Source organism: Benincasa hispida, chromosome 9 (genome assembly GCF_009727055.1).
Source record: "Benincasa hispida cultivar B227 chromosome 9, ASM972705v1, whole genome shotgun sequence".
In the NCBI taxonomy this organism is placed as follows: Eukaryota; Viridiplantae; Streptophyta; class Magnoliopsida; order Cucurbitales; family Cucurbitaceae; genus Benincasa; species Benincasa hispida.
Window position 1 is genome coordinate 50,479,612 of NC_052357.1, and position 72,089 is coordinate 50,551,700.

Below are 72,089 nucleotides of genomic sequence, written 5' to 3' on the forward strand. Positions count from 1 at the left end.
TGTTGCAATGCTTCCTCAACACTGTGATCTATGCCGCCACAGCGTTGCAACGCTCTCCCTAGCGTTGCAATGCTGCACCAAACCTATAAATTGTTGTTTTTGGGTTCAGCCAAGGGGTGTGAAGAAATTTAGAGTTTGAGGATTTTTTTGGGAGTCGATTTAGTCGAATTATTGTGCAAATTTCAACATATTCAACCTTCTTTCTACATTTTTTATTGATTTTTCGATATGCCTATACACGGCTAGGTAACTTTTTCTTAGAATTAGTTGTATGTCTAAATTCTTGAAGGATTTCTAGTTAATTTACTTAATCATTGTGAATTCTTTGGGATGATTTGATTGACTTTTAATAGAATTTTTCTGAATTGATCTAACAAATTGGTTCATTGAAATTCTTGTTGTAAAATCGTCATAGCTTGTGCAATATTGATCGATTTAATTGTGCAAATTAGGATCACATGTGTAAGGTCTAGACTTTTTCTGACTAAACTCATGTATGCCCTGATTTAATCTTTTCCAATTAATCATGCTATAAAACATGGCTTTTTCAGCTTGTTGTATGTCTCAACAATTGAACCCTTTCGTAATGCAATTCGGTTTTAACTTGTATTTCGCTAAGAAAGAAGAGTTGTAAATTGAATTAGGGCTAATTTGGTTTAATATCGAATTTGGCTAATTGGGTTATTAGATTCTATAATAGGTTGAGTAGCTCACAGATTTAGTAAAATTAATTAGTGCCTAATAATAGAAATATAAAACATACATACTAATCCCAACACATGTTTTCATTGATTTAATCCAACCCTTTTTTTTTTATCAATTTTGTTTCTTTATGTTGCGTGTTATTTTTTAGTAATTGTTTCCTCAAATCCAATCAAACCCCCGTCACATGGAATTCTCTAATTAACCTAACTAGTTATTAGTTTTCCTGTGGATTCGACCTCGTTCTTACTACTTTACTACGTTTGTGGGTATAAGTATATGATCCATGATTTTATTTCTTTGTTTGAGTTAGTGAGCGTGTGCGACAACATTTCTATTAATTCTGAACTACGGACAAACATCCACTAACTGGCAGTCACTTCACTAAAGACCAACAACTGCACTTTTCGCATTACAGATATCTTTTTATGTCCATTGGATATAACCAGTCAACAATGCGGTGGTCCTTTTCAAATTACTCGTAAGCACAACTAGGTTAAAATTATCGTTTTACCCCTATAGTTACCTCTGACTCCTTGAGTACTATTGATCCCTCTAATGAACAATAAGTCAAAGTCTAACTATGACCAAACCCCTCTTGGGCCAAGAGAGGATGTGACGTCATATTGTTCAAGCCCTAGAATCAACCCTTAAGGGAGCAATCCATCTACTTACCTCGACATTAGGGAATGAGTGAAATTCGTCTTGTATAGCTGTGTTCCCAGCTCCTCAATCAGACGAATCCCCAAAATGGTTATGAGTCGGCGATCTATCCACTCTCAACCATACAAATCAAAGGATCTCCTTTATAGGCAAGATCACAACTCACTCAGAATTCAGATCATGTCACCTATGGTCGTCCTGGTGAAATGTAAGTCTCTACTATTAACGACGTTATATTATGAGACTAATCATTTTGTGGTCCGGTCTTATACAAGCCCTTTTGCATAGAATACCTCCGACATGTCCCTACATGAATGATCGGGATCAGATCATTTGTAGCACTTTACAACAATTGTAACATCTACAAAGCGAGTTATATTCATAGTGTCACCATGGATAAGGTACCCAACCTTATCCATCTACTACAGACCATTAAGGTTATCACTTAAACATGATCCACTTGTATGTCTTTACATACATGTTTAAGTTACAAAAGATAACCTTGGATGTTAGTTTATTGGTGTTGTGGGTTAATGCTACCAAATTTCGAATAAAATTCCTCATATTTTATTAAATAAATAAATTGTTTATACATTACAATTACAAACTACATAACCCATGAGATTTAGGGCATCAACCTCAACAAGTCGTCCTTTGATTTGTATGAGTGAGAGTGGCTTGAGTTTCCGACTCAATAAGCCTACCATTTTGGGGACTATACCGAGTGAAGAGTTGGGAACATAGCTTCACAAGATGAAATTCACTCATTCATGTCTTTAGGGTAAGTAGATAAATTTTTCCCTTAAATGCTGTCTCTAAGACTTAAACAATGAGGTCTCACCCTCTCACTGACCCGAAAGGGACTTTGGTTATAGTAATACCATAAACAGATTGTTCATTAGAGGATCAGTAATACCTAAGAAGCAAAAGGTAATTACAGAGGTAAATCAATATTTTGACTCAGCTATAATTGTGAACAACTTGTGAATGATTAACTTACGTGTAATAGTTAAATCAATGGATATATAAATATTCTACAGTTCATAAGAGTGCAACTGTAAGTCTTTAGTGGAGCACCCCATAGTTAATGAATGTTAGTTAATTTAATTAAAGAGTTTAATTAATTAATCTCATATTATTGAAGCTTGTAAGGTGTAGGTCCATTAGGTCCCTCTGCTAGCTCATAATGGGTTAAACAAGGAAACCTAATGTTGAAAGAATTTGAAGTGTTCAAATTATTTAAAGAGAATTCATGTTAATTGTATATGATACAAATGATATAATGTATGTAGATATATAATAATACAAAGTTAATTTTAAATTAGATTTAAATTTAAACTTTAAAATAGCAGAGGATTAATATTTGAATAAGATTCAAAAATTAAATTAATATGAATGGATCCATGTTGAAACTATAGGTTAAAATTAATGTGAATTGGATTAATATTGAAACTATAAAATAGGTGAGAAATGTGCTTTTGAATATGATTGAAATGTTTATATTTAATTGAATATATGATATTTAATTAAGTGAATCATTTATATGTTATTTTTGAAGGAACTCTTAAAGAAGAGTATCCATGAGCGCGCTCGAATCTTTCCTATTTCATTATGACTGAATTACCACAAACACATTCTAACATACAAGTATGTAATTTCACACTAATTATAGGCATGCTTTCACAAATAAAATACAAGATATTGAGTTCACGTACCAATTGAAGATTGTCTTCACTTCAAACTCAACCCAGCGGAAGCAACCCTCTATGGTCTTTATCGCTCAGCAAACAGTCGGCTACCAGTAGCACGATCGTCTACACGAACGGCAGTGCACGAAAAAGCATAAGCGGGGACGACACCACAACTTGGAGCCCTTGGTATTCTCAGAGTGAGAATCCAAATAGTGGACTTTGATGGAATGGTAAAGGAAGGAAGTGTAGAACGACAAGCAAGTGGGAGAAGGCTATCTTATAGCGGGTGCTTATCGTTTAGAGAAAGCTACACGATCGTGTAGGTTTTACTAAGCGATCGTCTAGAAAACTCGGCGCGCTAAGTGATCGTTTAGTACGCGAGGTGTGCGATCATTTAAGAGATAAGGCACTATCGTATAGGCTCTCAGCTAAGCGATCGTGACGTTTTCACACCTTGAGCGATTTTTTCAAACTCTTTGCAAAATGAAACCAATTTTCATTTTATTCTTCAGTTACAATAACCGAATGAGATTTTCCCACTAACGCACGATTGAGGAGAAATTTTCAGTCAATTATCACATAACCAACCAATTAATTAATAAATGAATATAATCATATTATATTCTTAACCTATAGTTTGATATCATATATCTACTATAGTAATTTCTCCTTCGATTGATATAAATCATATTTATATCTAATTTCCTCCAAAATAATGTATCTCATACATTTAGTCAATTATATCATATATAATCGAACTCCCTCTTGTCAATTTGAACATTTTAAACTGACCCAAAAACTAATTCTCGACTTTATCCAAGCTACCTAGGGGACCTTATGGACCTATGGCTCGAAGCTCCAACGGTACGAGAATAGCTGACTAAACTCTTTAGCCACGAGATCCACCATCCGTTAACTACCAAGCATTCCACTAAAGACCAACAGCTAAACTCTTCTTACCACAGATATATTTCTATGTCCATCGGATATAACCAATCATGAGTACGATGACCCTTCACAAATGTTCGTAAGTACAGCTGTGTCAATTTACCGTTTTGCCCCTGTAGTTACATCTCACTCCTTAAGTACCACTAATTCATCTAATGAACGATACAACATAGTCCAACTATGTGTGAACACCTCTCGGGTCAAGAGAAGGTGTGTGGCACCACATCGTTCAAGCCCTAGAATCAGCCCTTAAGGGAGCTATCTATCTACTTGCCCCTGCTTCGGGGAATGAGTGAATTCCATCTTGTGTAGTTGAGTTCCCAGCTCCCAAATTAGATGAATCCCCAAAATGATAGGTTTGAGTTGGCGACCTAGCGATTCACACCAATACAAATCAAATGACTGCCCTCAGTAGAAGAAGTTCCCAACTCATTCAAGATTGAGGTCATATTACCTATGGTCATTCTAGTGAAGTGAAGTCTCTGTCATGTACGGTGTTATATAACGAGACGTTAACACTTCGTGGTCAGATCTTAAACAAACTCTTTGTATAGGACGTCCCCGCTCGCATGTCCCCTACACGAATGATCAGGATCAGACCATCTGTGACAAGTCACAACACTTGTGACCATTCCACAAAGCGAGCCACATCTGTAGCATTACCAAGATAAGGTTTCCCTCCTATATCCATATATTACAAACCATTTTGGTCACTTAAGACATGATCCACTTGTATGTCATCACATACATGCTTAAGTTACATATTGATAACCAGAGATTTTATGTTTATTGGTTTGTGGTAAAGCAAATAAAACAAACAACTGAGCAAAATCAAGATGTGAAGTAGAATATTATATATTGTACATCACAAGCATTCGTATACACTGTTTACAAACTGCATGATATGAGACTTTAGGGCATCAACCCCAATAATAATTAAATAAAACTGAATTAAAATCAATAATTCATGTAAACTTCTCTGCATTTACATAGGAGTGGTAAGTTATTTTGATAACTTCCTTCAATGTGAGTTGAAGGATATTTACAGATAGTCTATAAATAATTATACATATGTGTTTTTATTCTGCTATCTTATTGGAGTTCTCTCTCAAGAAAAGTAATTAAAAAAAAAAACAAAAACAAAAACTATGCATTCATCAATTCCCTTCTCTTTCTACAAAGGATCCCATTATCCTTCCTTGTTCCAAGAGGATAATAGAGAAGACCTTTTGGTGGTATCCAGTACGTATTACTCGTTCATGCTGTGAGTGTTTTTTTTAAGACCTGGAGATGAATTGAAGTTTGGTTGCTACAAAGGTAACTAATCGTCTTCCTTTTTCTCTCAGAAAGCATGCTTAATCTTTGTTTATATGTTTTGTATTTTCTTCTTGTAACAAAATTGGGGCAAAAAAGATCGAACACTTCCACACGAGATTCAATTCCTTTTCTTCTTCCTTTCAAACAAAATCACTGTTGGTATCACGTGAAGGTCAAATGTATTTTCATTATCCAAATTTTGGCATCAACACAGGGGAAAAGATAACTAGTTTATGAATAGTTGAATTTGACTTCATATACCTTTTTAGGAAAAGAATTTTGAAGTCAAAGCGAGCATAACTCAAATTACATATATATGCTCTCGACCAAAAAGTATGTAATTTGAATCTCTCCACCCTATTGTATTAAAAAATAAGGAAAGTGTAATTATTATCCCTATAACTTAAGGGTTGTATATTTGAATTTACTCGTAGATACCACATAGGTGGGTTCATCCCTATTTTTCTATTGCTAAATTTGGGTGAATCTAAATATTAGAAATGAATAGTCAATCCAAGTATAACTTATTAGATGATATCCAATTATCATATCAAATATATGTTGATATATAATTTTGACATTTTGTATTTGTATCTAAACAATTGTAAGTCTCCTAATCCTTTTTACCTTTTTCTTGGAGTGGCATTTAACAAAAATTAAGTTTTTTTTTTTTCCCTTTTTAGTATAACTCAACAAGGATTTAAACAGATATAATTCAATTGGTATCAAATACGTATTAATAACTAAGACTTTTTTTTGTGCATGCAAATGTCGAAGTTAGAGGTTCTCATCCTACATATTGTAAATAAAAAAAAATGAATAGATATATCTTAGATATTAATAGTTGAATTATGCTTACAATTATAATTTAGGTCTCTTCAGATAACTATTTGACTTTTAGAATTTTGTTTTTGAAAATTAAGGTTATAAATTATCCAATCCAACAGTTACAATCCATTATATTTATTATAATTATTTTGATGACTGGTAAATGTATGTTGTTTATTTCATAAATTTCTGTTCTCCTAAATTTTATTTCAATATTAGTTGGGAGTCATTATGGGAGTTTGAGTTTGAGTGTGATCAACGAACCAACATAGGCATTAAGACTCAAACACCATCCCATCATTTTAGGTAGCACCATTTTAGAAATCAAATAAATCAACTCTTTTTCTTAGACAACCATGATTCTTTGTTGGTGACATATGTCTAAATTAGTTGAGTTATACTTTGATTAACAATTATATCCATCTTCATTTTTTAGTACAACGTTGGAAACAAATAGACAATAAAAAAAAAACTTAAGAAACCAACAAAGCATAATCTGCCCATGGAGAGTGGTTTTCGACCATATCACTAAAAAATAAAATCTTCAAGCGTGGTAAGCTACGTCATGAACGACAGAGTTTCACTAAATTCATCACACACCTGATAGGATCATAATTGGGGGAGATGTAAAATAGTGTCTGTGCCAAATTGTTGAAGTAATAAGCGAGAAAATCCTACAAAAAGAGAAGCAACATCAAAATAGTGCATATAAAAAAAAAGATGAAGACTAGGAGGTCAACAAGAACAAATGTGTTTACTTTCGTTGCAAGACCAAGGCATGGACACTTGGTATATCCAAACTTCAATTTAGATATACCAAAATACTAATTTAACTCCAAAAAAAAATGAGTAAATATCATTATTACTACTATTACTGTTATCGTTAGACTAAATTATAAAAAAAAAAATGTTATTGAACCTTGTACTTTATGTCAAAAATGTTTTTTGAACTTTCAAATGTTTTAAAAGTACTCTTAAACGTTCAAAAAGAGTTTTAAAAAAATACCCTTACCTTTAAAGATTTGTTTAAAAAATATCCTTAAACTTCCAAAAATTTCAAGAATATTATTAAATTTTTAAAAAATATTCAAAAAAAATACTCTCACCATTAGTATATGAACAAAAATTGATAACACCTGGTTCCAAAAATAAATCTAAAAATTCAGAAAAAGGCTCTTACCATTAGTATGGTGATTGATTTGTTTAATATTTTCTTCAGTTTGAAAATAACTAATTTTAGAACAAATTACATAAATATCTTCTTTTTTTCCGTAAAGATACTCTCATTTTTCTCCTATTTTTTCAATTCTTACCTCAATTTTCTTAACAACCAAAATCTTAAGTTAAAACCTAAAATCTCACCAAATCTCATAAAATTCCAAAGTTAAAATCTCCCCCTTAACGTACCAAAATAATAAATAATCAAATTATATATTTAGCTAACATACAACATTGTTTAAATGTTTAAATCCTAAACTCCGTTGGTGCTATTATTTTCTTTCTTCTTATTATAGTCTATATACTTTAATTGAAGTGTGCAATTTTATTTATTTATTTATTATTTCTTTTTTAAGATAAAAAAAAGTCAAGCAGTTAACAAAAAGAGGAGTAAGAGGATATATTGAATAAGAGAGGGGAGAAAAAAGAGGGAAAATAGAAAAGCAAGACGATATTAATAATTTTTGTTCATATAATAGTAAGAGTATCTTTAAACTTTTTCTTTTTGAAACTTTTGAAAGTTTGACACAAAACACTAACAGTTTTCAACCGAAACTAACGCGTACAAAGTTTTATTCTTAACTCATTTTAAAAGTTTAAGAATATTTTTGAAACTTTAAAAGTTCCCGAGTATATTTGGCACAAAGTATAAAATTTAAGGATATTATATATTATTTAATCTTATTATTATTAAATGTTTAAATACTACTTTGGTCTCTATTTTTTATATGGTTAATTTTAGTTTATGTACTCTTTTAAAAAGTTCATTGGTGTTAGTCTACCGTTAAAAAAACTAACAAATTTGTTAGAATGGCACCTCATAAATTTGATAGTTTTTAAACAGTATATTAACACCAAGGATTAAACTGAACACTTAGTATAGAGATTAATATGAACTTTTTAAAATAGTACATAGACCAAAATGAATCATAAAAAAGTATAGAGATGAAAATAGTATTTAAATTTTATTTTAAAAAAAAAGAAGTTAATTATATATGGAGTTTTATTGATGTCGACCTTATAAATGAGCATTAAAATATGAAGCGGTGGGTATAGAACATAGGATTAATAACATCACGGGGTATTAATCAAAGCTATGGCATTTATTTTGGTAATAAGTGGAGGCACAAGCCAATCTCGTCATCCACTTGGCGTTACATTCCATTCCATTTTTTCACCTAATTAAAATTTTAAACATTTTTAATTAATTGTTTTTTTCTTAGAAACTAATTAATGCACACATTAAATTAAAAAAAAAATAAAAATAAAAAACAACTCTTTTGTCACCAAAAGTCAAAATATTGTTCTCACGAATTACGAGATATACCACATGGTAACTGAATCCTTCGACGTCTTAATTAGTTGAATTTCGATATTTTATTTATATATTATTATTATTATTATTATTATTATTATTATTTTGAGTTTAACGACACCTGGAGACTAGAGTTTAGTGTAAAAGAAAGAGGGAGAAAAAAACACATATTTAAGTTTCGAGTTGAAAATATGTGCCTAAAGCAATTGAGTTAAGTTTATATTTCAAAATATTTTATTTTTCAATTTTTTAAGGGTATATTTCATTTAGTTAAATTATAAAAGATACTCATGAACTTTTTTCTTTATTTGAAAGATAGACCTAATCCTTTAAAAATTTGAAATATTACTAATTTTTATAAATATTTTAAAATTACTCTTGAGTATAATTTGTTTAGCATTTTAAAGAAAATTTTAATTGTGAGGTGATGATCTAGACTGAAAATTTAGATCACCACACATTTTAGGTCGCTGCCACATCATTTTAAGTCTCTATTTCAGTCTGAATTCTACAAGATTTCAGTTTTGAAGGTAATTTTGAAACATTTGTGGATGTTTAGGGGTAACATTGAACATTTTGAAAATGTAGGGTATTTATGAAACAAACAACAAAATTGAAGAGTATTTTTAATAATTTAGTTATTTTATTTCGATTGGCAATTTGATACAATTTGGTATATATGGTATATTTATTGGATTTTAAAGTTTAGGGCTGATAAGAATATTAGAAATTTTTTTAATTTTCATTTGGATAAATGGCAAAAAGGTTGTAAAATTATAAAAATAGCAAAACGAATTTTTATGATAGATAATACTAATTAATAAATGACAAAACTACCTTAAAAACAATCAAATTAAGTACAAACGAGAATGCAAATATACACTATTTCAAAAACAATTTGAACACCACAGATACACTCTATCTAAAAATTCTATAACTACAAATATACTCTATTTAAACATTCCAGAAGCAAAAATTGAAAATCACCCAATATGGTCCTCAATGCTCCTGACTGCCTATAGAACAAGTGATGCGAGGGCACCAACAACCAGGCACCAGGGGTCGTTAGAAACTTATGGATGTCCACAACGATGGATTTCCTCCAAGGTGAGAAAAAACATAGTTGATTGTACCAGTGAAGTTATTGTTGACAATCGAGTATTTGAAGGAATTACAACCTCAAGACCATATGACTATTGGAAATGGGATTGCGTTTAACATCAACCCAGTTCTAGGAAGTTTCATCATCTTCCTTCCACGTGATTAGTTTGTCCATAGGATCTTGAAAACCAACTTTAAACATCATCAATCTCATAACATCATTGTTGAAAATGATATTCAAAGTAGAAACAAAAGCAGGAAATACGTGTGCGAGCAACCAAGGTCGGCAACCTGGCGAGGGTGGTTGTCAAAAGATAGCCAAGACGATGAAATTCAAGAAAGGGTTATTGAACCAACAATCGCAAATATGAGATTGAGAATGAGAGAGAGAGATTTTGAGGGTGGGTAAGTGAAAAAGATGAAGCATATGAGATTTAGGGGTTTTTTTTATTTTATTTTGTTTAGATCGTTGAATAATAATAATATAATTATAAAAAGATCAAATTAATTTGAAAATAATATGTATAAATTAATAAAAAAATATTTAGATACAATTGAATTTGTAAAAACATTTAAACAAATCGAAAGTTAGTTAGGTCAAAATTCGATAGTTAGTAATTAGGTCATATAAAATAACGTGAATACTTACCTGTTTGTCAAAAAAACAAATTTTCGTTAAGATACTGACAAAACAAAGTGTATATAAAAAATTTTAAAATGATATAATAATATAATAAGATGATAATTAGTGATAGATGTGATTAAAAAAATTGAATGAAATATACACTTTGTTTGATGAGAATATTTATAAAATAATTAACAAAAACTCAATCATAATTAAATATGTTAATAAGAATTTAAAATAATAAAAAATTAATAAGATAATGTAAATTTTGAAGATCTACTATAAATTTAAATTTAAATAGAGATGTATAAAGTAGAGGTTGATTCATTTTGAATGAAGTCGACAAGTGGTTGTACAAATCAAATTTAATAAAAAAAACTGTCAATTTGAAATTCAAACTTGACGAAAAATGTATTACATACGTTCAATTGGAAACTAATAACTGACATTTACCCATTTACACTATATTTCTATTTGGAATCAATACACGCTATAGCAATTACACTATATTCAATATTGTTGTTGACCAACCATATTAAGGATAAATTCGGTATTATAAAAATAGATCTCAGGTGAGTGACATACATATTGCCAAAAAACTTATTATTTGTGGAGTTTGCCATAAATCCAAAATGAACTACCAAGTTTTGTTATTTTTTCAAAATTTCTTATTATTTTTATTTTAAAATATTTATTTTAGTTAACGTCCTAGAGACTAAAATTTCAAACTTTATTAATTAAAATAATATTTGATTTTAGTGCCATGATTAATAGAAATTTGGAAGGTTTGAACATTTAAAAGTAATTGTCTAACCTTTTGTTAGGGGTGTTTTTCTTTTCATTTTCCTTTATTATTTATTTTTATTTTAAATCTTGATAGTTAAATCTTCAAATGTCCAAAATTATAGATGTTGGAAAATACAGATGTTCGATATTTTAGATATATTATATTACCATATTTGTGTTTTTAAAAAATAATTTGTATGAATATATTTTAAAATATTTCAAATGGTATTTATTTGTTGTATAGGATTTTTGTACAGAAATGCCTTAAGATTATTTATTGTACCAACGATACAATGACTTCCCATTTATTTTTTTAATGATTTACATATTATGTTAATATAATTTAAACTTTTGTAACATTTCTTTATTTATCATTTTAATATTATATTTAAAATAAGTTTAGCTTTATAAAAATAACTAAAAAAAATGTATAGAATATTTGTACAAGAGAGACAACTTGCTAAATATAGAAGTATTGTACAGGTATTGGAAATGTATAATAGAAGAAGAATTGCAACTTTAAAATTTTAAATATCTAATATTATTCCATTTAACTAAAATTGAATTTATATAGAAATGTAAAATATAAATGTAGTTAAATTGAATTGTTGGTAGTGCATGAACGCATAATTTATTATATTTTAAAGTACAAAGTACAAAATGTGAAATAAAGAAAAATGATAAAAGATAAACATATAAAATAAAAAGTGTGGAGGACAAAGATGTCATCCCAAGATATTCTCTACATAGACATCTTTAAAACTCGTGTTGCCAGAGGGAAAAATAAAATAAAATAAAAAATTCAAAAGTGATTTTACAAATGCTCAATTACCATAAATTTTCAAAGTGATTTTCTATTCATCTCTTTAGAATCACTTTTTTGGATAATCGATTTTTAAGTGATTATAAATCAATTTAAAATCTGTTTGGATCGATTTCAGAAAAAAACTGAAGTATTTTTTTTAAAAAAATCATTTTTATTTAAACATTTTTTATTAAAAAATTGTTTAAAGTAAACTTAAAAAGTTATTTTGAGTGGTTGTCAGAGACTTATTTTTTAAATTAAATACTTGAAAATGTATTCCAAACATAATCTTAATTTTTTTATTAAATTATTTTAATTGTTACTAAATACTCTAAGATTTTTTTTAAAGAAAAAAAAACACTTCTATGGCCTTCTAAAATCGCTTGGGAAGTCAATTAAATACACGCTAAATATTCTATCTTTTGATCTTTATGGCTCGTTTGGTTCATGGGAATAAAGGAGAAGAATGAGAAATGATATTTATCAGCATGTTTGGTACAAGTTTTTAACTTTGAGAATATGACTATCTTATTCCAAGACATTTCATATTTTAATCCATGGAGTTTTTTCGTAACCACCGACATAGGTGGGTTTTCTCCATTTCCAATGATTTTTCTCTTTCTCTTACTTTTTATCTCTTATTTTATTTGTTTTTCTTTTTTATTGGTATTGATTAATTTATTTAATTTTTATAAATATGTTTAAATTAAATTTATAATTGACATATATAATTAGTTTTATTAATAATAATACTAATATAATAATTTATTCTATTATTATGAATTAATATGAGAAACCATATATTTTTTTAAATATAAATCACCATAATATATTTGCTTAAAATATGTTAATTTTTTTCAATTAAACAATTTTATACACTTGTACTTCTAGTTTTAGTCAATAATTATAGTTATTTTTTAAAAAAAATTAAAAACACTGTTTGATAATTTAAAATCAATTAGTTTATATCAACTTCTTTTGTATATAAATAAGGCTTATAATTGACATTAAACAATTAACTAATTAACTCTCCAATTAGTAAAATTACATAAAAAAGAAAGAAAATATATATTTAAATTAATTACCAATATTTTTTTAATATAAATGTGCAATATAAAAAAATAATTGATAATAAATATATTAAACTAAAGGGCGAGTGGATAAATATAATTAAATTTCAATAGCTTAAAATTCATTAATGTAATAAAAATAAATTTAAAAATAAAAAATAAAATATTGAAATTAATTTTTATTAATTTTACCCTTTATAATTGCATAAAAAAGCATAACATTTTCCTAGATATCCTATTCTTATTCTCATTCTCGTACATAACCAAACACAATCATTTTTAATTCTTAAACATGTTATTCTCAAACATCGTTTATTTATAGGTATTTATAAAATCTTAAACCAAATGACCCTTTATGGTGTTGTTAAATTAAAATTCCCAACATGGTTTTTTTTTTTTTTTTTTTTGTGTGATTTTATTCCCAAACATGTTTGAGCATCTTTAAAAGTTCATGGTTACCTTTTTTTCATGTGATAAGTTTTCTTTTATATATTTTGTGAGAATAAACCGTAAAGGCCAACTTTAAAATTTTTTTAACTCGTAGTGGCTACATTCAAATTAATCTCAAATTACAAATAAATGAATCTATCTTAAGTGAGAATAACCTATTAATAAAAAAAAAAAAATCAAAGACTTATTAAAATTATTTCAATTATTGAGACTAATTAACACTAAATGCAAACTTAATTGGAAGTTTCATAACTTTGTTTAAAAAATGTTGAATTAAACAAAATCTAACTCTTAAAAAGAAATATAAGCTCCATTTAAAAACTATTTGATTTTGTAAGCTTATAAACATTATTTCAATAGTTCAACTTATAAGTTTTGTTGTTTTGTTATATACTTTTTAAAAAGGAAAATAATTTATGTTAAAACTGCTAAAAATATTTATAAATAATAGTAAAATATCACCATCTCTATCTGTTATAAACCGTGATAGATTACTATATGTATCTATTTGTATCGTGATAGACACATATAGTAGTCTATCATTGTCTATCACGGTCTATCATAAGTAAATTGTGATATCTTGCTATTATTTGTAAATATTTTGGTTTGTTTTCTTATATTTTAAAAAAGATTTTAACATTCAAACTAATTTTTGAAAATTAAGATTTTATTTGATAACAATATGTTTTTGAAAATTATGATTACTATTAGTATGACTTCTTTATCATGGTTTTCATATTTTGTAATTAAACGTTTGAATTCTTAGCCAAATTTAAAAAAAAAAATTAATTTTTTTTTTTAGTTTTGAAATTTGACTTGATTTTTTAAAACACTCTTTCAATAACATAACATAAACTTCAGTATGTGAAAGTTAGTGTATATAGGTTCATTTTTCAAAAATCAAAACAAAAGATCAAATGGTCATTAAATGAGACGAAAAAATAGTTTTATTATTATTAATTTATTTGTTTATTTATAAAGTTTGACCTTGAATTGAAATATTTACTTTAAAAAATGATGAGAACAAAAAAACCCAAATAATTATCAAGTATATGCGTGTAAATTTAACCAAATGTCTAATATGTCAGTAAGTTGAATGTATATTGTCTAGTTTGGTAGCACTTTCAATTATTGTTCCATTTTTTTATTATAATAATAATAATAATATATATATATATATTTTACCGTGTTCACATATAAAAAATAACTATAATAATTATAAAATATAGTAAAATTTTAGAATATATCGATGATAGACACCGATAAATTTTAGAATATATCAGATCTTCTTCACCAATGAGGAATTAAATCGGTCAAATTTATTTGAATTTGGGTAAAATAATGGCCACTTGAAAGATGGAAATTCAACTTCGTTGAAGTTGAAATCTAGTGAGATTTTGAATTTTAGGAAGAATGAGAGGAATATTGAAAAGAAAATCAATCAGCAATTTAATTCCTTATTCGTTGAATGCAAGCAGGTCTATATAAATCGAAGATTGAGAAACTCCAGTCATCTTTAGTAGGTGACCATGAGTATATCAACGTCGATTTTGGTGGAAATCAGTACAATGTATAAATCTTAGAGAGAATTTAATTGGTCATCCAACCAGTAAATACATATCATCACTCAACATATTTTCAGATTTCATAAAAAAATTGTAAGAGATGAAGTTGGTGGCGAAACTAATGTGCTCTACCATGAAAGAGTCCATGCAAGACAAGATTAAGCATGTGCCTCCATGGAGAATAAATGGATACATCAAAACAAAATGGTTCGATTCTTACAAGAGAAAATATCTTCACTTCTCTCTCTTTTTACTAAATACGTCACCTTTTCCTCTTCCTCTTTGATTTCTTGTAACATTCATCCAGACAAATGAACATGTTTTTTTTACGATAAATTTACCCTTCTCCTACGTATGTGAGTCACCCAATTTTAATTTAAGGGTTTGATTGTAACACTTTACAAAGTCTAGGGGTGGTGATTGATCAAATTAAAAATTTAGGAATGTAATTGTAACAAACCTCATACTTTGTGTAATTTTCCCTCTTCTTATTATTTAATAATAATAATAATAATAATAATAATAATAATTAAGAAATATAATTATTTTATGATTACATACTCAACGAACAGGCTATTAATTCCATGGAAACAACAGCCTTAAAGAAGGAAAAGCAGCCTTAAAGACGGAACCTTCAGAAGTTCCAATGTAAGTAAGTTTCATAGAGTCTACGTGGCCTAAGACCCGCAAAAGGGTCCCACCTAAGCAAAGGAATAATATATATATAATCTAATTTCCCATGATTTTATTTATTTATTTTCATTTGTCATTTGTCATATATATATATATATATATATATATAAAAGTAAGATTTTATTTTATTTCCTTTTAGAAAGGAAGTAGTTTTATTAAAACTCAAAAGTATAATTTTTAATCACGGACTATAAGTTTGACATCAACATAACATGAATCAATAGCTATAATTTATTGGAGAAAGTTCTTGAAATATATTTAAAATATCTAAACAAATACCATTACGTATTTTTAGTGTAAAAAAATATGTCAATTATTGTTCAAGTATGTTTATGTTGGCCAAATATCACTAGCGTGACTCTAAAATCAATTTTTGGTTAAAATACTATATATTTAATTTTAGAAAAAAATGTGCTAGGAGAAGATACACGATTTGACTTTGGGAGGAGATGGAACTTTTTTTGGTAGTATTATGCCAAATTTTTTTTTAATATATTTTAGGTTATCTCTAATTTACTCCATCCATTCGTGTAAATATTTTTAGATCATGAAAAAGTTTTTAATTGTCTGAATTTAGTTTTTATACACTTTTTTTTTATAAAAATTAAATCTATTCTTTTAAAACTAGTTTTTTAATCAATATTACATAGAATAATTATTTTAAATGAAAAAATTGTTAAAATATTTTAAAAATATTTTTACCACTGTCTATTCTTAATAGACAACGACATTTTGCTATATTTATAAATAAATTGACTCATTTTTTTAGATTTGAAAACAATCCTATTAAAAAATAATAATATTCATGCAAGTAAAAGATACTATATTTTCAATATTTATAAAAGAAAAACGTGGAGAGACTAATTTTATTAAAAAAATCACAAGCACTAAAATTGAGTAAAACTATTAAAATACAACTAAAATTGTATTTATTTAACCTAACGTTTCAGAAAAATATTTCTATTAACTTTTTTCTAAGAGATGAATATTTTCATAAAATTGAGAGATAACAAGTGAAAATATATATAAAGGTAGAAAAATATTTGAGTACATCTTACGATCTTTTTATCTTTATATATTCATTTTAATCATCTAATAAAAGATAAAAATATTTAAAATAATTTAAAATATCTTATACGTGTCAAAATATGATTAAATAATTGAACCAAAAGAAAAGAAATGACCATTTTTGTAAATAGAAAAAGAAAAGGTAATAAGCACTAGAGGAAAGAGAAAAATAAAAAAAAAACAATAACAATTAATAAAAAAAGAAAAATAGAGTTGAGCCGCGCACTTCCAAACTCACACAAGTCGTGCCATTTTTAACCAACAAAAACCCAGATCCTTCTTCTTCTATTACTTCTTCATTTTCACCTTCCCTCTAATTTTCTCGAGAAAATTTCATCTCTGTTTTTTTCTCGAGAAAATTCCTCACACCAACATCAACCACCACAACAACTTCATCTCTGTTCTTCAATTTTTCCATTTTCCGCTTCATCTTCTGCTGTTTTCATCGCCGTTGATTTTGTAAGATTCCTCTTGTCTCGATCGATGTCTTTCGTTCCTCCTCTTCTGAGCCTACTATCGCCTTCTCTGCTTAGGGTTTTCACACAAGGTGTGTTTTCTTACTGTTCTTATGATTTGTTCTTCTCTAATTCAGCTCTGTATCTTCTGTTTTTTTTTTCCTTTTGTTTTTTCAATCCTTTTTGCTGTTTTTTTTCCCACTGTTTGTTGTGGATTTGATTCGAGATCCGAGTGGTGTGCACCGGCATTGTCGAGATTCATTGTGCTTGTGGTTCTCCTTGCGAGTTTTTGGTTTGCGGAAGCGAATTGATGGTTGTTGTGATGAGGTTCCTCTTGACTGACGACTGTCACTGTTTTTAAACTGTTCCGGAATTTTCGGTTGAAGCTGGAGAGTTTAATGGACGTTTTTTTTTTTATTTGGCTTTGGATTTTGGTTTTTCTGTTGATAATCCGTTTTCTCTATGTAGAAGAAGATGGCGGTTCTTCTTCCTTTTCCTCTTCCTCTTCTTCCTCTTCTTCTTCTTCTTCTTCTTCTTCTTCTCTCTCGTTTTTTCTTTTTTCATTCCCGATAATAAGAAAAGTGAGCTGCTGGAAGGTCGAAAATCTTTTTACGATTTGACATCCGCGAAGCTATATGAGAAATCAGGTTTCAGAGTCGTTTTTCTGTTTGGATCTGTCTTTAATGCTAGTTTCTGAGCCCACCAAATTCTTCCCTCGCTTGACGTGATCGGTACTCTCTCCTTCGATCGAACTTTTGTATTAGCTCGAGGAAGACTGGGAAATCGGTGGCATGTTGGCTTCGGACGTTTCATCAAATGGAAATTGCTATTTACTAATCCTCTTTCTTGCTCCCCGATCTTTTGGAAATGCTGCCGAAAGAGTTTCCCGAATCTTGAATCTGGTCTCTAACGCCATTGAATACAATCGCTTCTTCACTTTTGACAGGGTAGGAGGGATTTGGAATGGTGGTTTTGCGTGCTGTATTTGTTCGCTATTTCCGATTATTCAGCCAAAAAGGAATCTAAATGCTTCACGCCTACGAAATGCAACTTCACTTTCTATGCTTCATTTACGCGTCTTCATATAATTGACATAGCAGTTTTTTAATGATTTCTCGTTTTTTCCCCTGCAACAACAGGTTGACGTGCCTGTGCGGATCGTTGCCAGTGGGTTTGGCGTTGTCCTCTGAAGCTAAAGCATTTACCTTTCACACTCATTGTTTCTGAATTGAAATGTTAGGTATGTTTTGTAGTTCATGGGCGTAAAGTAAAAAAGGCATAACGTGTGATGCTCTGCATTTGATGCATAAGTCATTGAGCATTAGTTTTAAGGTGCTAAAATGTTGAGACAATTCTTGATGGATGGACTCAATTTATTTTCTTAATGGTAAAAATATTTTATTTTTATTTTATTTGTTGTATTAAATTAGAAATTCTTCTAACACTTCTTCCTTATTCCTCACTCCAAGGCTTCGAAGGTCCTGGAACTAGTGATGAAATTAGAGAGAGCTTTGAAAATTCTGAAGATGAAAGACCGCTGTCCAAAATTGGGAACCTCAAGAAAAAAGCAATAAATGCTTCCAATAAATTTACTCACTCTCTTAAGAAGAGAGGAAAGAGGAAAATTGACTACAGGGTTCCTTCAGTATCCATAGAGGACATACGAGACGCAAAAGAGGAGAGTGCTGTCCATGAATTGCGTCAAAAACTTCTCGAGAGGAATTTATTACCTTTTAGGCTTGATGATTATCATACTTTACTGAGGTCTGTGCAATTTTTGGAAGCATTCTGCTTCACCAAAGTAAATATTCAGCTAAGTTCATGCATTTTTTAGTGAGTCAATTCAAGTATTCTCATTCTATTTGTTATATTTCTGTAGATTTTTGAAAGCTAGAGAGTTTAACATGGAAAAGACAATCCGGATGTGGGAAGAAATGCTTAATTGGAGAAAGGATTATGGAACTGATACTATTCTAGAGGTAATTTACATATACATTTAAGCGGTCCTGTAAAATGTGCTTCAGTCCTATCTTGATAAGAGTTAATTTCCAATTCAATATATCATTTGCAAAGAAGTGCATAATGTAGTCGGATAACTTTGCTAGTTTTTGAGCTTTAATATATCAGTGAAGTGTTTCATTTGTAGGATTTCGAATTTGAAGAGCTTGAAGAGGTGTTGCAGTATTATCCTCAGGGATATCATGGAGTTGATAAAGAAGGCAGACCAGTTTACATAGAGAGACTGGGGAAAGCCCATCCAAGTAGGCTCATGCATATCACTACGATAGATAGATACTTAAAGTACCATGTGCAAGAATTTGAAAGGGCACTACAAGAAAAATTCCCAGCTTGTACAATTGCGTCTAAGAGAAGAATCTGTTCAACGACAACAATATTGGATGTGCAGGGCTTGGTACGATGAAAACAGTCTTGAAAGGTTTTGTCTATTCAGTTTGCCTGAAATATAATCTTAAACACCATCACGCTTTTGTCTCTGATAATGATGAGAAAAAGGCTAGTTCCATATTGAGAGCTCACATTTATAGAACCGCCAATAATTATATTCACTGCTTGATTGAATGGTTATGGAAACATTGCCTGGACTTAACATTTGCCATCTGGGTATGAAAACTTGAAAATCCTGGATCCTACCTGATTTATGGGTAAATTACTAAACGGAAGTTCTTAGATTCAGAGGCAAAGTCAAACGGAGTTTGCCTTCTATATGTCTGGCCTATTGAAGAAAATACCAACATACATATGCATACACACACACACGTATTTCAAGTTCAGAAAATACCAATATATTAATCTTCAAGATTTACAAATGTGTGGATAATTTCAATAGTATTATTGTTTTCGATATGAAAACCATTCATTTTTCACAACATTTGTATCTTAAATACACAATTCTTTTTACCGAAGGGTGGAGAACTTAAATCAATTACTTTTCAATTTATTAAAAATTGAATTTTATGACACTAATATTTTGATTCCAGGGCATGAAAAATTTCTCCCGCACTGCTGCAAATCTCTTAGCTGCAATGACAAAGATAGACGGTTCTTATTATCCTGAGGTATCCACTTCCTTCCAAACATGAACATATCTGATCGTTTTCTCTCGTGCTTCTCTCATTCCCTTTTTCCACTTATATCTGCAGACATTACATCGAATGTATATCATCAATGCTGGTTCTGGTTTTAAGAAGATGCTCTGGCCTGCTGCTCAGAAATTTCTTGATGTGAAGACTGTTTCCAAGATTCAGGTATAGATGTGGTATATACAAGTTACATGCAGTCCTTTTTCCAAAAGATGGATTAATTAACTATTTCCAATTGTAGGTTCTTGAATCTAAGTCAATTGGAAAGCTACTTGAATTCATTGATTCAGAGTATGACCACTAACTCTCTCTGTATTTGAAGGGTTCTTATCTTTAATTTTTTTACTTCTCTAAGATTGTTTTTCTTTCAGTCAGTTGCCAGATTTCCTAGGTGGCTCATGTACATGTAGTGGTGTTGAAGGAGGATGCCTTCGATCTAATAAAGGTCCCTGGAACGATCCCGATATTATGAAGGTGGTTTTCATCATGTTCCAAATGTAGTCCGGCTCTATGCTAAGTAGTTTCAATTCTTCGGCACAAACTAAGCTATCTTGTGTTTCTAGGTTGTGCATAATGCAGGAGCTACCTTTGTAAGGCAAGGCTCAAGAGTGGCCAAGAATGAAGCAAAATTTCACTCCCGTGCTCAAATACCTTCATTGAAGGTAACTAGTTTGATCAGATCCAGTTTGAATATTGCATATTATTGCATGCTGTAATTATGATGTGTGTACTATACTAAAAAAAAGTGTATAGTGTATTGATATGCATATTTTTCTCTTCCATTAGGGAAGAAGTAGTGATATATCGTTAGCGGATTCAGGATCAGATATTGATGACCCATACTCCCCACTGGAGCGTGCTGGCTCTTTGGTTCCTTGTTTGGCCCCAGTTCACGAAGAAGTAAGTCTTAAACTAAAGCATGTAGCACATGAATTGTGAAAAATGTGTATGCAAGAATGTCAGCAAAATTAAATAAGAATTTGTATTTTTTGCAGCATAGGGCAGCAGACCCTAATGCTTACTACAGTTGTGATGATGATTTCCTACCTGCTAGGATGGTAACCGACAGTGACCAAAGAGTTGGAGGTTCTCAGGGTCCATCTCTTGAAATAATAGAGAATGCGAATCTCTCGAACAAAGAGACATCAAACACAGAAGGTACTTAATATAATCATATTTTTCACTCTAATTTGTGGTAAATCAAAATCTTTGGGCTCACTTGGCACTAGGAAAGTAGGATTATGTGCATAATTTTCTAATTACTCTTAGAAAGTGTTTGCATTTCTAAGTTATGCAAGTTATGTTGTTTGTTGGTTAGATTTTTTTTTCCCCTTTCTCAGTTTTTTTTTCTTGAATTCATTCTTTCCAGACACCGTAGCTAATGAGCATGAAATTCTCAAGCAAAAACTTGAGAAAAGGAACCTTCAGTCTATAGGGAGAGTTCTTATATCATTCTGGGTTAAATTGGTAGCTGTTGTTCGTAGTTTACAGTTTCAGTTTTGGAAAAGACAGAACAACATATATCCTTCCAACACAGAACACATTACAAATAACAATGCTACTGCAATCCAAGGGGTAAACGAAGAAGATTATGTCAGTCCATGTTTACAGCGTCTCGAGAGGCTAGAAAAAATATTTGTAGAGCTGAGCAACAAGCCTGCTAAAATTCCTTTGGAAAAAGAGCATTTGCTTACTGAATCTTTGGACAGAATCAAGTCTGTTGAATTTGACCTGGAGAAAACGAAAAGAGTAAGCTTTTGTTTGTGTGTTTAATTTAATTAGTTAGTCATAAGAGCATTGTTCTGATTGATTATTGTAGCTTAGGATTTACGTTCATTTCATTGGTTCAGGCACTCCACGCTACTGTTTTAAAGCAACTTGAGGCAGGCGAGCTGCTGGAGAAATTACGGGAGTCCCGATGTCAAGTAAGCAGCTTTTTAAAACATAGGGCACATCTTTTTTGTTATTTTTTTAATTTTTTTCCTTTTACTTTTGAAAAATAAGTCTGACTTTTGAAAGGCAGTTTTCAAAATTCCTTTTTACCCCAGGATTCTGAAAAACTAAATAAAAACAAAATAAAATCATTATCTTCTTTGTACCCATTTCATATCCAGAAATCTTCAACCACAATAATACCAACTTGGAAATTTCAAACATAGAGAGAAAAGGATATGATAGAGGCCTCAATTCAAATGGGGGTGGGGGTCCAACTTATAGTAGTAGTCAAATCCCCATTCATTAGGGAAAAAAGAAAAAAGAACTAAACTAAACATAACTTAGCCCTTGTTTTGTCCTTTTTTTTTCTCCTGAAAACTAAGCTTAAAAATATGTCTACCACTTCTTCTTCTTCTTCTTTTTTATTTATTTTTATTTTTTTTTATTTTTTTATTTTTTTTAAAAAAAGCTTGATTTAAGAACTAAGGGTTCCTTATAAAAGATAAAAGTGAATTTTTCACACATAAAAAAAATGTCAAATTATTTATAGAAATAGACATTGATACACTTCTATAAGTATCTATTATTGATAGACTTGTATCTGTTCTATCACTGATAGACACTTATAGATTTCTATCAACCTCTATCAATCTTTATCAAAGAAATAAAATTTTGCTATTTTGTATAAATAGTTTCTCTAGACACTTATAGGCTTCTATGAACTTCTATCAGTCTCCAAAGAAATTAAATTTGCTATTTTATATAAATAGTCTCTTACTTTTCTATTTTTGAAAATCCCCCAAGATAAAAACTATGTTAAAAGAAATTTAAGAGAAAAACTAAAAATGGAGACCATTGACTTTAGTTTTGAGTTTTTGAGAACAAACCTTTTAAACCTGACTTTTATTGATGTATCTTTTTGTTCGTACCATTAACTTAAAATCTTCGAAACCCTTGTTCTTCTCCTTCTATTTGACTAAAATTCAAATGCATTGTTAAAGAAGTTTGTGAAACGAAATAAACGAGATCATTATCGTCATCAAACCAAAGCAAACCAAACCAAGTGTAGATTGCTACATCTTGCTTCATTACTAAACCCAACTGTATTTCTGATATATGCAGCAGAGAAGATTTTTGTGCTAGGATTACAATGGTCAAATGAGAAATGGCTACAAACTCTATAATAGCCTTGAAACAAAGCACGCGGTATAACAAAATCCAATGGGTAATTGGTGGTGCCAATATAAACAAAGAGAAGACAGACAGAGAGAGAGAGAGAAAGAGAAAGGAGGCAAAGTATACAAACTCTACTCCCTTTTTTTGGTTGGAATCATCTCTTCCCTTTTTTCTTCTTTTCTTTTTCAATATATATATATATATATAAATATATATTTTGAGGGTTTATAGACAAGGCTGACAAAATGTATACAAAAGGCTGGCTAATGTTTCCCGTAGAGAGTACAGGGTTTGGAGGTTCCAGTACAGAAAAAAAGAAAGAAAAGGGCGAATAACGTGGCTTTGCGTTTGCAAATATTACACCAACTTCTTCTTCACCTCCTCCTCCACATGCTTCTTCCGAGTTCCAAGTAATTTTTAAATGCTTTTTTTTCCCTTCTTTTTTTGAGCTTTCTGTGTAGTTCTTTAAAGATGAATCATGATGTACTATTAGAGTAGATTAGACGATTCCCTATATCAAATTCTAAGAATCCAAGTTCTTTACAATCAATGAAAATGTCAAAACAAAAAAAAAAGCACTTTCTTTGTATATCATTAATCTAATTCTATCCCTTTTGTTTCATTCCTTTTCATTTTTAAGATATTTGTTAATACCATTATGACTCTTCCTTGTTATTAGAAGGATTCTAGAGGGGTTTTGGGAGAGAATGGGAGAAAATTATTTGAAAGGAAAATATATATCGTTGAACATTTTGGTCATTGTAGTTTTTATACTTTTAAATCTCTAAATTTATCCTTCATACTCCAAAGAAATCTTAAAATTAGTTATTATAGTTATTTTGAAGTTAATTCTTATTGAAATTATTGAACTATAGGTACAAGCTCTATCTTTGTGCGAGAAAAGATATATTGTTGAACACACCTTGTTCATTGTACTTTAAGTTTTATTCTATTAATTTGGAATGTCTAAATTTGTTTTCTTTACTTTAATCACATCTTATAATTAGTTCGTGAAGTTAATTTTTATCGAAATTAGTTAAATAAAATAATAATTATTTTCATATTAGTGGATATTTTGGGATAATGTTGTGTATGCAGCAAAAAAAAAAGAAAAAAGAAAAAAAAAACCGAGAAAATACAGGGACGATAAAATAAAGCATAAATGATATTTTAACTAAAGACAATAGAGTGAAAATATATATTTATACTGAGGTCAAAAATTTGATTCTCCACCGACATAAGAAAGATGGAAAGATTTTATTATAGTCGTTACGAAGCTTTTATCAGTCTACACCATGACCTGCACCGATCTTTCAAAAAGATGTTGCAAAGACGTGTGCATCATTCTTTCAAAATATTTAGTGGAGAAAAAAAAAAGAAAAGAAAAAGGGGAATAATGGAGGTATCATTGGAAGAACTGAATAGGTTAATGCATCGTAAAAGGCAAGTGGATCTTGATTGTAAAGATTTTTCCAAACATGTGATAAAAGCTTTTATTATTATTATTATTATTATTACTACTCCTACATTATGCTTGGATTTGATTTTAGAAATATTAAGTTTAGTGGAAATGTTACGTTTATTAAAATTAATTTTCATATAATCATTTTAATTTTTGGTTCTACAATTTTAATATTATTGATGTTTCATACCATCAGAGTGATTTTAAGATGCAAAGGTGAGCTAGCTCATAGGTAATAGATGTAAACTCTCATTGAGATTGGAGATTTTATTTTCCCATCATCTCCATTGTTGTACTAAAAGAAAGATTGATTTCTTTATGACATGTGTGGACGTGACTTTAGAAGAACTATTTTAAGTGAAAATGGTTTAATTGTAATTATTTTTGTAACATGTTTAACTGTTAGTTATTTTAATTTCTGATTGGATATTTGTAAAAGAAATTTTAATTTAATTAAAGGGATCTTTTTAAATATAAAAAATATTTACATTTTATAGCAAAAAGTTTCAAAATTATATACTTTTAGAATTTTTTTTTTGGTTATAAAGTGCAAATATTTTAAGGATTTTTCTATTTATAAGAATTTTTTTAATTAAAAATATTTTCTAACGATGAATGTTTTAAAAAGGATTTTAGAGTGGTACTACATTTGAGAGAGAGGGTAAACCAACTTTTTGTGAGGAAATACAAATGTAAGAGAGAGAGAAAATTTTAGGGCAAAATTTTAAAGCTAGAAAAAAAAAATTAGGAAAAAAATTAGAGAGAAGTTTTCCCCCTCTAAATAATACAAATTTATATTCTTGAACTTTGAGGTTATATCAATTTAAACATTAAATTAACAATGGTTCGATTTAAATCTTGAACTTTTGCACTAGTGTCAATTTATACCCTCCATTATGTTTTGTTTAGATAAATGTTTAACAAGACTTAAAATTTTACCAATTAAACCTTTACACTTTCATAAACAAATCAATTTAGACTTTCAATTAGAATTTCCTTTGAAAATCAGTCATACATATATTTTAATCTCCCATTTTAGGAGTTAAATGGATATAATTATAAGTCTCATAAAATGTTTTTCGAACAAAATTTAAAAGGAGTAAATTGATAAACTTATGAAAGTTTAAGATTCAAATTGATATAGTTTATTAGATTAGGGTTTAAATTGATATAACTCCCAAAATTTAATTAGTATATATATTTTTTAACAATATATGAGATAAGAATCAAATTTATGACTCCAGAGTTAATATAAATTTTATGTCTGTACTCAATTTGGTATCTAGATAGAGAAGTTAAGAGAAAAAGGTCAGAGAGATGAGAAGTTGTTGAGAGAAAAAAATTAAAACATATTAAAAAAAATATTGGAAAGAGAAAGTGTGAAAGAGGTGAAAAAGATTAAAGAGGAAATAAAGTTAGAAGTAGAGATCATCGAGTAGAAAAGTTAGGAAAAAAATGATAATTTAGAATGGAAAATATAACTTTTCACTAGAGATGTCCACGGTCCCTGTCTCCGCCCCCTATTTTATTTTTCGTTTCCACGAATTTCTTCACAGGGAATATTGTGAAGATTTTCCACAGGAATTTTGTGGGATCGGGTTCCGGAAAAAATTTTCCCATCATTTTTTTCTAATAATATTTCTTATTTCAATTAAATATATAATTTTAACAATTCCTTTAACATATCCAATACAATTTTCATTTAAATAAAATATTATCAATTTTGATAATGGAAACAATAATACACATTCAATTTAAAAAGATATAACAAAAATGCTAAATTCTCTCATTTTTATAACTAAGGAATTAAAGTAATAAATTTTAAACTTAAATAATTAAAACCTCCATAATTATCCTAATAAAGTGTATAATATATATATATATATATATATGAGAATTATCCATCAGGGCAGATGGGGACACGGGGCAAGGTCAGGGTCAGGATCGGGGTCGAGGTTAGGAAATATATTCTCCGTCCCCGGCCCCGAATTGCAAACGGGGAAAAAAAATTTCATTTCCTCCCCCATTCCCCGTCCCATTCGGGATGGGTCTCTATGAGGCCTCGACTCCATGGATTTTTTGGACATCTCTACTTTTTACACCATAACATAAAGATGCAATAGGAAGTTGAAATAGGTGTTAAAAATTAGTGCAAACCTTGTAGGGGAAGTAATTTGAAATATCTACATTCCATTTGGTAACCATTTGGTTTTTGTTTTTGAAAATTAAGCCTATTTTATCCACATTTCTTATAATGATTTGCATCTTTTTAAATATAATTGTTGAATTTTTAGTCAAATTCAAAAAACAAAATCAACTTTTTGAAAGTTATTTTTTTTAATTCTCAAAATTAGCTTGATTTTTTAAACCAATGATAAAAAGTAGATAACGAAGTAAGAAATTTAAAAATGGAAGTAGTGTTTATAAGTTTAATTTTCAAAAACAAAATAGTTACTTTACATACCTTAATTTTTTAAAAAATAGATGTTAGTGCCACTTATTTAGGATAGTTGCTTGTAATTAGGAGGAATTTAGGGGCTGGGTGGAGTTGATTAGGAATGCTATTAAGGTAAGTGGCTTAATTAGTGAGTTAGTGGGGTTAGTTATTTATTTCTTATAAATACAGGTAATGTTTCTCATTAATTTCGATGCATATACCAAAATTGAAGTGCTTGTGCACCTTCTCTCTAATGGTGGGTTTGAACATAGTTTAAAGGTAAAAAATTAATTAGGTCAATGGTTCAATCCATCACCCCTACGATCGTAAACTAAAAATATTCGATTTTTGCAACCCTAATTCCCATCCTACCAAAGTTCTCGAGCTTTGGTGCTTGCTATTTTAGTTTTTTACGACCCTCTACACCTACAATTGTTAAACTAAAAAATTTCTCTCTAATTTCTACTACTTGTTCTATTCATTTTTTTTGTTGTTGTTAATAATAGGAGATTTTTGTAATTAGAGATACCAGCCTGTTTTCTAAAAATTAATCTCTATCAAGTTACCCTTGTTACAAAACAAGGGAAACAATAACTATATTGTATTATATTTATAAAGTTTATAAGATACGAAAAGATAAAAAATATATAGAAGATAATGGAAAAAATATTGGGTAATTGTTTTAAATGATAGATTGAGATAGACCACGATACCCATCTATTGGTGATAGACATCTATTAGACACCGATAGATGTCTATCGTTATCTATTGCGGTCTATCACGATAGACAGTGATATTTTGATGTATTTTAAAATAAATTAGTTCTTTTTTTTAAAAAAAAAAAATTGAAAATGACCCAAAAATATTTGGGAATATGCAATCTATGAACATCCATATATAATTTAAATATTTATAGCATTTTTCCTTAGATGTCAATAGTATATAGTGTTGGAGTTGATGCCACAAATCTTGTAGGGTCCTATATTTTGTAATTGTAATATACAAACATCTTATTTATTTAATAAAATATATGATATTTTATTTCATTTTTAGTTGCATTAACCACAAACCAATAAACTAAGATCCAAGATTATCTTGCAGCTTAAACATATATGTAGAGACATACGAGAGATCATGTTTAAATGATAACCTAAATAGTCTGTAATAGATGGATAAAGGTGGATATCTTATCCTGGTGACACTACGAGTATGACTCGCTTTTTAGATGTTATAATTGTTATAAAATACTAAAAATGATCGGATCCCAATCATTCATGTGGAGACATGTGAGTGGGGATATTCTATATAAAGAAGTTTGTATAAGACTAGACCATGAAATGTTTATTCTCATTATATAACACCGTTCATAATAGAGACTTACATTTCACTAGGATGACCATAGGTAACATGACATGAATCTTGAGTGAGTTGTGAACTGTCTATGAAGGTGGTCCGTTGATTTGTATGGGTGAGCGTGGCTAGATCGCCGATGTAATAGGCCTGACGTTTTGGGGATTCATCTGATTGAGGAATTAGGAACATAGCTACAAGAAGGAATTCACTCATTTCCTAACATCGAGGTAAGTAGATAAATTGTTTCCTTAAAGGATGATTCTGGTAGGGGTGTTCAAAAAACCCGATAACCCCACCAACCCGGACTACTCAACCCAAATCGCAAGGGTTGGGTTGGGTTAAAAATGTTAAAAAAAATATTAAATTTAGGTTGGGTCTCAGGTTACCCCATTTCAGGGTCGTGTCGAGCCGACCCAACCCGACCCAAATATATATAAATAAAAGTAAAAAAAAAAAGTTAAATTTTAAAAAAAGAACCGGTGACCCAACCCGGCCCAACCCGATAATTTTGGGTTGGGTTAGGTTGGGTTGACCCTCCAAAAAAGAACTAATATGGTTCATTATTAGCCAACCCGAATTTTTGGGTTGGTCTACAAAAATCTTCCAACTCGGCCCAACCCGGACTATGTATACCCCAAGATTCTAGGGCTTGAACAAAGTGGCGCCACACCTTCTCCTGGCCCGAGATGGGTTTGATCATAGTTAGACTATGATTTATTGTTCATTAAAGGGATAAATAGTATGTAAGGAGTTAAATGTAACTACATGAGCAAAACGGTAATTTTGGTCTAGCTGTACTTATGAGCAATTTTTGAAGGGTCATCGTTCTGTTGACTGGTTATACCAATGGACACAAAAATATATCTATAGTGCGAAGAGTGCAACTATCGATCTTTAATTGTCAATAGACTTTAATTGCACATAATCTATGCCTTGTGAATTTTGCCCTTTAGCAAAACAACGTTTGTCTTTGACTTCACATAATAATTGTTGTGCACATATGTTTGACCTTACGTGCTGACTTGTGGGGACCTATTGCTACTTCTGCTCATGATGGTTATTGTTATTTTCTTACTTTGGATGCTGATTGTATTGGAATTTATGCCCTAAAACCTCGTAGTCAATTAGTTATTTGATATAATGATTATTTTACATAAGCAATGATGAGATATCCATTATGAGAAAAATCCAAGGAATTTCATGAGACTTAAACAGTGTGCGGTTGACATACAGATGGATCATGTTCAAGTAATAACCTAAAAATTTATAGTATATGGATAAGGTTAGATATGACCCACTTTGTAAATGTTATAAATGATTTGATCCAATTTGTTCATGTATAGATATAAAGTGAGAGTATCTTATACAGAGAGTTTGATAAGACTAGACCGCGAAATACTTAATCTCTTTTTGTAACACTGTTAGCTAAAAATATTAATATCTAAATCCTGAGTGAGTTATAAACTCCTGTCTATGAGGGCTGTCCTTTGATTTGTATGGGTGAAAGTAGTCAGAGTTGTCGACTTAATAAGCGTACCATTTTGGAGACTTTTCCAAGTAGGGAGTTGGAAACATAACTACACAAGATGGAATTCACTCCTTCGCGTCTTTAAAGTAAGTAGATGAGTAGTTCCCTCAAGTACTAGTTCTAGGTCTTAAACAAAGTGTATCCACCCTCTCATTGGTCCGAGAAGGACTTTGTTTATGGTACAACCATTAACAGATTGCTCATTAGAGGGATTAGTGGTATTTAAGGAGTAAAAGGTAATTAGGGGTAAAAGGATAATTTGATCCAGTTGTAATAACAAACAACTCGTGAAGGATCGACTTATTTATAATGGTTAAATCTAGCGATGCAAAATATTCTACAATGCGAAAAGTGCAGTTATGGGTTTTTACTGCAGTGACTCATAGTTAATGAATGTTGATTAACTTAATTAAAGAGTTTAATTAGTTAATCTTGGATCATTGGACCTTATAATCTGTAGGTCCATTAGGTCCCCTTTGTTAGGACTGGTGTCCTAAATCTCTTGAGTTCTCGTAGTTTGTAAAGTTGTAAATACAAATTATTTATTCAATAAAATAATGAATTATTTTATTTGACCTTTTGTTTGCATTAACTCAATTCAATAAACTAATATCCGTGGTTATTTTATATAAACTTAAACATGTATGTGGTTGACATACAAAGTTGGATCATGTTTAAGTAATAACTAAAAAGGTTTGTAGTATAGAGATAAGGTTGAGTGTCTTATCATGGTGACACTATGGATACGACCCACCTTGTAATTGTTACGAGAGTTATAAAGTGTTACAAATGATATGATCTTAATCATTCATATGGAGACATGTGAGTGGAGGTACCCTATGCAAAAAGTTTATATAAAATCGGACCGTGAAATGTTTAATTTCTCTTTATAACGCCGTTAATTGAAGAAATTAATATTTTATAGGATAAGCATAGGTAACTTGATCTTAATCCTGAGTGAGTTATGAGCTCATGTCTATAAGGACAATCTTTTGATCTGTATGGGTGAGAGTGGCCAGATTGCCAACTTAATAAGCTTACCATTTTGGGGATTTTTCTAAGTAGAGAGTTAGGAACATATCTTCACAAGATAAAATTCACTCTCTCTTATCTTTAGGGTAAGTAGATAAATTACTCTCTTGAAAGCTGATTCCAAGTCTTGAACAATGAGGTCTCACACTCTCACTGGTCGGAGAAAGGTTAGTTTATTGTTGGACTATAAATTGTTTAACCATTAAAGGGATCAGTGGTAGTTAAGGAGTTAGATGTAACTATAGGGGTAAAATGGTAATTTGACCTAATCGTAGTTACGAGCAATTGTGAAGAATAGACTTACTGTTTTAGTCATATCCAACAGTGCGAAGAGTGCAGCTACGGCCTTTAATGGAGTGACCTGCTATTAATGATTATTGATTAATTTAATTAATTAATCTCATATCATTGGAGCTTCTAATTTGTAGGTTTATTAGGTCCCCTTGCTAGCTCATTAAGGGTTAAATAGGAATAAATTAATTTGGGATTAATTTGAATTGTTTAAATGAAATAAGGGAATTAATTTTATAAGGTATAATTAATATAATGTATATAGATACATTATAATATAAAGTTAATTTTGAATGAGATTCAAAATTATACTTTATTATATTAGACAAATGAATATTTAAATAAGATTCATATAAAACTATAGGTTAAAATTAATATGAATAAGATTCATATTAAACTATGGATTATGTGAGAGAATATTATTTGACTATGATTCAAATTCAAATTAAATATATGATATTTAACTTATTAGTTAATTAATTTTCAATTATTTAATAATATATATTAAAATGCATATAATTATTATAATTAATTTATATATATATATTAATTAAATAATATTATAATTTAATTATATTAAATTAGATTTATTAATATTTAATTAAGAATATTATTTTATACATAAGAGTGGGGAGCTATTAAGAAACAACTTCCCCCTCTTTCTCACATATAACGTAATTGTTTTTGGCAGAGGAAGAATATACATGTTGAATGAGAAATTTCAATGAATCACAAGTTGCCACATCATTAACGAAAGCCTGAGCCTATTGGGAAGATTATAAGTTGGATTGAGTCGAGTAATTAAAGTTCATCGGGCCCAACCCAATTCAAGTCCATAGTGAAATTTTGCGCCAAATTAAAGTTTAAGCCCAAGCCCAATTTGGGCCCAATAAAGCAATTGAGCCCAAGCCCATGTAAAGCCATGAGAAACCTCTATAAATAGAGGCCTTACCTCTTCATTTAAGGGGAGGTTGGAATAATTAAAAGCCAAAGCTCTCTGAAGATCTGAAGTTTTGAAGTTTTGAAGCTCTGAGGATTTGAAGAACACAACTCCTTCATAGCTCTAAAGATCAGAAGACATACTAAAGCTCTGAAGATTAGAAGACATATCAAAGCTGTGAAGATCAGAAGACATACTAAAGCTCTGAAGATCAGAAGGCATATTAAAGCTTTGAAGATTTAAGCTCCAAAGATCCAAGTACTGATGCTCCTAATTCTTGAAACCCAACACTCTTAAGCTCTCAAGTGTTGAAGACTGAAGTTTGTCAAAGTTTCAAAGACTAAAACACTCAAATTCTAAAAAACCGAAGATCTAAATTATTATCTGAAGGTTTGAAGATTAGAAGACTTCAACAAATTGACTGTCTTTTCACAACCTACAAGCTGAAGATTCAATCTCCTCAAAGTCAAGGAAAAGCTCACAAGCCGGTCCAAAATGATCGACAAGTTCAAAGACTACTCCAAACGGGTAAGAAATTCTACATTCTAGAGAGCCTAGAGAGAATTCTTCCAACAACCAGAGGACTCTCTGACTCCTGAACCTGATCACACCTGAAGACTGAAGTCCTTCGAAGATACAAGCATTCTTCCAAGACTTCAACTCCAAGATCAGCATACACTTTGCTTTCTTAAATAAAGCGTACGCATTCGACTGAGAGAGAATCAGAGGATCAAGTACCAGAGATCGAACCACATCGCATCAAATAAAAATTAATATCAACACCAACTCAAGTTCAATTCTACGAAACAAGTTTCTTCGGAAGTCTCATGTGAGCATTAATCATCCAAGAAGATCAACAAGCCCAAAGGTCGATTGTCCAAGAAGATCATCAAGTCCAAAGGTCGATTGTAAAAGATCATCAAGCCCAAAGTTTGATCATCCAAGAAGATCAACAAGCCCAAAGGTCGATGGTCCAAGAAGATCATCAAGCCTAAAAGCCGATCATCCAAGAAGATCAACAAGCCCAAAGGCTAATGGAAGAAGATCATCAAGCCCAAAGACCGATCATCCAAGAAGACCAACAAGCCCAAATGCCGATCACAAGAAGTTCAACAAGCCCAAAGGCTAATGGAAGAAGATCATCAAGCCCAAAAGTCGATCATCCAAGAAGACCAACAAGCCCAAATGCCGATCATCCAAGAAGATCATCAAGCCCAAAGGCCAATCATCCAAGAAAATCAACAAGCTCTAAGAAGATCATCAAGCCCAAAGACTGATCATCTAAGAAGATCAACAAGTCCAAAGGCCGATCATTCAAGAAGATCAACCAGCTTAAAGATTATAGTTTATTTTGAAAGCATCAAAATATTATGTATTAGAGATTGTACTCACTTTCCGCAAAATTAATACAAATATAAAGTTCAAGTTCCACAAAATAAATTTCTCTTGAAATCTCATGCGTACAATACAGTTTCTGGATCTTTAAAAATTCTCTACAGAAATATTATCAAGCTCTCTCTCAAATTGGGTTTTTCCTTTTCTTACAAAAATAAAAAAGCCCACACCTCCTTCATTTCTTATTCGGAGATTAGCAAGGAAGATCAATTGGTGGTGTTCACTGTATATTGAGTTTGAGGAAGTTTTCAAGTGTTCATGAAGTTCGTGATAGTTGATACCGAGGAGAAAAACCTATAGAACACGGTCTTCAAAGGTTTATTGATTTCTCCTTTTAAAAATCTCCTTCTAAGCATGTTGTGTAAATTTGATATTTATTATAGTTCTGTTTTATTTCTCTATTTTTGAGTTTTTTTCCAAAATGAAATTCATTGACACAAGGCAACCATTCGTTTCCATTGAGGAATTTAATTTCTTTACCCCTGCTAGCTCATAATGGGTAAATAAGGACCATTAGTTTCAAATGAATTGAAGTGTTCAAATTTATTAAGGAGATATTCATTAATTGTATATGATATAATTAATATAATGCATATAGATACATTATAATATAAAGTTAAATTTGGATAAGATTCAAAATTAAACTTTATAATAAAAAGAGAATTATTGTATTTGAATAAGATTCGAATAATAGATAATATGAATGAGATTCATATTAAAACGATAGGTTAAGAGCTAATATGGATAATATTTATATTAAAATTATAGGTTATGAGAGAAATGCACATCTGAATATGATTCAAATCTTTAAAGTAAATATTATATATCTAATCAATAAATTTAATTTAATTAGTTAAATTAAATTATCAAGTGAATAAGGAAGTGGGTAGTCATCAAATTTAATTAGTTAGTTTAATTTGATTAAATTAAATAAATAAGTGGGACTTATCCCATTAGATGAGATAACACAAAAAGATAAGGTTTTTTTTTTCTTTCTTTCTTTCTTTTTTTTTTTAAATAATGAGAGTGGATTAATAACTTCTAGTAGAGAAAAACTTTTTCCCATCTCTTTCTCCTATTCTCTCTTAATGAATTTCACAAAGAAATGAGTTTTGTGTGAAAAAATCTCCCAAAATTGAATTCCCTAATCTCTTTTGGAAGAAGGTTCTCTTTAACCCGTCTCTTGCCAAAGAATAACAGGGAAGACCTTGTGATGGCATCATAATACTGTTTGTGGAAGATGATTCGTTAAGGAAGAAGAAGTTGCTGGAATTCTTGAAGACGGTCTTTAAAGGTGAGTTCTTTCTTTTTCTCTACAATTTAATTTGATGCTTAACCTGTAATTGTATTATGAATGTAAATTTCTTCTGTTCTGTGTTCTAAATTTCTAAAAAAAATTGAAAGCAAAACGATCACTCACTTCCGTCGTGGGATTTGATCCCTTTAGATTGTAGTAGATACACTTATGTGTTCATGTTGAAAAGAAAATCTGCTGTATTTACTATTGTTTTTCAATTTTTTAAAACTAGTTGAGACTCAATATAATGTTGTCTTATAGGTTTTCAGATCTGACAATGCACTAGAATTATTGTTTGATGAATTTTTTCGTAACAAAGGAGTAGTACATCAATTTAGTTGTGTAGAAAGACCAGAACATAATTTGGTAGTTGAGAGAAAGCATCAACATATTCTAAATGTGGCGTATGCTCTATTTTTCCTGTTAGGGTTGATGCCCTAAATCTCGTGGTATTGTAGTTTATAATTTTATTTGTACAAACTCATTATTTATCTAATAAAATGAGTTGTACTTTATTTGATATTTAGTTGCATTGTCCCAAAAACCAATAAATTAAGATCCAAGCTTATTAGATATAACTTAAACATATATATGGAGACATACAGGTGGATCATGTTTAAGTGATAATCTGAACGCTCACAACTGGGATTTGAGCCAAAGTTGATTGAGTTGGTTCTTGATTGCATTTCCTCTATTTAGTTTTCTGTGTTGATCAATGAGGAATCTATCATTTCAAGCAGAGGGCTCCATAAAAAAGGAGACCCTCTTTCTCCCTACCTTTTTTCTACTAGTAGCAGAGGGCCTTTCTTTTATGCTACAGCAAGCAAACAACAAAGGTCTTCTTTCAGATCTTTTTATGTCTTCATCTTGTCCATTAATTTCTCATCTTCTTTTTGCAGATGATTGCCTTGTCTTTTATAAGACAAACAAAATGGAATGTATCAACCTAAAAAATTTGTTTAAGCTGTTTGAGAAAGCTTCAGGGGAGAGTATCAACTTCTCAAAATCAGCAATGTTGTGGAGTCCTAAAATTTTAGAGATTTAAAGGGATTGAACCAAGCCTTTGTAGCAAAACAAGTTCGGAAGTTGTTTTCTAATTCTCAATTTTTTGTGGCCCTGGTTCCTAAAAGCATCTACTTTATGGATGGTGATATCTTATTAGCTGAAAACGACCATTATCCTTTTTTCAGATAAGGGAGCTCTCAGTGGGTCTTCGGTATAGTTGGAAATGGCTCTTCAGTCAATGTCTACTCCAGCCTTTGGGAAAATTTGTATGGATGACCCATTTTTTGGGCCCAAAATATCAAATGACCTAATTTTTTAAAATAATGTCAATCAACCATCTGTTCACATCATTGCCATACTAGATTATGAAAATGCCTTCCCTTCTTTGTCTTCTTACCCTTTTACTGAAAACCAACCAAAACTAAAAACGCTTCAAAGGTAATGGCTTCGTATCGCTCATAAGCTCCAGACGGTCTTGCTATGTCTGAAATCGATCATTTGGGCTTACAAAATCTTCCAATGCCACGAAAAAATCGAATCTGATCGGTAAGTGATTTCAATCCGTGCCGATTATGTCTGAAACTAATCGATAATAGGAAAAGGATGGGTTATTCTGGGATTTAGAAATACTGTGAACCTATGATTTTTTTGGTTTTCGATATGTTCTGAGGTTGACGATGAGTAAAAAGAGAGAATGTGAGCGAGATAAGTGAGTGAAATTGGCGAAAACGATACTAAAGAGAGCGACACCAGAAAGGGTGGGTCGTTGTAGGGTTGAGAAATACTGTGAACCTATAGTTTTTTTGTTTGTTTTTTTTTTGTTCTCAATGTGTTCTAAGGTTGAAGACAAGTAAAAAGAGACCAAAGAGAGCGACACTAACGAGACAATGTCTGGCGAGCGTGGTTCTAGCGAGATTGAAACAGAATGTAGTGTTTACAATTTTTTTGAAGAAATTATTGTTTGAATCTTTATTTCATGCAGGAGTGATTTAAGATGTCAACACGTTTTAGAATACCTGTAGTCGACCGATTTTCCGGTCAAGTAACAAGCTTGGCCCACATTGCTAATGCGAACAAAATCGTGAAGGAGAAGCTTACCCCATGATAGTTAGAGATGTTCAAGAGAACAATTTTTGGGCGATTTGTAGACATTGACATGGTGTTCAACAACCAAATTATCCACCATATGTTGTTGAGAGAAGTGAAGAGCACTAGAGCTGACTCAATGAGATTCTCTGTTGGCGGAAAGGTCGTCACGTTTTTTAAGGATGATTGGTTTGTGGTGATCCCCCACGCGAGTTGATCAGAATGAGAAGTCCTCATATGAACTTGCAATCAAGTATTTTGGTAATTGAGTGACAAAGGATACATTACATATCAGTCTATTAGAGGAAAGATACAAGTAGTTGGTTCGAAGATGATGAGGATGCTGTGAAGATCACCTTAGTGTACTACATGGAGGTTGCAATGATGGGAAAGAACAAGCAGAAAGATGATTTAAGGACGTTCAAAACATAGAGTATTACAATAGTCTAGACTGGGGTACCATTATTTGGGAGAGGACATTCGATGCCCTAAAGATTGCATTGAATGATAAGATTAGTTTATATATGACGAAGGTGAAAGGAAATAAAAATTATGTCGTGAAGTACTTTTTGCGTGGATTTCCAGAAGGTTCCAGGTAAATTTTCTTAACATAATAATCGTGTTGTTTGATTTAACATTACTATTGTTCTTAATATATGTTAAATCTTATTTGGGTATGGACGTACGAGATCCTAGTTGCATCGATAGCTGGGAACATTGTTAAGCAAAGGAGCAAGGTGGCTTTGCCTCGTATATTACGATGGTCATGCTTCCATTTAGTGTCCTTCAAAGTACTCGAGAGAAACATATTCGAGTCTAACAATGTAAGTGTACTCTATGCATAATATGTTTATTTGGTTGTTAAATTGACACTAACCATTTTATTGAGATGTTAATGCAGATAAAGGTCAAAGAGGGTCTTGTCATGACCGATGTTGAGAGGGAGTTTCGGGATACCCTAGTGGATAGATGACCTATATTCGATCTAGGTGCCAATGATGATAGTGTTGAAAGCAGTAGTAGGTCGAGTAGTGGAGGTAGTTCTGAAATCAACGATGATGATCATCGTGGAGGTAACAATGATGAACATGAGGATGCTGAATGTGGAAGGGTGGATGGAGGGACATACACACCTAGTGATGATATGTTCCATGATGTGGTGGGGGACGTACGATGAGGATGAGTTAAACCTATATGATGTCCATCTTACGGATTCCCATAGAGAGCGATCTATGGATGAGGAGTGTCATAAGTGTGTTGGCCGCAGGGAGGGAGCCCATCCCAACGATTCTATTTATTTGTACTTGCAGAGCATTGACAGCTCACTATCGAGGTTGGATGATCATATATCTATTTTAGATAGTCGTGTATCCAAGATCGAGAAAAACATGACAGACATGAAAGCACATTTTTCAACCATCCAGTCACTATTGTAGTTTATGTGCAAGGTTTACATTTACTATCGTATCTTTATATTTAGTTTTTACGTGTTCGTGAACTCATCATTTTATGTTTACTAATTGAAGAGTTCCATGGTGATTAAGGAAACGACAAGGTCACCCATCCCATATACAGGTGACGATGCCACGATGTCGCTCATCCCACCTATTGATCCCAATACTACTGATGCGACTACCTCTTATACTCCCGTGCCCCCTCTAGAGCCTTCAAATACCACTATTACACCTACTCCCATTGCCCCTCTAGAGCCTGATATCATAGAATCACCCACTGACATCCAACCTATAGAGGCTAACGTTCCACATACACAGCCTGACGTGTCTACCTCACCCACTGACATCCCACATCCAGAGGCTGACACATTTGACTTACTCACCATGCCACATACAGAGGCCGACACGTCTGACATCCTAGAAGCCAACACTTCTAATATTGTTACGACCACATAAGAAGTTATATTAGTGAGTAATTTATTGATCGGTAATCTTTGTTTATATTCTTTATTTAAAATTATATATATTTTTTATATTTCTTGATGAGTAATTTTTTGTTATCTGTTTATGTAGGTCTCGAAGAACTAGTCCTAAGAGGAAATGTGTTGATAAATATACTCCTCCAGCTCAACTAAAGAAGAAAATAACAAAAGATGATGAAACTAGGGTACAACTTCCATATGAAAGTCAAAAGGTTAAGTATCCTCTCCCGAGTGTGCCTAAATCACTATTCAGAGCGATTATCAGGTACAACATAGCACATGATGTTCCATTTACTATCTTTACAGAAATGATGGGTTGGATCACCAATGAGAATACAGATAACGAGGTTCGAGAGAATTCCTTTAAGCAACTATCGAAGCAATTTTTTAAGGAATTGATTAAACCAAGTTTGTATTTTGACTGATATAGTAATTTTTTGTGCAGACCGTAAATACTTTATTTCATTTTATGAAAGAAAATTTTTATAACCGACTTGACATGTGCATGCAGAAGTTCACCATCTTGTCAATTGGAGTAACGGTAAACTTTGATATATTTTGTTGTGCAGAGTCATTTTACGATGATCATGTAGTCTCTTAATGCTATCGTTTAGTAAAACACTTTTACTTGATAGCTTGTCTCCGTGAGTTCTTTTTGAATGAAGCAACTTCTAAATTTAGGAAAACAATTTTCCTTTTATCTTACGATTACCATAAAACTTCTAATAACCTTCCAATCAATCGGTTATTAGAGAAAAAAATTAATTATGATATAATTAATATATTATAAATAAATATGATAACCAACTTATCATATTATATTTATAACCTATAGTTTTAATAATTCATCACATAAAACATATAAACCATAGTTCTTTTTCTATTTTATAGTTCGTAGACAAAGCTAATTCAGAATTGTCTTTCATTCCAAGGCATAACTTGTATCCATGCGCTTCATATTCGCCTGGAGTTCGCTCCCAGAAATATAGCCATCCCCACCCCCTCACGTCAATCCCACGAGCCTCTTATCCATTCTCATTCGATCTTAATGTAAATCATATTTACATTAATTCTTCAAAATAATATATTTCATACATCACACCAATTATATCACATATAATTGAATTTTCTCTTGTTAATTTAAACACTTCAAACTAACCCCAAAATCTTATTCTCAACTTGAATCCATTGAGCTACTAAGGAGACCTTATGGACCTGTAGCTTGAAACTCCAACGGTACGTGAATAACTAACTAAACTCTTTAGTCACGAGATCCACCATCTGTTAACTGCCGGACACACTACTAAAGATCGACAGCTGCACTCTTCTCACTACAGATATATTTCTGTGTCCATATTAACCAATCAACAACGCGATAACCCTTCACAAATTGTTCGTAAGTACAACTGGGCCAATTTACCATTTTACTCTTATAGTTACTCTAACTGCTTAAGTACCATTGATTCCTCTAATGAACAATAAGTCATAGTTCTACTATGACTGAGTCTTCTCTTCCAAAAAGAGGGTGTGACCACTATGTTCAAGAGCCTGAATCAGCCCTGAAGGGAGAAATTTATCTACTTGCTCCTGCTTCGGAGAAGGAGTGAATTTCATCTTGTGTAACTGAGTTTCCAGCTCCCTAATCAGACAAATCCTCAAAAGGTAGGCTTGTTGAGTTCGAAATCTGGCCACTCTCACCCATACTAATCAAAGGACCGCCCTCATAGGCAGGAGTTCCCCAAACACTCAGAATTAAGGTCATGTAACCTATGGTCGTTTTAATAAGATGTAAGTCTCAATTATCAACAACGTTATATAAAGAGACTAATCGTCTTATGGTCTGGTCTTATACAAACTCTTTGTATAGGACACCCCTTCTCGCCTTGTTGACACTCACTGTCTAATAACTCTTGCGGAAATAACTCTGATACCAATGTACAAATTGAACAATCAACTGATTAAATAGGCCCATTTTATTTTACAATAATGTAACGTTTATACAAATCCAAGATTTAATTACAAGTTTACAACAACAACTGTAAAATCCTCGGAAAATGTAACTGTGGCACGTGGCAGACATTGACCTTAGCAGCACCCTGGAACTCCTCACCTTTCGCTACCTGGGAAAAGGAAAATCATTTGGAAAGCATGAGCTATAAAGCCTAGTGAGTGACCAGAAAATTGATTTTTATCAGAAGAACTACCCCACATTTGGGTACTTTTGCTCAGATACCTTCTTAACGATGTCCTTCAGTATCGAGCTACTCGGATACCTTCTCAAATGTCCTTCGATATCGAGTTTTAAGTAAAACTAATCATAAAATAACTTTCTTTAATAAAACTTAGAAAACATGTCTTTATCTGAAAGATCTTTGTTTAGCACATGGTTTCTTAAAACATTGAAAACATTTTAGTCAATCACTTTGATCGTTTAGGAACCTTCCTTTCTAGAAGTTCCTTTGTCACCTCAGACTCCCTTTTGAACCTTAAAATCCAGATTCAACTTAAAGCTCAGATTACTCATAGTTATAGGCTTTATCTAGAGATATTTCCTTCTACAAATATGCTCTAAAATGTCTCAGAAATATTATCCTAAAAATCTTAGCTCAGAACTTCTCGTGGTTTGGCTGTAATCATCAAAACATCAAGACTGGCCCAACTTACCCGACAGCTCGACCCTTCTGTCTTTTCCTCATTCTCCACCCGATTCCTTGGAGCTTTTCTTCGAAAGCCCACCATGAAAACTAGACTCCTTTAACTTTCGGATGGCTTTAGAATCACATTAAATGCATGAGTATTTCTGGGAGAACTCCTCGTTCCAAGTTGATGTTGCTTTCCAAACTTCATTGTCTAATTCGTCCTCTTTGAGCTTCTATGTCCAACGCATGGATTTTTGCTCTCAACGCAAGTTTCCTCAACTCTCTCACTCTTCTTTATGTATTTGTAGTTGTGATCTGAAAGAATGAAGTCTTTGGTCCTATTTATAGGCGTCCAAGATTGCTCCATGGCCGACACCTCCTACTTGGCCGCATGACCAAGTGTCTCTTCCTTACACCATCAACGCAATCTTGCATAAACACAATCCAATGTGTCTTCTTTCTCTTTCACCAACGCATGGCCCTTAACTTTGTATGTCTTCTTATGCTGCCACCTCTTTTACTTAAGACTTAAGAATTCTTCCTAACAAGCCACATGTTTGTATGACATCCTCCATGAGTTCATCCTTCATATGCGTCCACAAACTCTTGGATGTTCAACACATCACTTCCATTTTCCTTCCTTCAACTGCATGCCATCACCAACAACCCTTTCAATGCATCAACACAACTTCTTCCAATGCATTGGTCGCTTCCAACGCATCAACACAACTTCTTCCAACGCATTGGTCCCTTCCAACACATCAACACAACTTCTTCCAACACATTGTAGTTCCCTCCCAACGCATCAACACAACTTTCTATACTTAGCCAAATTTCCAAATTTTCCCTCCTTCCAACGCATCACACACAGCATTCTATACTTAGCCAAATTTTCAAATTTTCCCTTTGCCTAAGTACTTTTTCCAAGATCTTGTGGCCAATGCATAACAATGCCTAGTCCAACACTTAGTCAATTTTTAGGGATTTAAGCTTAACTCAAAGCTACTCACATAGCAATGCCTAGTCCAACACTTAGTCAATTTTCAGGAATTTAAGCTTAACTCAAAGCTACTCAAGGAAAATCTATTCAACACTTAGAAATTTCCTTTTTCTTCAACATAGGATTTAACTTTCTCCTAGTTAATCCCTTAATTACCTACTTAAGTAGGAAAAATGGAAATCTGGGTTTCATAGGAGCGATCTATAAATTCTCATTTTGAGATTCTTCAATAAGATCATGAGTGTTGAGAAGTTTGATTGCCCTACAGAAAAGAGAAACATAGCCAATGTGATAAATATCAAAAAGTAGCAAACTGGGTGGGTTAAGAATACTAAATTTTTCAACTTTCCTTACACATCCACAATGCATGGATATTAGATTCAGAATCTGATGGCAAAAAAGACATGTCCCATAGATAAAATATGACGACTTGCAAGAATCTCACATGTGGGAAGAGTATTGAGCCATGCCTTCCAAATAAAAATTTTTACTTTGGGAGGAATCGCCAAAAACACATAATCATCCACATCTTACTCATCTAAAGGTTCGAGGAGGATGATGCATTAAAAAAAACTACTTGAGCTACTTTGTAATCACTTTGGACGGAATATATGCCTTTGACAAACAATGAAATTTAATACCTTGGTTTTAACTTTCAAATATTATAGATCAATATCTAATATCATTAACTTTAACAGTTTCTTTTAATTATTATTTTATTTTATTTTTAAAAGGTGGGTAACCAACCTGAACCGAACCGGTTCGATTCGGTAACCCAGTTTCCGCGTTTAGCTGTACTCCATCCATCACATCACACTACGCATGTCTTTGCCGAAATATGTTTGTAATAAATACATTATTTTTTTATTTATCATTTTTTGAAAAAAACAAATAATTATGCTAATTTCGTTTTCATTATTTATTTATTCACTTCGGACGTGGGAATTAAAAAATATATATACAAGGTACAAAATACAAAAACATTTTCTAAGGAGAAATTCAATTCAACAGCCTGTCTCGCCTTGCCGCCGGAGAAGAAGAACGACCTTCTCTCTCTCGCCGGAATTATGCTTTCCGATCGATCCTTCTGCAACTTCACAATGCTTCTTCTCCTCTTCCTCTCACTGCTTTTCACTTCTTCTTCATCCACTTCCATTTCAGGTACTTCAGATTCACAATCGCCGCCACATTCTCTAATTTCCCTCTCCTTCTCTACACCTGTCTTTAACTCTACTTTTTTTGTTTTGCAGGAGATGTCTTTGAATCGAAGGTTTCGATCGGTCGGAACCTTCTACAGGCTAAAAAAGGTTCCACCCCTTCTCTTCAACATCTTGATTTTGTTTTTTTGCTGAGTTCGTAATCTGAGTTTAGTTGTAGGCATGTTTCTATTAGGTTTTGTGAGCTCTGTTTTATTTGTGCTTGTTTTGTTTGTATAAGATCTTGCCGATCTGTGTTTCTTCTCTCTCGAGGTTGTGTGGAATTTGGGGTTACTGGATATGACTTTAATGGGTTTGAGTCTCACCATTTGATTCTCTCGTTTTCTAATCGTGTTCTTCTAGCTACGACCGTCGTCGAAAAAGGAATTCAACCGAAATAGTAGCTTAATTTTATCGGGTCGGATGATTTATTGATTTCATTATCGTATTGGGTTTATCCGTCCGGGATTTACGCTCTGATTCAATGACATTAAATGGGAGAAAAAAAGTATGCGGCGTAAAGTTGAAAAAATTGTGGGTATTCAATGTGTATTTCTTCCTTGGGATTAATTGATGTTCATTCTGTTTGAATACTCTTGGATTGTTCATCATATGGTAAGCCAACTCAAGATGAAAATATCTAAATTTGGCATCTCATGAGTTTCTAATGCGAAAATAACTGAACTTGTAGTTGAAAGAACTGGGACTCATGGTTTTAACATTTTCGTACCACCCGTATGTTTACAACAATGAGCTATCAATTGAGCTTGTTCATATCTTGTAAAAGCTCTATCCATACATTGGATTATAAAGTAGATATCACTTATATTATAAGCTAATGTAAGTCCAATATAGTAATTTGTTGCATTCATTTGTGAAGATAAAAATATAGCCTCTTAAAAAGTCATTTTCTATGGTCTCTGTTGTCTATACATCATGCCGGCCTTGTTTGTCTAGATTTTGGCTTTTATTATAATTTTGTATTAGTGATGTGTTACATAAATTGTTTTCTCAACACAATCTTGGAGGTTGGAACAATTTTTTCTTTTCTTCTCCCGAAATCTTCAAATCATGTGCATTAAGAAAATTAAATACTTAGTATATGTGCAGTTTTTATCTGAGTGCAAATGCTTTTTTCTCTCCTGAATTTCCGTCTAGTATGTTCATGCGGAAAAAGAAAATGATGTTCATTCCTCAATTTCCACCAACTTACCAAGTATTAACTTCACTTCAGTAGACGCAAATTAAAGAACTAAAGATGCTTTATTTTAGCCTTTGATTAGAGATCTGCCACTTTTGCCTTTATGTTTCATTTTTTAAGTCCATATATTAAGCATATGACAATTGATAAGCTTTTAGATGAGTTTACTTAAGAGGAATGAGCAGTTTTTGGTGCATACCTCTCTCTTTCATGGAGGAGAAAAAGATCTTGATGTCGTTTTGATAATTGCTAGTATTTGATGATTACGTATTTTGTCTAGATAATCATTAGATTCCTTAACCCCTACTCCTTATTAGTGGTCTTAATCATATTACATTAGTACTCACCATGCTTAACCTCTCCAGATTTCAAATAGAAGTCCGAACTTTGTAGTGGTATTATGGCTGACATTATCTGTGTATTACCAGAGATTTATATTTTCTAAAGCTACGCTAAAACAAATTTGATCTAATCATGTAATGTTGCATAATTTATGCAGCTTGTCCAGTGAACTTTGAATTCTTGAACTACACCATCATCACAAGCAAGTGCAAGGGGCCTCGATACCCTCCCAACCTCTGTTGTTCGGCTTTGAAAGAGTTTGCTTGCCCTTATGTCGATGATCTCAACGATTTAACGAATGATTGCGCTTCCACCATGTTCAGTTACATTAACCTGTATGGAAAATACCCTCCCGGTCTCTTCTCTAGCGAGTGCAAGGAGGGGAAGGAAGGTCTAGAATGCACTGTGCTCGCACCTGCCTCTTCCGCTGATCTAAATTGGGGCTCGATAACACGTTTACCATCATATTCACTGATCCTCTCGACTGGATTCGTACTGCTGTTATGGCTATTATGATAAGGTCCAAGTGCCTGGCATTCTTTTTCCCCTTCCAATTTGTTACTGTACCTTAAACATCCTGGAAAACTGCAATTCTTTATTACCATGTATTTATTATCATAGTTTCATAAACTAAACTTGTGTATCTATCTACCACTCTGATAGCTGTGGAAAGTGAGTTCTTATTCATGAGATTGAACTGCAAAAGTTTCTTGTTTTAGGTTTCTGTGTTTTTAATTTGTCAAAGCGACTTGGTGTGAATGTTTTATAGATATTTTATATAACTATTACTAATAGTTCTCATTTATGGTTTATTTGAAATTCTTTTTTTTTTAAGTACGGATTGAACCATTTGATCTCGTGCTTACCAATATACTTGAATGTCAATCGAGATATGCTCACTTTGATAATTCTAGTTTTCTGTTGTGTACATACGAAAATTATTCTAATTTTTTTTTTTTTTTAATAGTATCTTTTTCATTATATATATATAAATTAAAATGCATCTTGATGTGTGTGATACAATATTGATAACTGATGTGTATGACTTCTTAACAGAAAAGTGATGAACTTCCAGTTAAACTGAGCTATTTCTAACTGACATGGGTACTACAAATGAGACTGCAATTGTAAATCAGAATGTTTTTTTTTTTTTTTTTTTCATTTTTATTTGGGGAAGTTGTTTTAAATGAAAAAATGTGAAAAATATTTTTAAATATAGCGGAATGTCACAATCTAGACACTTATACAATTTTTCACATTTGAAAATCTTTTAATATTTGTATTAAAATAAAAAAATATTAGGATTTAAAATATAGAGTAGGATTTAAATTTTTTTCACATTTTTCACTCAATTTCTTTTTTTTTTTTTTTAAAAAAAAATTTAAGACATGAAAACAAAGAGAAGTAAAGAAAAGAGGTGAAAGTTTTTGATGAATAGATTAGCAATTAATGGAAGAATTAAGAAACCCATTTGGGTGTTTGGGTATAATGTGTAACTACTCTACTTTTATTTCTCCCTACTTAATTAATTACTTTCTGTTTCAATTTCCTTCTTCGTTCTTATTTTGAAATCTTCATTTCTAAAATGCCAAAAAAAAAAAAAAAAAAAAATCTTTATTTCTTCTTTGAAACATAATCTTTTTAAGCTACAAAAGTTGAATAATCAATCCCATAAATTATGGTTTGTAATTGGTGCTTTTGCGGTTTCTTTCTGCTTCTTCTCTTCTCTCTTGTTTCCTCTAAACCTTCAACTTTCATATCAGCAGGTATATTCTTTTATGTTTCTTTGGAAAGGTTTTCTTGTTCTTTTAATGTTTCTTTTGTATTTGTCTCTTGAATCTTCCTCTTTTCTTGTCTGTATTTTCAGATGAAAAATTTCAATCTCATACTTCCATTGGAAGGAGGCTCCTTCAGACTCAAAAAGGTTTCTTTTCTTTTCCTTTTTATACCCTTTCTCTATTAAGCTAATTCAAGGTTTAATTCATTTCATCCTCTTTTATAACTATTTTGTTTTGTTTTTTTTTTTTTTAATTTTAAAAAAAGAGTTTTTTTTAATCCACTCCAACTACACAACAGATTTTTCTTTTTAAAATTATTTAAGAAAAATAGGAGAAGAGTTTGTCAAATGATGGGTGCGACCGTTCAAGATGTAACTAAGTGTTTTTTCCTTCTTTTAATTTTAAAATTATACTTGTTTTCACACAATTTTTAACCAAAATTTCAAAAACAAAATCAAGTTTGAAAAATTCATATGATTTATTTTTAAAAACATATCTAAAAAGTAGATAATACAGTGAAAAAACTATAGGTAGATATACAGATTGTAAGCTTAATTTCCAAAGATCACAAACTATGAATGAAATCGTTACTAAATGGGTCTTATTTTTCTTTTTTGTTTTGCTCTTCAAACTTTCAAATGGTCTACTTTGGTCAAATTACTAGTTAATTCTTAGATTTTATAGGTCTATGATAAAATGTTTTTAATAAATAAAAAAAAGCTTCCTATTTAACATTTAAGGGATCTATTTTTTAAAAGTCATGGATTTAATGGTGCATAATTAAATTGTGTGTTTAATCGATCTATAGATGTTACAAGATGTGAATCAATTGGACATGAAATTGAATTTATTTTTAATACAACCAATAGAGTACGAAAATTTGAATCTATAACCTTAAGAGAAAGAATACATTTTAATTATTACTAACTTCAACTCATTTGCCACAAAATTATAAATTCAAAAACTTATTTTCATACTCTTAAATGTCAAGAAACTTTTTGTTGAAAAAAAAATCAAGAGCCTAGTGGTCATAAAATTAAAAATTAGACTTTAGTTTGATGTTCATTTGATTTTTAAAACTTAAGTTTTGTAAACACTACTTCTAGTTATACTATGAATTTCTATGTTTTATTATATTAACTTTTTAATAATCAAAAGCTAAAAAAGTAATAGTTATCATATTTAGCCTTAGGAAACCATTAGACATTTTTAGCTCACTAAAGTTAGTACAATATAGACAAAGGATTCGAATAACAAACCTCTTAATCGCGAATACATATTATATCAGTTGAACTATGTTTGTTTTGCCATTTGAAACCCATAGTAAAGGTTATTTCCAATTGTATATTCATACTAATTGAAAATAAATAACCATTTCCTCTTGTAAATACCAATTTACTATACATATTAAAACATCCAATTAAATGCTCAATTACAAAAGAACAAAAAATCACTAACGTGAAAATATTTCAATTAATATAAACTTGGACTTTCGACGAAGAGATCAAATGTTTGATTCATCCACCCTGCATATTTGTTAAACTAAAAAAAAGTAAACAAAAGAAAAGCTTACTAACCGGGTGTTTTCATTATTTTGAGATGATAAACCACTAAGAACTCTATTTAATAATCATTTGGTTTTTAACTTTAAAAAAATGATATTTTATTTTCTCTGAATTTCTTTAATGTGGTTTTCATTTTCCTCTTTTGATAGGCTTCTTATTTCATTGATCAATAAAATACATACGTTTATTTATTTTTAAAATACAGTTTTTTTTTTTTTTTAAATAAACATTTGAATATTTAACCAAATTCTAATTTCTAAATACAAGTTTTTCAAAATTAATCTAACAGACACTACTATGATTTTTTTTTGTTATCTTTTCTACATGTACAAGTATTTTCAAAATCTAATCCAACTTTTGAGATGTAAAAAATAGTTTATTTATGTATTATTATTATTTTTTTTGAATTTGACTGGCTATGTATTCAAATTTTTACTTAAGAAAAATAAAAATCACGATAAACAAATGGTGAGGAAAAAAAGTTTATTTTAAAAAAACTAAATGGTTATCAAATGGGATCTTCTCAGTTTTCAAAACTTAACTTGAATTTTGAAATTAGTAGTATTTATAAATTTAATTTTCAAAAATAATGTTTACATCCTTTATAAGCACAAGCAGTATACTAAAAGTCATAAGTGAAGGAATGGCCAAAAATAAAACCTTGGAAGTTCTGATCATTCTTATGCAAGTATATTGCATTATGAATAAACTCACAGATTCTCGAATGATGACTTTTTAATTAAGTGGTTATAAACGCTTTTTTTTTAGTATTTAGAAAGTCAATTCAAATAAGTTCGGTAAAACTGCTTACTAAAACATTTATCATTCTCATGTTTCAATATCTCATTTTGACAGCTTGCTCTGTTAGCTTTGAATTCTTGAACTACACAATCATCACAAGCAAATGCAAAGGGCCTCTATATTCTCCAAAGCTATGTTGTTCAGCTCTAAAAGAACTTGTTTGCCCTTATGTTGATGCTTTAAATGACATGACAACTGATTGTGCTTCAACCATGTTTAGCTATATTAACCTCTATGGAAAGTATCCGCCTGGCCTTTTCTCGAGCCAGTGTCGTGAAGGAGTCGAAGGTCTTGCCTGCCCGTTATTGCGACATCCATCCGACTCAAACTCAGCTTTACTCTCGAAACATTCATCTCCTTCAATCATCATTGCCTCTGGACTTGTATTTCTGCTTTCGTCGCTTTTGTGATGCCCCGAGCACCCTCGTTTTGTTTTTGTTGTTTGTTCTTTTACTTTATAATCAGAGAAGAGACTCAATTCTTTGTAGTTCATATTCATGGGGTTGGGTAGGGCAAAATGATCTCTTTACTTCTTTACCAAGCATAGTTGGTCAGGCTTGGAGAGCTATGTAAAAGTTGTTATGTTCCATAAACTCTATATATGTTTCTATTAGCGGTTATTACCTTATTTTGTGTATTATCTTTATAAATAACCAAAATGTGTTTATTAACTTGAATATAACTCAATTAATTTAAGCGTCTTTCTTCAACTAAAATGTTAGAGGTTCAAGATTCTACCCACGATTATTCACGAAAAAAAGGTGAAAAAACACAAATATGTTCTAGTTGAAGGTAAAAATGTGTTTGGTTTTTTCCCCCTGTATTTCTTATTGAAAAAGGAAGCGTTGTTTTTTTAAGTACATCAAGGAGTGGGGGGAGATTTCAACCTCCAATCTCCAAGAAAAGAAGTATAGCTAATTACCTTTAAGTACGCTCATTGTAGAGTGATGTTTTATGTTTATGGTCGTGTGTTTCTTGCTTTTAAAATTACAGTTTATATGAATTTTTTAAAGTGAAGTGTATATGAATTAACATTAAAAATAAACTATTCAAAATTGATAAGTTATATTTATTTTTAAAAACATTTATTATGTATTTATTGGACAAAGATGATAAAGGGCAAGATAAAATGACATGGTTGACCGAGGCCCGAAATGAAAAATATCCAAATTTCTTAAAATTTAAGATTTTTTAATTCTTGCTTACAACATCTTCAAGCAATTTTACACAATTACGGTCATTGAACTCCTCTTGCCTAATCTAGTCACCTTGGTTAACTTTTTCAAACTACCAGTCATTGAACTTAAGATAGACCTTAGTTGCTTGACAAGCTATACACCTCAAACCTAAACCTAAAGCATTTTTTTCTTTTACAGTTCCTCCTAGACTTATTTGACTACTAGGATTCTTTTTCGATCTTTTGTTTTCCTTTTCTTTTTATTGAACCTTTTCCCTATGTCTTTACTCTTACCTTCGTTTAGCATACTAATACTGGTGGTGAAAGTATCTAAGTACGAGCAAGAGTTACCTACTTAGATTAGTACTCACTTCTTTAAACCAACTCTTTGCATTGTGGCAAACCACAAGTGTCATGCATGCCCTTTGGCTACTTGACCAACTCAAGGAGGAGCCTCTCTCTCTAATATGTGACTATATAAGTCAAATACAATGTTACAAACAACACGAAAGACATTAAATCAAACTGTGAGAACAATATAAATATAAAAATAGAGATTGGTTACCTAGTTCAGAACAATGATACCTACGTTTGAAGGTAGAGTGTTTGATGAAAAGAACTTCGCTAAAATAAAGTTGAGCAATTACAATGAATTACTTATCTGTTAGACAACCTCTACATAGACTTTTGAATAGCTTCCTCCTAGTGAAGAGTTTAGACTCCCCCTTAACTCGAAAATTCCTCTCTTGTTGCACCATTACTTTTTTCATCTTTTATTTGAAACACACTTCAAAACAAGCTAGTTTATACTCTTCTAAGTGTGAGAATCCTAATTATAAAGGGAGCCTAAGCCATTACTGCCAGAGAAGGGATTCTCAGTCGTAGGGGGAGCCTAGGATTCAGTTTCGGAGAAGGAGTTCTCCACCTTATGGGGATCCTAAGATTCATTAGTGAAGGGAGTTCACTGACTAAGGGGAAGATATCTTAGTGAGAAGAGTCTCACACACTGTCGGAAGTCGAAGTGTCTAACACTAATATTATCAAACTTAGAGGGAGCCTAAGTACACTTGAGAGAGAGTTTCACATCTAGGGGGAGCCTAGATGGTAAGTGAGTTGAGCTCTACGTGAGTTACTGTAGTGATCGTAGTGGATTATCTTTTCTGAGCACACTGCCTCCAAGAAGTAGGTGGATTATCACCAAACTGAGTTACCAACTTCTGTATGCCTTTACTTGTTGTTAGTATTTTTGTTGTTAGAGTACTTGTCAATACTTTTCATTTAACATCTTTATTTTGAGTGGGGATTCATCTTATTGTTTTTTCAATTGGTATCAGAACTGGTCACCTTCACCTCAAGTGCTTCGATCATGGATGGGATCAAAGAAGGTGGCTCTACCACTTGTCCTCCTGTTCTAGATGAAACAAACTGTTCTTATTGAAGGGATTGGAATTCCCTAAAGTAGAAGCATATGAATGCATCGGTCCCTGTATTCATTTTACAGAACATACAAAATTATAGAGTGAAGAAAACAATGATAAACATAAACCTAAGCATGCTTCTACTGTGCAATTAGAGAGGAAGGGATTAAGATATAACTCAGGATTAAGATATAACTCACCTTTGAAGATATATATCTTCTTGTTTCATCTCTACGACACGAACACAAACTACTCCTCTCGATCTCTTGAACCCGCAACCACGAACACAATGTACGGGTTGAAGAGGACACCACCATGAGGTCTTCCTCATTATTCTTAAGGACGAGATTCGTGCAGAGGTGTGAGCTTACACTCAATTTTGGCAAGAGTGAAGGATTATGAGAGATGGTGAGTGATTTGAGAGAATTCCTCTTCATCCCAAGAGAGAATCCTGAGGAAGAAGATGACGTTGAGAGAACCACTTTCTCTTTCATCATTTTTATGTGAGAGGTGGGTTTGAATGGGTTGAGGGAGTTACAACTCCCTCCCCATTTTTAATTTCTAAAAATCAGATTTCATAAATTTGAATTGTTTAATAAAATTAATAATATATAAGACTGTTTTCAAATATAGAAAAATAAATCAAAATATTTACAAAATATAGCAAAATTTTAGAACTATCAATGATAGACGCTGATAGATTTCTATTAGTGTCTATTAGTGACATTGATAGACATTGACAGAAGTCAATCAGTATCTATCAGCGCCTATCATTGATAGTTCTAAAATTTTGCTCTATCTTTTAAATATTTTCAACAATTTTACCATTTGAAATAATTTCTCTCTCTCTCTATATATAAACTAATCAATATACATAAACATTAAACTATATATTATATCACATATAACATATAACCTATAGTTTATATTATATCACATATAATATAACATATAGGTTTTATATAAATCACATTCATATAATTTAATATTTGAATCACACTCAAATAATAACCCCTCTCATCTAACTATATAAATTTAATATGAATCATATTCATATTAATTTTAACGTATAGTTTCTATCTAAATCATAGTCACATAATTAATATTTGAATCATATTCAAACATTTATTTCTCTCATAAAATTAGATATAATGTATCAATATACATTATATTTTTTATTATCTATATACATTATTTAATTGTATCTTATATAATTAATTCCCTTTAATTAATTTGAACAAAAATTAAACCAAAACTAATTTAATTCTCATTAGTCCTTATTGAGTTAATGAGGGGATCTCATTGACCTATAGATTGAAGCTCTAATAATACTTGATTAATTAATTAAACTTTTTAATTAACTTAATCAACATTCATTAACTGTCGGTCACTCCACTAAAGACCGATAGCTGCACTCTTCACACTACAGATATATTTTTGTGTCTATTGGATATAACCAATCAACAGCACGTTGATCATTCATTAATTGCTCGTAAGTACGACTATATCAAATTGCCATTTTACCCCGTAGTTGCATCTAACTCCTTAAGTACCAGATCCCTCTAATGAACAATTAGTCATAGTTCAACTATGACTGAACCCCTCTCGGGCCAAGAGAAGGTGAGATGCCTCATTGTTCAAACCCCAGAATCAGTTCTTAAGGGAGAAATTTATCTTCTTACCTTAACATTAGGGAAGGGGTGAATTCTTTCTTGTGTAGTTGTGTTCCCAGCTCCTCAATCAGACGATATCCAAAATGGTAGGCATATTGAGTCGGTGAAATTGGCCACTCTCACCCATGCAGATCAAAGAACCGCTTTCATATGCAGAAGTTCACAACTCACTCAGGATTAAGGTCAAGTCACCTATGGTCATCTTGGTGAAAATTGATTCTTTTCTAGTAACGATGTTATGAAGAGAGATTCAAAATTTCGTGGTCCAGTCTTATACAAATACTTTGTATAGGATACCTCTACTCACATGTCTTCACATGAATGATCAAGATCAGCTCATTTGTAACACTTTACAACAATTGTAACATTTACAAAACGGGTCGTATTAGTAGTATTATTAGGATAAGGAACCCAATCTTATCCATATAGTATAGACCATTTAGGTTATCAGTTAAACATGATTCAATTGTATGTCTCCATATACATGTTTAAGTTACATCAAATAACCTTGGGTCTTAATTTAATGGATTATTGCATAAGTTACATAAAACTAATCAACCATTGATTCAACTAACATAAAACTACGAGGTTTTAGGGCATACATCCCAACACGTAATGGAAAGCTCGAATGACTAGCTTTCTGAAGTCAATTGATAGAAAAACTTAGAAATCCATTGTATCCGGATGGTGTTATCCTACCATTAAAATAAATGATGGAAAGGAAATCTTGAAGCTAGAGTCTCAACAGTATGGAGAAGAAGATGGATCTTCTTTGGGAATTTCACGTGCCCTGAACGTCATATTCAATGGTGTAGATCGCAACATATTCAGACTAATTAAACTTGTGTCTCGGCTAAGGAGGCGTGGAATATCTTATCTGTTGCTCACAAATTATCTCATATAGATATAATGCAAATATTTATAACAATAAATTTTTGTTTCAATATCTTCATTTTGACAGCTTGCCCTGTTATCTTTGAATTCTTGTACTACACAATTATCGCAAGCAAATGCAAAGGGCCTTTATATTCTCCAAAGCTATATTATTCAGCTCTAAAAGAACTTGTTTGCCCTTATGTTGTGCTTCAACCATGTTTAGCTATATTAACCTCTATGGAAAACATCTATCTGGCCTTGAGCCAGTGTCGTGAAGGAGTTGAAGGTCTTCCCTACCCTCTATTGCCACCTCCATTCGACTGAAACTCAGCTTCCCTCTCAAAACATTCATCTCCTTTAATCACCATTGCCTCTGGACTTGTACTTCTGCTTTCGTCGCTTTTGTGATGCCCCGAGCACCCTCATTTTGTTGTTGTTGTTTATTATTTTACTTAATAATCAGAGGAGAGACTCTTTGTAGCTCATATTCATAGGGTTGGATAGGGCAAAATGTTCTATTTATTTCTTTACCAAGCATAGCTGGTGATGAAGGAAATCTTATCGAAGAGCATCCATGAATGCGTTCGGATTTTTCCGATTTCATTGTGGTCGAAATACAACACATACATTCTAACAGACAGTTATGCAAATTCACACTTATTAAAGGCATGCTTCGAACAATAAAAATACAAAGGAAAGAGTTCTCATACCAGTTGAAGACCCTCTTCAAACTTTGAACTCTGACGCAGCGGAAGAACCTCCACTCGCGCTCTATCGCCCAGCAAACCAGTCGGGTGCAGCAGCACGATCATCTACACGAATGGCAACAACACGAACAGTCATGAACAAATGAACAACAGCAGGGATGACACCACTAAATGGAGCCCTTGGTATTCTCGGAGTGAGAATCCAAAGCGTGGTCTTTGGTGAATTTACTAGAGGTTGGAGAAAGAAAAAATCATATAGACGATAAGCAAGTGGGAGAAAAAAAGCTATTATATAGTTGTGTGCTTATTGTTTAGAAGAAGCTACACGATCGTGTAGGTTTTACTAAGTGATCGTTTAATAAATGGTAGACGATTGTTTAGAAAATGCGGAACACTATGCGATCGTTTAGGAAAGCTAAGCGATCATTTAGGGACGAGCGTGTGATCGTTTAGGCGATGAGAAACTATCGTATAGGCTCTCAAACTATGCAATTGTTACGTTTTCACATCCTCCATTGCCTTCTGATAAGATAATCGATCCTCAACGTCGCTATCTGCTACCATAGCAAGGATTTTCTTGAAACCCAGATAGCGAATGGGTGGGATCGCAACCCTCCCACTATGTCGAGGTTCTCTTAACTCTTGAGGTGGAACCGACCTACTAGATGAACTTCCATCAACAACTCTTACTGAAGTAGTAGGCTCTTCAACAACTCTTGTTGAAGTTTCAGTAGTTTCATTGGAAAGCTCACGCAACACGACTTTACTTCGTGGACTGTGATCCCTTATATGATCCTCCTCTAGGAAAGTAGCGTTCGTTGAAACAAACGCCCTATTTTCTGTTGGATCATAAAAATAACCCCCTCGTGTACTTTTGGGGTAGCCTACAAAGAGGCATAACCTCGACCATGGTTCTTGGGATTAGCCTCAAGCACATGTGCAGGGCAATCCCAAATGCGGAAGTGACGTAAACTAGCTTTACACCTGTTCCATAACTCCAGAGGTGTTCTCGCAACACTCTTGAAGGGAACACAATTGAGTATATATACCGCAGTCTCCATTGTGAAACCCTAAAACGAGTCCGATAAGGAAGTGTAACTCATCATCGAACGAACCATGTCCAACAAAGTTCTATTTCTCCTCTCCACTACACCATTTTGTTGAGGTCATTGAGAGTTGGGAAACGATTCCATGTTCTATCCAATAATCTTGGAATGTCGAGTCCAAAAACTCTCCATCTCGATCCGATCGAAGTGTTTTAATCCATCTATCCAATGCATTTTCAACTTCAACCTTGAACTCTTTGAACTTTTCAAAGCATTCAGACTTCCGTTGCATAAGATAAACATATCCGTACCTGGAGTAATCATTAGTAAAACTGATAAAATACTCATAGCCACCTTGGGCTTGCACATTCATAGGACCACAAAGGTCAGAATGTACTAACTCAAGAGGCTTATTGGCTCTATAACCTTTTCCAATAAAAGGTCGTTTAGTCATCTTACCCTCAAGGCAAGACTCGCACACTGGTAAAGAATTTTCTTCTAACTCACTTATAAGTTCATTCTTCATCAATCTTTCAATCCCATTGAGATTAATGTGCACTAAACGAAGATGCCAAAGATGGGCGTTTTCTTTTGGAGAAATACATCGACGTTTTGTTTGAGTTATGACAGTTTTAAACAATTCTGTGTTATGGAGGGAATTAATGGCTAATGACCTTAGCACATATAAATTAGATTCCATATTTGCTGTATAAATAATAACACCATCTTTATGAATAAACGTTTTATCCACATTGAAAGAAATAGTGTATTTACATTGTAATAAACACTTTACAGAAATGAGGTTCCTATTAAGTTCGAGAATAATATATACATCATTCAAAACTAGAAACCTATTATGTAAAGCTAACTGGAGCCCTCCTACTGCCACAATTGAGACGTTGTGCCCGGTGCCTACTCGCATTGTCATCTCACTAGCCTTCAGCTGTCGCCAAGATTTAATCCCTTGAAAAGAAGAACAAACATGGTTAGTGGCGCCCGAATCAATTATTCAGGCAGAATCATCATTCTCCACTAAACAAGTTTCAAGTACAAGTAAATAATATTTACCTTTGTCTGCCTTGGCCTTAGCCTTGGCAGCCTTCCTTTCTTTCAGATAGCGAGGACAGTTCCTCTTCCAGTGTCCATCTTGGTTGCAGTGGAAACACTTTCCCTTTTTCAACCGGTGGACGCCTTCTTAGGGCGATAGGTGGTGGGTTAGCAAGTGCCTTCCGTTTTCCCTTATCACCCCTTTTCTTCTTCCCCTTTGCAGAGTTAGAAGTAGAAGGTGCAGAATTCGTCCCTGAGGTCGAACCTTTATGGAACGTCTTGGAGGATGAAGCAACATTTGCCTCACCCTTCTTCCTCTCCTTACTTTCCAGTAAAGATTGGTAGGTTTGCAACTCGTTGTGGAGAGTTGTAAGGTTATATTTCACTTTGTTAAGAATCACATTACTAACAAAGTGCAGGAAGTTCTCCGGCAAAGAATGCAGGATTATGCTAAACTGACTGCCCTCATCGATGGTAGACCCATTCAACTCCGCCACATTGAAGTGGACCATCATGTTAAGCACATGTTCACGAACAGAGGTGCCTTTTTTTATTTTGGAGTTGAATATATATTAAGAGCCTCATGCATAAGCTGTTCAGATGATTGTCCAAACATCCCCCGCAGGGACTCCATGATCTCACATATTGAGACCATAGGCTCATGTTTCTTGGCCAAGACTTCAGAAAGACTTGCCAAGATGTAGGCTCGAGCCTTCTCATTCGCCCGTGTCCATTGCTCGTATGTCTCCCGAACATTTTGATGGCATTTGGAGCTGGAATAGGAGGACAGGCCTCTATAAGAGCGAACATGAGATCCTCGATGATTAGGATTGTCGTGACCATGTGTTTCTATATCGCGAAATTATCGCCAGTTAATTTTTCGGCGCTTAACAAAGCTTATAACGTGGCTGTTGCCATTTTGAAAAAGTTGTTGTTGAAAATACGAACAAAACTTTATTAGATTTTGCTAAACCACATTTAACGAAATAGTTTTGCAAAACAGTTTCAAGTACCCTAAGTGAAAGACTTCTATTTTGCAATGATGTCCAGTGAGGCAGGACAAACGTCACCGATGGGGTGATCAGATGCCCCTTCGCTAGGATGAGACATTCTCAACTATTAGGCAGAACGAACTCTTGGAACTGAACTTAACAACCACTATTTTTCAGTCCAAAACTGTTAACCTTTAACAATTCCGGGTAAGTGTGACCCCTTGCTTTTGGTGCCAGAGTCTCGCCCTAATGAGCCCACTGTGGGGAAAAGGCAGATTAGGATAAGAGACTAAATTACCTTATTCTCTTACAGGAGATCAAATAAAGAAACGCGCAAAACTTCCATCCTTTAGGGGGACACTCCCAAGGTGCCTCGAGGCGATGCGCAGCAACTTTATTCAACCCAATGAGGGAGACCGAAGGATATACTGTCGCACTTCTCGCTCCTACTTACTATGAACACTTTCTCCATCCACCTTGATATTCACCTATCCAAACACCATCCGTTAGGAGGACACACCAAAGGTGTCTCGAGGCCGAGGGTAGATCTCATGGTGTGGACTATTTAGGAGAAACGTGAAAGGTTTAAATGAAGCATCTTATGCCCCAAGTACCTCCCACTGAAAGTTCTACCTAGGGGTTCATTAACCTAGACAATCCGGCTACTAATTTTAGTCTAAGTCGTCTTTTAATTCCCACTCATAAACAATGTTTGTCTATGAAATATGAACAAGTTTGAGTAGTCACATATAAACACTTTAATCGACTGTCCTTAACTTGCATATCAAATCTATCTAATTCACCTTTCTAGGTAAGTTCCCAGGTGGGGGTGTTACGTTTCTGTCAACTTAAATATCCCAGCCTAGACAAAACCCGCCTTAGACAAAAGGTCCCTTATAAATAGATTTGCTATACTTTAACCTTTTATTAGCTAATTTAATCCTATTAAACTGATTACAAGATTAAAGCCTTAGGGTTGCTAATCATATTAGAACCGTGATCTTAGGTCTATGTGATTCAAGTTTTAAACATTTTAAAAACATGAATTAAACCTAAGTGAGCATGCATGTCTTTTTTTATTTCTTTTAGTTCTAATTTCTCTTTAACTTTTAAAAAGAAACAACTAAAAGACCATTGCGCACGACAAGGTGTTTATAACAATTATAAAGTAACCTATATGTCATGCTTCATGCAATATCCGATCATTACTATACATAAATTTTATATAACGCGTAATAACCAAGTAAACATGCTATCATTCACCCTTATACTATAACAATTATAATATAAAAATGATGCATGTTAATGTTTTTTTTTATGTATGCATAAATATAACTCTTATATTATATGATGCATAAGCATGCTCTTACATAATTAAATCATGCTTCTCTAAATTATAACAATTACAATAAAGAGATGGTGCATGACCAATGCATAACCTAAGGTAGGATTTACTATATGTGCATACCATATGACATATAAAAGCCATACATCGCACGTAATAAATTAAGGATTAATGGACGGGGATGAGCCTTTAAAAATAATCGGAACGAAATAACTCTATGTATTACATTTTTCATCGAGCGAACCGATTCACAGGCAAATCGGGTCTTGAACCACTAGGAGGACTCTACATTGTATAAACGCCGAAGTAGATCATCGCCCAGTCGTACTAGACGATAGACACAAAAACTAAACGATCGCTTAGATGACAACGAGGCTGCGAAGCCTGATCGTCTAGGCGATCGCTTAACGCGGTGACAGGTAAATGATTTACCTTGCGTTACTAAGCGATTGTTTAGTCAGTTACTAAGCGATGAAGCTTGCTGAGCTAAACGATCGTCTAGTGCACACGTGTGTTAAATGATACGTGAGCATCCTATCGTCTACACGACCTGATACTCAGCGATCGCTTACCCCATCATCTACACAACCCAATCAACCCTCGATCGTCTCCTTACTCAAAGAACTACAACTTTTGCTCTGATCTTCTTCACGAATGACTCAAGACTCAAACATACTTTGAATTACAAACTCAATACAGATTATTACTGCCCAAAAATGCAGGGGCCTTTACAAACAACCAAAATGTAAAAGAATTATATCAAATCGAGGCTAATATTCACGATAACATCCATTAATCCACATATCCACAACAATTTAACGTTTAAACAGAGCAGACATGCACCCACCAAGAATGTATCTGTAATTCGTTGCAACAATGAAATTGGAATATCAGAACCTGGCTCTAATACTAATTGAAGGAACTCTTATTGAAGAGCATCCATGAGCGTGTTCGAATCTTTTCGATTTCATTGTGACCGAAATACAACACATACATTCTAACAGACAGTTATGCAAATTCACACTAATTAAAGGCATGCTTCGAACAATAGAAATACAAAGGAAAGAGTTCTCATACCAGTTGAACACCCTCTTCAAACTTTGAACTCTAACGTAGTGGAAGAACCTCCACTCACACTTTATCGCCCAACAAACTAGTCGGCTACAGCAGCATGATCGTCTACACGAACAACAAAAACACGAACAGTCACGAACAAGTGAACATCAGTGGGGACGACACCATCAAATGGAGCCCTTGGTATTCTCGGAGTAAGAATCCAAAGTGTGGTCTTTTGTGAATTTGGTAGAGGTTGGAGAAAGAACAAATCGTGTAGACGATAAGCAAGTGGGAGAGAAAAAGCTATTGTATAGCTGTGTGCTTATCGTTTAGAAGAAGCTACACGATCGTGTGGGTTTTACTAAGCGATCGTTTAATAGGTGGTAGATGATCGTTTAGAAAATGCGGCACACTATGCAATCGTTTAGGAAAGCTAAGCGATCATTTAGAGACGAGCGTGTGATCGTTTAGGTGATGAGCAACTATCGTATAGGCTCTCAAACTATGCGATCGTTACGTTTTCACACCGATTGCGAATTTTCGAACCTTTGGAAAATGAAACAAATTTTCATTTTAATCTTCGGTTACAATAACCGACTTTGGATTCTACCACTAATGCACGTCCAAGAGAAGTTTTAGGCCAATCATCATACAATTAACCAATTTAATAATTAATGAAATAATCCTATTATATTCTTACCCTATAGTTTGATATCACATATCTACTATAGTAATTTCTCCTCCACATGATATAAATCATATTTATATCTAAATTCCTTCATGTATCTCATACATTTAGTCAATTATATCATATACAATCAACCAGTTCATTTATATCATATATAATTGAACTCCCTCTTGTCAATTTGAACATTTCAAACTGACTCAAACACACTGATTCTCGACTTTATCCAAGCTACCCAGGGGACCTAATGGACCTATGGGTCGAAGCTCCAACGGTACGTGAATAGCTGATTAAACTCTTTAGCCACGAGATCCATCATCTGTTAACTGTCAGACATTCCATTAAAGACCAACAGCTGAACTTTCTTACCACAGATATATTTCTGTGTCCATTGAATATAACCAATCATGAGTACGATGACCCTTCACAGATGCTCGTAAGTACAGCTGGGCCAATTTACCGTTTTGCTCTTGTAGTTACATCTCACTCCTTAAGTACCACTGATTCCTCTAATGAACAATACAACATAGTCCAACTATGTGTGAACACCTCTCATGCCAAGAGAAGGTGTGTGTGGTGCCACATCGTTCAAGCCCTAGAATCAACCTTTAAGGGCGCTATCTATCTACTTACCCCTGCCTTGGGGAAGGAGTGAATTGCATCTTGTGTAGTTGAGTTCCCAGCCCTCAAATCAGAGGAATCACCAAAATGGTAGGTTTGAATTGGTGACCTGGCCACTCGCACCCATACAAATCAAAGGACCACCCTCAATGGCAGGAGTTCCCAACTCACTTAGGATTGAGGTCATGTTACCTATGGTCATCCTTGTGAAGTGAAGTCTCTATCATGAACGGTGTTATATAACGAGATGTTAACACTTCGTGGTCAGGTCTTATACAAACTCTTTGTATAGGACGCCCCCGCTCGCATGTCCCTTACACGAATGATCAGAATCAGACCATCTGTGACAAGTCACAACACTTGTGACCATTCCACAAAGCGAGCCACATCCATACCGTTACCAGGATAAGGTTTCCCTTCTTTATCCATATACTATAGACTATTTTGGTTATCCCTCAAGACATGATCCACTTGTATGTCACCACATACATGCTTAAGTTACATACAGATAACCAGAGATTTTATGTTTATTGGTTTGTGTAAAGCAAATAAAACATGCAACTGAGCAAAATCAAGATGTGAAGTAAATATCATATATTATACAATACAAACTGTTTACAAACTACAAGACACAAGACTTTGGGGCATCAACCCCAACAGGTGAGACTTTGAGAGCTATGTAAAAGTTGTTATGTTCCACAAACTCTATATATATTTCTATTAGCAGTTGTTACCTTGTTTTGTGTATTATCTTTATAAATAAGCAAAATGTGTTCATTAACCTGAATATAATTGAGTTAAATTAAATGTCTATCTTCAACTAAAGTGTTAGAGGTTCAAAATTCTACCCACAATTTTTGACGTAAAAAAGGTGAAGAAAAACATGAATGTGTTCTAGTTGAAGGTAAAAATGTGTTTGTTCTTTTATTTTCTTCATTTCTTATTGAAAAAAAGAAGAAGTGTTTTTTTGGTACGTCAAGTAGTAGGTGGGAGATTTCAACCTCCAACCTCAAGGGAAGAAGTATAGCCAATTGCCTTTAAGTACGCTCATTTTGGTCTGATGTTTCATGTTTATGTTCTCAAATAGTGCGTTACTTATTTTTAGAATTAAAGTTTATGTGAATTTTTAAAAGTGAGGTTTATATGAATTTGAAAGATTTGGGAGAGGCTCTGTTTGTTCTGGGTATATAGATCTTTCAGGATCGTAAGAACAAAGTGCTAGCATTGTCTTAGACATTGTACATTGACAAGATGTTGCTCAAGTACTTGATGCAGGACTCCAAACGAGGCCTACCGCCGTTTAAGCATGGAGTTACTTTGTCTAAGGAAATGTGTCCTAAGATGCCTCAAGAGGTTCGGAAGATGAGATGGATCTCATATACACCTACCGTTGGCAGTTTGTTGCATGCGATGTTCTGTACTAGACCAGACATCTGCTATGCTGTGGGAATAGTCAATAGGTATCAGTCTAACCCAGGCCAGGGTCACTAGACCGCAGTTAAAAATATCCTTAAGTATCTTCGAAGAACGAAGGACTATATGCTTGTGTATAAAACTAGGGATTTAATATTTAATCGATACACGGATTCTGACTTTCAGACTGATAAGGATTCTCGGAAGTCCACTTCAGGGTCAGTTTTTACTCTTAACGGAGGAGCTGTAGTATGATGAAGCACTAAGCAGGGGTGCATCGCCGATTCCACGATGGAGGCCGAGTACGAAGCTACTTGTGAAGCTGCTAAGAAGGTCGTTTGGCTTAGGAAGTTTCTGACAGAGTTGGAAGTTATTCCAGACATGTCTAGGCCCATCACCCTCTATTTTGACAATAGTGGTGCTGTGGCAAACTCCAAGGAGCTTAGAAGTCACAGGCGCGACAAACACATAGAGCGAAAGTATCATTTAATCCGCTCGATAGTGCATCGAGGGAACGTGATAGTCACGAAGATCACTTTAGAGCACAACGTTGCTGACCCATTTACGAAGGCTCTTACGACTACAGTGTTTGAAGGTGGTCCTTTGATTTGCATGGGTGCGAGTGGCCAGGTCGCCGACTCAAACCTACCACTTTGGGGATTCGTCTGATTTGGGAGCTGGGAAAACTCACTACCACAAGATGGAATTCACTTCTTGCCCGAAGCAGAGGTAAGTAGATAGATTACTTCTCTAAGAGTTGACCCCAGGGTTGAACGGTATGACGCCTTACACCTTCTCATGACCCGATTGCTATCCATAAATAGTAGGACTATGTTGTATTGTTCATTAGAGGGATCCGTGGTACTTAAGGAGTGTGATGTAACTATAGGGGCAGAATGGTAAATTGGCCCTGCTATACTTACGAGCATCTATGAAGGGTTATCGTACTGTTGATTGGTTTATATCAATGGACACATCAATATATCTGTGGTAAGAAGAGTTCAGTTGTCGGTCTTTTGTGAAATTCCTGGCAGTTAACGGATGGTAGATCTCTGGCAAAGAGTTTAGTCAGCTATTCATACACCATTGGAGCTCCGAGCCATAGGTCCATAAGGTCCCCTTGGTAGCTCAATGGATTCAAGTTGAGAATAAGCTTTTGGGTCAGTTTGAAATGTTCAAATTGACAAGAGGGAGTTCGTTTTATATGATATGATTGAACTGGTTAATTATATATGATATGATTGACTTTATGTATGTATGAGATAGATTAATTGGAGGAAAATGATATAAATATGATTTATATCTAGTGGAGAAGAAAACACTATGGTTTATTTGTGATATTAAACTATAGGTTAATGAATATAATATGATTATATTTATTATTTTTAATTGGAAAATTATAGGATAATTGTGCCCGGTGTTTTCTCCGTAACCGTGTGATAGTGGGAAGTTTCATTCAGTTTTTGTAACTGAAAAATAAAATGAAAATCATTTTCATTTTGCAAGAGATCACGGAATTTGCTTAAGCAAAGTGTATATTGCCAATCGTTTAGCAAACCGAGAGACTATACAATAGCTCAAAGTTGCTTCATGATCGTATACACACATGCTGCTTTCTAAACGATCGCCTATGTTTTTCTAAACGATCGTCTAGCACCCGAGCGATTACTAAATGATCGTCTATACGATTGCTGCCTACTTCCTACACGATCATGCACATTTTTCTAAACGATCAAACATTTTCTATACAATAGACCTTGACTTTCTCCCACTTGCTTGGTCGTTGTATACGATCTTCTTTCCTCCTCCTCTCTACCAAATTCCAACAAAGCCCACTCTTTGGATTCTCATGCCAAGAATACCGAGGGTTCCAAGTGGTGGTGTCATCCCCATTGTTGCGATGTTCGTGTGTAGGTCGTTTGTGAGTAGACGATCGAAGTTTTGGTGAACGATTGTTTGATGTTCCAGCGAGAGCGAGAGCACCAGTTCACTTGGAGAGAACGAGATTTTCTATGGAGAAAAGTTCTTCAACTGGTACGTATTTCTTGTTCTCTTGTTATTTTTGTTTGAAAGCATGCTGGTAATTGTTAGTTTATTGCATATCTATTCTGTTTGGATGTAAATGTGGAAATTCTGTCACAATGTATTTGGAATGATCCGCTTCCACTCAGAGGTACTCTTGTATAAGAGTTCCTTCAGAATTAACTCATTAGTAATAAAGTATGCAAAATTGATACATTGTATTTATTTTTCAAAACATTTATTAGGCATTTGTTGGACAAAGATGATAAAGGGCTAAGAGAAAACGACATAGTTAACCCATTTTGGAGGTCCAAAATGAAAAATTTCCCACTTTTTGAAAACTTAAAATTTTTAACCTCTTGCTCATATCATCTTCAAGCAATTTCACACAATTACCAGTCATTGAACTCCTCTTGCCTAAACAAAACTCCTCTTACCTAATCTAGCCACTTGGTTAACTTTTCCAAACTACCAGCCATTGAACTTAAGATAAACCTTAGTTGCTTGACAAGCTGTACACCTTAAACCTCAACCTAGAGCATTTTTTTTCTTTCAGTTTCTCCGAGACTTATTTGACTACTATGATTATTTTTCAATCTTTTGTTTTTCTTTTCTTTTTGTTAAACTTTTTCCCTATGTCTTTAATCTTACCTTCGTTTAGCTTACTAATATTGGTGGTGAAAGTATCTAAGTATGAGCAAGAGTCACCTACTTGGATTAATACTCATTTCTTTAAACTAACTCTTTGCACTGTGGCAAACCACAAGTGTCATACATGCCCCTTGGCTACTTGGCCAACTGAGGGAGGAGTCTCTCTCGCTCTCTCTCTAACGTGTGATTATATAAGTCAAACACAATGTTACAAACAACACGAAAGACATTAAGCCAATCTGTGAGTAATATAAATATAAAAACACAAAGATTGGTTACCTAGTTCAGTGCAATGATACGTACGTTTGAAGGTAGAGTGCCCGATGAAAAGAACTTCACTAAAGTAGAGTTGAGTGATTACAATGAATTATGTATCTGTTAGACAACCTCTATAGAGACTTTCAAATAGCTTACTCCTAGTGAAGATTCTAGGTTCCCCTCAACTTGATAATCCTTCTCTTGTTACACTATCATTCTTTTCATCTCTTGTTTGAAACACACTTCAAAACAAGCTAGATTAGGCTCCTCTAAGTGTGAGAATCCCTCTCAAAGCAACAACTTAGACTCCACTAAGTACAAAAACACTAATGCAGGAACTTTTTCTTCACTAAAATGAAGACATAAACATACATTTCAGAACAAAACAATTGTCATAACTTACAAAAAGGCATACACTACACTTTTCCACACGACCAAACTCACGTAAACTGTTATATAAAAATCTTCAAAGGGCTAAGCTTAAAAGACATCAAGAAAAGATATATATATGAACTTGACAAGAAAACAATTCCGTAAGGGAATAAGATTTTTTCCAAAATGAAAATTGAAAGCAGCTTTTGAAAATTTGTATTAGAGATTTGTTTAGTTGGCTTTATATTTTTCTAAGGTAGTGATTTCTGCAGATGTTTCAAATAAAGTTTTAACGTCTGTTTGTGAAAATAGAGTATCTTCTTGTAAAATATCTGAAAATATCTGACTGTAATATTTCATTCGATATTTTCCTTTATTGAAGTGTGCCTTTCCTATTTGAAATAGAGATTTGTTTTCTTTCTTCGATTCAATTATTTAAAGAGAGTTGTCCATTTAGGCCAGCCATATTTTGTTTTATTGAGCAAAATGATTTCTATTCTTTGACCAAATTGTCCTATATTGTGTTCTTGCTCGTTGCGTGAAGGGATCTGAATTCTCGAGCAAAAGCAATTGAATGTGTTATATCTCTAATTTTATTTTACAGAACATTAAAATGCAGAGGATGGAGACTAACAAGATAAACTAATTTATTCTTAAGCATGCTTCTACTGAAATAATACAGAGAGAAAAGGGAAAACGTAAACTTACCCTTGAAGTACTAAACTCTTACGCATCCTTTACACAATCAAGATCATGAATAGGTATGACCTTCTTCTTCTCCCTCACATAGCAACACGAACCCAACGAACGATAACAAGGAAACATCACCACAAGTGAACCCGAGTTGTTATCAAGGTGAGAATCAACTGAAAGGTGTAGGCTTTTGAGTGTTAATTTTGGTGAAGGAAGGAATTTCTTGTTTGAGAGAATTACAGAGAGAGAGGAAGTAGGATGAAGAAGGTAATCATAAAAACTCAACCTCCATAACTTCTATGTTTCACGTATATGAGAGAAATGGGGGTTGAGGGAGTTATTAACTCCCTCCCATTTTTTAATTTTCAAAATTCAAATTTAAATTTGAATTTTTAATAATAATATAATTGACTAATTTAATATATATCATATGAAACCATATATTATATCACATATAACATATAACTTACAGTTTAGATTATATCATATATAATATAACATATATTTTATTATTCTCTCATATAACCTAAAGTATTAATATGAATTATATTCATATTAATTTTAACCTATAGTTTTTATGTGAATCATATTCATATAATTAATATTTAAATCATATTCAAATATTTATTTCTCTCAATAAAACTTCATATTATAATGCATCATATATATTATAATAATTGTATCATATACAATTAATTCTTTTAATTAATTTGAATAATTTAAATTAATCCAAAATTAATTTGATTTCCATAATCCTTATTGAGCTAAGAGGATCTTATGGACCTATAGATTGAAACTCCATTGATACTTGATTAATTAATTAAACTCTTTAATTAAATTAATCAACCTTCATTAACTGTCGGTTACTCCACTAAACATCAACAGTTGCACTTTTTGCACTATAGATATATTTTTGTATTCATTGAATATAACCTATCAATAGTGTGTTGACCCTTTGCAAATTGTTCGTAAGTATAGCTGGGTCAAAATTATCGTTTTACCCCTGTAGTTACATCTAATTCCTTAAGTACCACTGATCCCTCTAATGAACAAATAATCATAGTCCAACTATAATTTAACTCCTCTCGGGCCAGAAGAGGGTGTGACACATTGTTCAAGGTTTGGAATCAGCCCTTAAGGGAGAAATTTATCTACTTCCCCTAATAAAGGGAATGATGGAATTCTTTCTTGTGTAGCTGTGTTCTTAGCTCCCCAATTAGACAAGTCCTCAAAATGGTAGGTATATTGAGTCGACGAATCTTGCCACCCTCACCCATGCAGATTAAAGAACCGCCCTTGTAACGACTCGACTTTCTAGGACTTATCTAGGCCATTACTACTTACAAGCATAAATCTCAAAACGACTCTCTAATAAATTTTAACTAAAATCAAAAGAATTTTGTTAAATAAATATATTTTGTAAAATCTAAATAACTGAAGATCTTTGATTGGGGTCCCCCTGAAATATAAGTCCAAAATAAATTTTATGAAGCTTTGTAAATAAAAATTTCAAACAATGGAACTCTAAGTTCAATCAAGACTGGATTTTAAAACAATAAAACATGAAAACATGAGCGAAAGCATCTCTCTGGTCCCAAAGGCACGATCACAGATTCCTTCTATCATTCATTGGTATGTCCTTGCTCTTACCTGAAAATATAACATAAGAAAGGATGTGTATAAAATACTCAATAGTAATCTCACTGCTGGATCAGGCTAAACATTTATGTCCAATAAATGCAACATTCTAGTGAGACATGCAAAAATCTCTACTTATCATTGATGGCCATCTAGTGAATAATTTGACCTGGCCTACCATCTGTGAGATGTACACACAAATCTCTGGTGAAATCCCAAGGAGACCACTAACCTGTGTTGAATTCTCGAAGGAGGTCACTAATGTCTAATGATGTAAACCGCGAATAATATTTTCACTATTTACGTATGATAATTAGTATGTAAAGTAAGATTAAGTGTAATTTAATATTATGTTTGTAGGGAAGAAGCTTGAGAACGAGTGGAAAAGGAGGAAAATGTTCGAAGTGTTAAAATGGTAGCTCACGGGTTGGAATTGGTGTTAGCATTTAGTAGGAAATTTTGGCTAAGTGTTGGCCATACGTTAAAGGTTGTTGCCAAGAATGTGCGACAACCAAGTGCCTTCATTGAGGTTAGTTGAGCGTAATTTGGCATGGAGGCAAGGAGAGGCGTGACTAAGTGTGGCCGAAGAGAAGGCCATGCGTTGAACATGGGCTATGCGCTAGTTAAGTCTCACGTTGAGGTAGGTGGACAAGGACGTACGCGCATAGGCAAGGATCTGTCTCTTATACACATCTAGATGTGTATAAGAGACAGAGTGTGGCCGAAGAGAAGGCCATGCGTTGAACATGGGCTATGCGCTAGTTAAGTCTCACGTTGAGGTAGGTGGACAAGGACGTACGCGCATAGGCAAGGAAGCCTTAAGGGATGCGTCTTGTGCGTGGATTGGTGTGCGTTGGATTGGGCGAGGATGTGCGTGAAATAGGGCTATGCGATGATCTTGAGACTAGGCATTGGGCACAAGAGGGGCGCTGAGGCATGTACTGGCCGAGTTGTGTATGCGTCCAAGTGAAGCTATACGTTGGTAAGAGTTGAGGAGCCATGCATTAGTGTTTAGGGGAAGCTTTCAGCTTAATCACCGATTGTAGTGGCTAGGTTTTGAGATTAGAAGGTTTAAGTTCGACTTAGTGGGATAGGTGGTAGCCAAAGTGTAAATAAGGTCATACAGCTCTTAGTATAAAAAGGAAGCCTCAGTTCAAGAACTTGGTTTGGGCAATTCTCTCATGTTAAAGAAGTGATTCCAGAGCCATTTGAAAGCTTGAAGAGTGTAGTTGAACCTCTAGGGCTACCAGAAAGAAATTCTCAAGAATTCAAGTTGATATTCAAAGTTCCCTCACAAAGTTCAGGCTCTCGGATGAATTGGGGCAAGAGGTGAAGATTGAAGAATTCCGACTAGACCGTGAATAATTTAAAGCTCAAATTCGAAGGTAAGCAAGACATTTTTACACAAGTTTGTAGAAGGAAATTTTCTGGAATAATTTCTTAAAAATAAGTAATTTAAACTTGAATTTAAATATGGCTTTTTCGATTGAATAAGCAGGCAACTGCAACCATTGAGCAAGCAGGCAGCTCAACCAGGCAAGCTGTAGACGCACGCAAAGGCAGGTTGATGCAAGGTGCTACATGGGTGTGTGCGCGTTGTTGTGAGTGCAGGGTTGCACTGAAGAACATGAGGCATTGGCATACTCATGCAAAGGTAGACTGGCGCAAGTGTGCATTGTGGAGTGCCAGGTGTTGCGCCAACCATGCGTGCGAGAGATTGCGCAGTGAGGCATGTTGTGCGAAGGGGAAAGTTGATGCATTGAGGCAGTGAGTGCTAACATATAGCTGTGGTGCCCAGAGCATAAAGGTGGACGGCGTTGACGCATAGGGAGCTGGTGGCCGCATAGACTAGCAGCATCACCCAAGGTATTTCTCTAAGTATTGGATGCATGGTGTATGCATTGAGATAGGAAGATGATATTCTAAGTTGAATATTAAGCTTGTTAAAAAGGGATAGACTCACAAGAGAGCTAGTGACGTTAACCAAAGTTGTTTGTGAACCTTACAAACGACATAGGAGAAGCATATTAACTCTAAGAGGACGCCCAAGGCTGTGAGTGATCTATTAAAAGACTAGTTTTCATTCTTACTTTTATGTAAAGTAGGTTAATATGGTAGTTTCCAAATCAAAAGCTAGAAATAAGAAACCTGATAAATAAGAACTTAATTTAGAAAAATGGATCAAACCTCTCCCGATTGTTTTTCGTAGTATACTAATTGGAATATACCACAAATAGGTATTCTGGCCATTAAACAATATTAACTATTATATGACAACAACATATGTGAACATAGTTGTTGTGTATTTATAATCTAGAATTGAAGCTCTATATAGTTACTTGCCAAAAAAAAAAAAAAATGGTGTATGGACGATACTTAGTTTAAAATCGTAAATAATAAACACAAATTCTCAGTCAAATATAACAAATCCTTGACAAGTTTTATGACTATGCAGAAAAATAATAAAAAATATATATAAATTAAATAAGAAAATAAAATTTTTAGATAAAGTGATATTTCAAAATAAGATAACATTAAAAAAAAAAAAAAAAAGAAGAAGAAGAAAAAGAAGAAAGGATAAATGAAAAAATGGAGTAGAGTGA

At 32.8% G+C, this 72,089-nt stretch overlaps 2 protein-coding genes and 1 long non-coding RNA gene across 5 annotated transcripts; all 3 read left to right on the plus strand.

Annotated features, from left to right (window-relative positions):
* Window positions 1–17,051: 17,051 nt before the first annotated feature.
* LOC120086142 (phosphatidylinositol/phosphatidylcholine transfer protein SFH13) lies at window positions 17,052–24,137 on the plus strand. Of its 3 annotated transcripts, none has more exons than XM_039042609.1 (15): window positions 17,052–17,392; window positions 18,440–18,540; window positions 18,770–19,064; window positions 19,180–19,279; window positions 19,447–19,713; window positions 20,300–20,377; window positions 20,462–20,566; window positions 20,643–20,692; window positions 20,773–20,875; window positions 20,965–21,063; window positions 21,188–21,301; window positions 21,397–21,559; window positions 21,771–22,150; window positions 22,252–22,326; window positions 23,462–24,137. In XM_039042609.1, the coding sequence occupies exons 2-15, from the start codon at window positions 18,534–18,536 to the stop codon at window positions 23,477–23,479; spliced, it is 1,854 nt and encodes a 617-aa protein (XP_038898537.1). In that variant the 5' UTR covers window positions 17,052–17,392; window positions 18,440–18,533; the 3' UTR covers window positions 23,480–24,137. The 3 variants fall into 3 exon arrangements, with proteins under 3 accessions (XP_038898537.1, XP_038898536.1, XP_038898538.1); XM_039042608.1 differs by having other exon boundaries at window positions 17,054–17,392; window positions 23,459–24,137; XM_039042610.1 differs by lacking the exons at window positions 17,052–17,392; window positions 18,440–18,540 and having other exon boundaries at window positions 18,981–19,101; window positions 23,459–24,137.
* Window positions 24,138–36,710: 12,573 nt separating this feature from the next.
* LOC120086998 lies at window positions 36,711–39,873 on the plus strand. The gene is made up of 4 exons (XR_005484396.1): window positions 36,711–38,162; window positions 38,240–38,786; window positions 38,865–39,260; window positions 39,366–39,873. It is a non-coding gene; the product is annotated as an uncharacterized LOC120086998 (long non-coding RNA).
* A 3,999-nt stretch (window positions 39,874–43,872) lies between these two features.
* LOC120085147 (GPI-anchored protein LLG1-like) lies at window positions 43,873–46,416 on the plus strand. The gene is made up of 3 exons (XM_039041023.1): window positions 43,873–44,074; window positions 44,164–44,220; window positions 45,810–46,416. Exons 1-3 carry the CDS (start codon window positions 43,981–43,983, stop codon window positions 46,166–46,168), a joined length of 510 nt encoding a protein of 169 aa, XP_038896951.1. The 5' UTR covers window positions 43,873–43,980; the 3' UTR covers window positions 46,169–46,416.
* The last annotated feature ends 25,673 nt before the right edge of the window (window positions 46,417–72,089 follow it).

Excerpts from the sequence above, each read along its gene's own strand:
- LOC120085147 (XM_039041023.1), top strand. The coding sequence starts at position 43,981 with ATGCTTTCCGATCGATCCTTCTGCAACTTCACAATGCTTCTTCTCCTC. Across the intron at positions 44,075-44,163 it reads TTCATCCACTTCCATTTCAG|GAGATGTCTTTGAATCGAAG; the intron begins GTACTTCAGATT and ends TTTGTTTTGCAG. Across the intron at positions 44,221-45,809 it reads CCTTCTACAGGCTAAAAAAG|CTTGTCCAGTGAACTTTGAA; the intron begins GTTCCACCCCTT and ends TAATTTATGCAG.
- LOC120086142 (XM_039042608.1), top strand. Across the intron at positions 20,378-20,461 it reads ACGGTTCTTATTATCCTGAG|ACATTACATCGAATGTATAT; the intron begins GTATCCACTTCC and ends TTATATCTGCAG. Across the intron at positions 20,693-20,772 it reads CTTGAATTCATTGATTCAGA|TCAGTTGCCAGATTTCCTAG; the intron begins GTATGACCACTA and ends TTTTTCTTTCAG.